Source organism: Quercus robur, chromosome 2 (assembly GCF_932294415.1).
Source record: "Quercus robur chromosome 2, dhQueRobu3.1, whole genome shotgun sequence".
Taxonomy (NCBI): Eukaryota; Viridiplantae; Streptophyta; class Magnoliopsida; order Fagales; family Fagaceae; genus Quercus; species Quercus robur.
Window position 1 is genome coordinate 11,169,874 of NC_065535.1, and position 72,089 is coordinate 11,241,962.

At 33.4% G+C, this 72,089-nt stretch overlaps 5 protein-coding genes across 5 annotated transcripts; 1 reads left to right on the forward strand and 4 right to left on the reverse strand.

The window, feature by feature from the left end:
- The first annotated feature begins 9,959 nt into the window (after positions 1-9,959).
- Positions 9,960-13,930, forward strand: LOC126712338 (cysteine proteinase 15A-like). Its single transcript, XM_050411635.1, has 4 exons — positions 9,960-10,475; positions 11,593-11,712; positions 12,813-13,059; positions 13,286-13,930. Exons 1-4 carry the CDS (start codon positions 10,026-10,028, stop codon positions 13,561-13,563), a joined length of 1,095 nt encoding a protein of 364 aa, XP_050267592.1. The 5' UTR covers positions 9,960-10,025; the 3' UTR covers positions 13,564-13,930.
- Positions 13,931-14,328: 398 nt separating this feature from the next.
- Positions 14,329-23,978, reverse strand: LOC126712337 (V-type proton ATPase subunit a3-like). The gene is made up of 19 exons (XM_050411634.1): positions 23,962-23,978; positions 23,716-23,880; positions 22,931-22,975; positions 21,627-21,749; positions 21,409-21,516; positions 20,915-21,025; positions 20,645-20,818; positions 19,992-20,129; positions 18,993-19,100; positions 18,698-18,805; positions 18,410-18,558; positions 17,176-17,329; positions 16,924-17,084; positions 16,635-16,841; positions 16,161-16,344; positions 15,955-16,038; positions 15,646-15,839; positions 15,072-15,131; positions 14,329-14,988 (listed from the first exon to the last, which is right to left on the reverse strand). The coding sequence occupies exons 1-19, from the start codon at positions 23,962-23,964 to the stop codon at positions 14,784-14,786; spliced, it is 2,481 nt and encodes an 826-aa protein (XP_050267591.1). The 5' UTR covers positions 23,965-23,978; the 3' UTR covers positions 14,329-14,783.
- Positions 23,979-34,603: 10,625 nt separating this feature from the next.
- On the reverse strand, positions 34,604-37,008 carry LOC126712339 (protein SHI RELATED SEQUENCE 5-like). The gene is made up of 2 exons (XM_050411636.1): positions 35,775-37,008; positions 34,604-35,307 (listed from the first exon to the last, which is right to left on the reverse strand). The coding sequence occupies exons 1-2, from the start codon at positions 36,433-36,435 to the stop codon at positions 34,904-34,906; spliced, it is 1,065 nt and encodes a 354-aa protein (XP_050267593.1). The 5' UTR covers positions 36,436-37,008; the 3' UTR covers positions 34,604-34,903.
- Positions 37,009-47,825: 10,817 nt separating this feature from the next.
- On the reverse strand, positions 47,826-53,020 carry LOC126712340 (coatomer subunit alpha-1-like). Its single transcript, XM_050411637.1, has 4 exons — positions 52,736-53,020; positions 52,319-52,554; positions 51,548-52,042; positions 47,826-51,112 (listed from the first exon to the last, which is right to left on the reverse strand). The coding sequence occupies exons 2-4, from the start codon at positions 52,524-52,526 to the stop codon at positions 48,162-48,164; spliced, it is 3,654 nt and encodes a 1,217-aa protein (XP_050267594.1). The 5' UTR covers positions 52,527-52,554; positions 52,736-53,020; the 3' UTR covers positions 47,826-48,161.
- Positions 53,021-63,126: 10,106 nt separating this feature from the next.
- Positions 63,127-65,317, reverse strand: LOC126712341 (S-type anion channel SLAH1-like). Its single transcript, XM_050411638.1, has 2 exons — positions 64,362-65,317; positions 63,127-63,548 (listed from the first exon to the last, which is right to left on the reverse strand). Exons 1-2 carry the CDS (start codon positions 65,247-65,249, stop codon positions 63,273-63,275), a joined length of 1,164 nt encoding a protein of 387 aa, XP_050267595.1. The 5' UTR covers positions 65,250-65,317; the 3' UTR covers positions 63,127-63,272.
- Positions 65,318-72,089: the final 6,772 nt, after the last annotated feature.

A 72,089-nucleotide genomic window follows, 5' to 3' on the forward strand; every position in this document is an offset into this window, starting at 1 on the left:
CCAAATCATTCATCAACTTAAAAAAGTAATGAAGAAATTAACAGTCAAAATTGGAACCCTTGAATCATGATCTAGAAAACTCAGTGGCATCAACACCAGGCACCACCAACAAGGACAGCTCCAGTGACAAATAGGAAATCAATAGCCACCAGAATCATTAGGATTAGGACTCAGTGACTCACAATCACATCAACATCCAACACCATCAATTTACCTTTTATAGTTCGTTTGGATTGAGAGAAAGTAGAGTAGAGTTAACCGGAAATTAAACAAATACACATAAGAGAGAGTGAATGAGGTTCTGACACAAAAGCACACCACAAACACTACTCGAATGCTATGATAACTTTTAAAAAGATAGTGTGGCAAGTTATACTATACATAACACATTCTCTTAAGCAATATGGGACAATTAACCTCTTTTCTTTTATATATATATATATATAGAAGCAAACACATGCACATACATACAAAGAGAGAATAGGGTTCCAATGCAGTTAGATGATGTAATTTGTAAGTTAGCCAAAACTTTTCCACTTTCTTGCTTTCATATCATGCATTAAACATAATTATCAATACATTTGACCACCATTTTTTTTACTATGTTATTAATATGTTCTTTTTTATCCACTTTATTTATTGAGTTCTATTTTACACTTTTTTGTGTGTTGTGGTTTCAGATTTAATTGGAGGAATCTCAAGGTTGTTACAAGAGCTAGACTTGCTATATCAAACGTGTCTCTTGCTTTAAATTGTGTTATTTGAGTTGTACTTTTAGGGATGCTATGTTACTGATTTTATAATGTAGTATAATTGAGACTTAAGGTATACTAATTTGGTCATTTCAAATCCAAAATTGATGTCATGGTTTTGAATTTTATATTAGATTATAATGGTTTCTCTTTTGTTTGGTTATATTATCTATTCTATTGACTTACAACCTCTACATATGCACTAGTGTAATTAAGAATATCTTTCTATTGAATGTGTATTTTTACAAAACTATTATTGGATTATATTTTTTTACTTATATGATTGAAAAATGTGAATTATTTTTCATTTTTATGTATCGTATCATATATTTTAAGATATACAGTCACAGTATAAAATCATGAAAATTTACAAAAAAAATATACTATAAATGATGTATGAGCCCAAAAAAGGCTAAGCCCACTTAAAATAGTAGAGTTAAGTTTAAAAGGCCCAATGCAATTAATTTGTTAAAGTATGGGCTTTCGAGGGCAATTTTAATGCACTTTTATGGTCCAATTTCTAGGTTAATGGAGAAAGGGCTGAATGAATATAAAAAGAGGAACTAAATCTGGAAATAACACTACCTTGGGTCTGGCCGAGGAGCAAATGTTCATAAAAAGTTTCAAGTCCTTAATACAGGATGGTTTTACATAGTTTTTATATTCTCTTCTCAATCTTTTGTCCCCCCATTTGGAGGGGTTTCCTTTCCTTATATAGTCCATCAAATTGCATCTAAGCCCTCCACTTGTATAGCCAAAGGCCTTAGTTTGAATACTTTTCCCATCAGGGCTCTATTAAAGGTGGTAAAGTGTGCTGTGAGCAGTGAGATTACTGTTCAGGGGTCATTTTTTCATTAATATGGCTAGTTGAGTTAATACAGTGCATTAAATGCGGAGGTGATGGCTACATTACCTAGATATTTCCCCTCTTCTGTACTTGTATGTCCCTACTGTCTTCCTTGGTATCCTATCCTTTGGTGCAAGTGGCCTGCTCAATGCTTCTCAAGATAGGCTTGCTCCTCGAGAAGTTGGCCTCCTCATCCTTCCTCCTCAAACTCTCATCCATGGGTTGGGTTAGAACCTAAGCGTAGATGGGCCCTTCCATCCCTCAGGCCCTATTATGTGCTCGGATCTTATCCCCTCCCACAAATGATATATTTATTATAAAATTAGAATATATACAACTAATGACTACATTAATTATCTCTTATGCTATAATATTTGACAAAACTAACCAAATAAATCAAATGAAAATAATATAAATATTCAAATTTATCAAATGTAAAAATGTTAATACATAATTTTTAAGTCAAAATAAATTTTTAATTATCATTTGTGGTCTTGTGGATTGAAAGTTGCAAATAAGTAAAAAATAAAAATAAAAATAAACTTCTGAGTTATACTGGTGAAGGAATGAGAGACCCTAACCTGAAATCAAAATAAAGAGAGAGGGAGGGAGGGAGAGGGTTCTACGGAGAGTTGGAGAGCCAATGAAAAAAAAAAAAAAAAAAAAAAGTCTAAAAGTGGTCAAATGTGTGGTCTAAAATTTTAAAGGAAAAAAAAAAAAAAAAAAACTCATGCCAAGTTATATATATATTAGTCTAAAGTACTAGTTGCCCAATAATTTTATTTAAAAACAATTAGAAATGCATTTGGCCTCAAGTCAAATCCCAAATTTTAGTACAAAAATTTGATTAAAATCATTTGTTCATGCATCATCTGATATATATGATTCATATGATACACACCTACATATCATATGATTCATAAGCATTTCCAATACCCTCTTTCGATACATAACTTTTTGTATACAATACAATATATATTACGTACCATACAATATTGACAACTATGGTATGCACTACTTGCTCTAACAATCATTTTTCACTCTATAGATTGAAATATCCTCATTCAGCCAAAGGGGAGATTTCTAGTCCCCTTGCCCTCTCTCCCTCACGTCTAAACACTCCCAAACACCTTTTAATTCAACACACACAGAAAAAACAAAAAAACAAAAAAAAAAAACTTTTTTTTTAATAAGAAGAAACTTTTGAGTAATTATGAAATATTAGCCAAATCATGTGATGCATATTTTCAACATTTGGTGACACTTCATTCATCTAGATTCCAGACTAACAAAAAATAAAATAGCACGCTTAGCAAGAGAATGAACAACATAATTTTCTTGACGATGTGCATAAGAAAAAACCATACTATGGAATTGAGAAGCCAACACCTTCTCATCTTGAATGATGTGTCCAACATGACAAATATGATTTTTTTACAACTTTGCCACTAAAATTCATATTTCATAATTTGAAAACACCAAAAATTTGTTTTCAGTTTTCATCACTCTAACTCAATTTTTTGAGTTTTGAGTGATGGGAACAACACTCAAAAAACTTCCCAAACAAACTTTTTTTATGGGTCCCATGTTTTTTGGATTATAGGTGATGAAACTGAGTTATATAACCCAATTTCCACCCAATCCAAACAGCCTCTTAATCCTCAAATCCATCAAAAACTCCCTACCCCATATAGGTAAAAATGTCTCCATGACATTATCTTATCGAGAATCTCAAATACGCCTATTCAACAAAAGACAAAAGAATAGTAAAAAACTAGTCACTAACCCGCGCGATGCACGAAATAGTTTAATAAAATTACATATATGATTAGAAAATGAATAAACAAAAAACAAAAAAAAAAAATGCCTGATATATTTAAACTCAACTACATATTAAAATGATATTATTCTCAATAATACCATGCTTTACAAATTTATCAAAAAAATTCACAAAATATATTATATACATTTATGCAATTAAATTTATAAAATCAATGAGGCTAAGTTAAAACTTAAAATGGTCAAGATGACTACTATAACAACATATACTATTCTGAAATGAACTTACTTGTTCCTAATTAAAAGAATGATACAAATATAAATATGAACAAAAAGAGGTGTAATGCTTTTATGTCAATTTTGCAAGAAAAATCATTTGAATACTAATAGTGCTTTTAAAAAAATTTATTATCTCACAAAGACATATACCTAATTCTTAATTTGGGTAGGCCGACCAGGGTTGAAAGTAAAATATATATACATAGTGTGATTGTCATGTAAATATAATTGATATAAAATATAGTTATTACTCCAATGTCACCAACCATAACAATACAAAGAAAAGTATATAGCTTGCAAATTCAAGAATACTATATTTTCCTATAGAAACTAGTAATAGAAATAGAAATAGCTATCATCTGAAGCTTAGATAACACATTACCAGCGTAAATCCCTACAATACATTATATATGTAAAGCTTATATATATATATATATATATATTATCAAACTATTTACAATTACTTACTAAACATAGGCAAGAAAAAGAAAAAGTAAAGAGAAGTTCATAAACAAAATAAAAATCACCAAGAAATTATTAGCTCATGAATCCCCACTCCAGATCACTTTCTCTCTAAAGTCTAAACTCCAAACCTCTCACACTAAATACCGAATCTATGTTTTGTTATGAAGCGAAGTAGTTTATAATATATTCTTTATAGAAAGCTTCAAGTATCTTCCCAACAAAATTGAAAGAATAAAAGTTAAATAAGGAATAGGAAGGGAACCTGAGTCTCACGATTCTTTGCTACCACAATAGCCGAATAGCTCGCTCAAACAGTTACTTTTATATGAGTGGTGTCTCCCTCTGTTAATCTTTTAGTGTGTCATGTTTTGTGGAGGAAGAACATTTTATACAGGAAAACTAAATAGGCTAATTAAACACCATTAGAGAGTGTTAAGCTGCTGAGATAATTGCTAGGGTTTTGAGATAGGAAGAGAAAAGTCCTACGTGTGTCTCTCTTAACTCCAATTATTAGCCTAGACCTCACCAGTTATATTATTGCTAAGGTTTATTGAACAAAAATAATTTTATATAAATAAAATAATAATTTTATTTAAATATTTTACTGACGTGAAAAATTGTGGGAGTTTCAAAGACTTCGATTATATATATATATATATATATATATAGACAAGGGCTAAAGTTATGGGTTGCCAAAAACAAAAATTTCAGTACAATTATGTTTTAATTTATTTGAAAAGAAAAATAATTTTCTCAAGATCACCTTGAACACATATGATTTAGAAAACCCCACTTTGCCCTTAATCGTTTTATTTTTTATTTTTTCACATGTTCAAGGAAAAGGTAAAAACTTGTGCACAATTGATGATACTATCTCTTCCAAAAAGGAACAAATCTTCCTTACTAAAATTATCATTGGAAAAATATCCTGATCTTTTAAAATGAACAAATCGAACCCATTAAAATTCTCACTGGGAAAGATCTCCAATTCAACTTAATGAATTAATCTTCATCAAAATATTTCATTGGAAAATCCCCATCCTACTTAAGAAACAGATCTTACTCATTGAATATTTCATCGAAAGTTTTCATCTCTTTAAGTAAATCTTTGCGTCAATCTTCATTTCATGAGCATTTTTTGAATAGATATTGTAAACGCCTCAAGGTTTGGCCCGTAAAGCTGTAAACACCCCCATATTTGCCATCAGAATGGCTCTCTTGGGCGATGCATGGTGTGGATTCAACTTACACATGCATCCAGTAATATACTACCAACTCATGGTTAGGGAGGAGGATGGAGTCGACACTTAATTTAGGTACAAGAATTGCTCTTTTGACCCCAGCGTATAGGTCTGACTCAAGATATAATATTCAATAATATCAAGATTAAAATAAATTGAAAACAAAATTGCTTCTAAGACATTTAATTAATATATAATTAAATGATTACAAAATAAACAAAATTTAAATTGTCAAACAAACTTTAACTTAATTATGATTTAAACTCTATATATTTTAATATGAATTTTTTGTCATATTTTACAAACCAATATCTTTTTCCAAGCCTTCAAAATGAGTGCAATGATTTAAAAATTATGACCATTGGACTGTGGATTTTTACAGCTAATTGCTCTCCATATATTATATTTGATTCCTGTGAAAAGTTATATTTTAACATAAAAACTTTTACGAAACCTCGTGACCATAGTCAAAAGAAATTAAAAGAAAAAACCCCCACTATGCGGAACCTTGTGACCGATGCCAAAAGATCTAAAAACTACTACATCATAGCTAAAAGACATTAATTCTCATATTTCCAAAATTCACAATTCTTAGACTACACTTCTTTCAACAAAAAGTTTTAAGAATAAATCAAATTATTTTTATTTCAAATATATCAAATCATGCAATTTTATATATGGCACTCCTACTTATTGTTCTGATATGGTCATTAAAAATGAGGGAAAATTTTGGATTGGGAGAGGATAATGGCTTGGAAATTTACGAGAAAACTAATGATGGTATTGAATCTATTGATATATTTTGTTAATTTTATTCTTGTGAAGATACATGCTAATGATCTTGTTTTTATGTATTTCCATCCCTTTTCACTTCAAATTCCAATTCCTCATCCCTCTTAACTTAATGAAGTGAAAAGCACATTTCATATTTACATGGCATATCTCACTGCCTTAAGAAACATAACAAACATGAGAAACTAGAGGGAGTTTCTGAAGTTGCAGTTGTTTACATTCATGGTATGAGCGGGCATTAAAATTTCATCTACGCAAAGAATTCAAGAGCTACCTCCAATTTTCGATTATCTCTCTCTCTCCTAATCAAAAATTGAAGGTAGCTCTTGGATTCTTTGCGTAGACGAAATTTTAAAATCTCCTTAGCATATAACGGTAATGCAAGAGCCACATTATCTTCAGCAGAAACCAGGGGGAGCAGGCTACTAGCAGATGAAAGGACTAAATTAAAAACAATTTGAAGTGAAATGATTGAAATGAAGAAAATGAGATTTTAAGGACAAAATTGAAAACATGCCAAACTTAGAGTTAGAGGGTGTAATTTGTAAGTTAGACAACTTTTCTATTTTCTTGCTCTCAGATATCATGCATTAAACATAATTATTTGGCGAAAAACACATTTTGGTCCCTACATTTTCAGCCGATTTCCGTTTTAGTCCCTAAGTTTTTTTTTTACCGCTTTTAGTCCCTCTCCTGAAAAACCGTTCCATTTTAGTCCCTACCGTTACATCATAAACGGATATTGCTGATGTGGCAAACGGCATGCACTGTTGGCCTGACGTGGCCATTAAAATAATAATAAAAAATGTCACGTCAGCATTTAAATTAAAAAAATTAATTTATTAATTTTAACTAAATAAAAAAAATTAAAAACAGAATTAAAAACTAAAAATCATATGAATTGAGATCTAAGTGTGTCTTGAACAAGAACACCAAGAACACAAACTCAAATCCAAGAACACAAACCCAGAAATTAAAAAAAAAAAAAAAAAAAAAAAAAAAAAAAAAAAAAACCAGCAATCCAAGATCTGGGTTTGAACAGGTTTTTTTTTTTTTTTTTTTATTCTATTTTTACACTACAGACTACAACCCTCTTTCCCTTTCTCACACTCCCCTCCCTCTCAATCCAATCTCACTCTCCATTTCTAACCAACCACCACACCTCAAACCCAAAATTATAAATTATAATACCTCCCACAGTATTAGTCACACTACTAATAATATGCTCTCCCTCTACGTGGTCGAAGAGGATGTCATCCGCATATCATCATCATCATCATCTCGCAATCGCAGATCCGTTTACTGTGATCATTGCTGTGTCGCTGGTAATTTCTTTCAATTTTTAATTTTTTTCTAGAATGAATTATTATTGGATTGTTGTTAGAATCAATGTACTAACACCCAAAAAAAAAAATTATATATATTTTAAAAATGAAAAAGGATGGAGTGGACACCCGGTGTGTCGTAAGCGAAGCTGCCTCACATATTATCGGAATCGACCTTGGCTTCCTCGACGCCAAGATCTGGGTTTCAACTGGTTTTTTTTTTTTTTTTTTTTTTTTTTAATTTCTGGGTTTGTGTTATTGGATTTGAGTTTGTGTTCTTGGTGTTCTTGTTCAAGACACACTTAGATCTCAATTCATATGATTTTTAGTTTTTAATTCTGTTTTTAATTTTTTTTATTTAGTTAAAATTAATAAATTAATTTTTTTAATTTAAATGCTGACGTGGTATTTTTTATTATTATTTTAATGGTCACGTCAGGCCAACAGTGCATGCCGTTTGCCACATCAGCAATATCCGTTTATGATGTAACAGTAGAGACCAAAATGGAACGGTTTTTCAGGAGAGGGACTAAAAGCGGTAAAAAAAAAACTTAGGGACTAAAACAGAAATCGGCTGAAAATGTAGGGACCAAAATGTGTTTTTCACCTAATTATTTTTATCGATACATTTGACCGCTAGCTTGTTTTACTATAAAAACTGAAAATCAAACCCTTTTCCGATTCTTTACCCATTTCGGGTTTCACCATGCTCTCAACCTAAACTTGTCTTTTCCCATTTTTAAATAAGCCAAATGGACCAAATTGGAGCAAAAGACTGAATTGGACCAAAGTGGACCGAAATAAAACCAATGAACTGAAGTCGATAGAAATGAACCAAAGAGGACCAAAGTAGACTGAACACTGAAATGGATCAAATTGGACTAAAATAGACCGAATGGACCAAAGTAGATAGAAATGGACCAAACTGGACCGAACAAACTAAAATGGATCAAATTGGACTAAAATAGAACTAATGGACCGAAGTAAACAGAAATAGACCAAAGTGGACTGAAATGGATCAAATTGACCAAAAATAGACCCAGTGGACTGAAGTGAACTAAAATAGATGAAAATAGACTGAATAGACCAAATTGGACCAATTCAGACTGAAATAGACCCAATGGACCAAATAGACTATCTTGGACCAAAACTGTGCAACATATGGGACTACTATTAGTTTATTATAAAATTGGAATATATTCAACTTTTAACAACTTTAATTATCAATTATGCTATAATATTTGACAAAACTAACCAAATCAATCAAATGATAATATATTCAGAACATACCTATTCAAATCTATCCTGGCTTCGTCCCTATGGTGCAGGATCACTGGAGAAAAATTGCTAAACTTAAACAACTTAATGAAAAATTTCATAAGACAGTTGCTTTCTGTTATTTAATAATACTCATTGACTGGTTTCTCAAAAAAAAAAAGGAAAAAAAAAATTTTTGGTGATTTTGTGAACAAGAACAAGAAACATAACATGCACGTTTAATGCATAAATAATTACAAACAATTAAATATATATATATATATAATTAATGCAAAACTGATCAAGGCTATTGTTTGACATTATCTTCTTAAGAGTTAAGACACATTTCGCTTCTTACACTATTTCTTCAATGTTGCTTTGAGACTCATGAATTTCTGCCTCCAAAGATACAATGATCAACAACATGCAGAAGAAGCACTACAATCTCTATACACAACGAACATAACTGTGGTTTCCTCTCTTTGAATAACTCTATGCATAAAAAAAATAAAATAAAATAAAATAAACTACTGAAATAACATAGTTGCACCTACTCAAAGAAGGTGCAATAATGAAATATTAATTAAATACAAAATGGGCCGGGCCCAACCCAATAGTCAATTTACTTATGCATATAGGATCATCCAAAGTCCAATTCATTTTCTGTGAAAATTAAGAATTTTCATCACTTTAGGAGTAAATTTTTTATTCTCTTTTTCGTTGTTTTTGAAAAAGGGATATTCTTATCGAGGGCCCAACTCGAATAGGACTTGTGCGACTCACATTTATTTTGGCTATAAAATATTAAAAAAAGACACACACACAAACACTTGCATAAAACCATTTTTCCAACACTTTGCACCTCAAACAAAAATATCTTCTCTACACAAAAATATATATATATATATATATATATATATCAATTAAAACAATCATTTTTAAAAAAATTAAGGAACACAAAAAATCCAAAGTTGCAAAAAAAGAGAGAGAAGATAATGATGAATAAAAAACAAAGATGGCACGCTCCATGAAGAAACGGAGAAAGCAATAATAATGGACTATAGTCCGTCGTTACTTTACACAAAGTCGTGAAAGCAACCTCACCCTCTGTTGTCTTGTTTAGCTCAACTTGCAGCAAATAACATCACACCACGTGTCAAAACAACATTAGCAAACCAAAGCCAAAACCAAACATACCATCTTCTCGGAACTATCCTATATTTACACTCCAAAGTCCAAACATGCGAGATATCTCACACTCACAGCACAGTGTTTGCTTACAACAACAATGGACCGCTCTTTTCTCTTCACCCTCTTCCTCTTATTCTCTGTGGTCGTGTCCACCATATCCGCCGATGATGATGATCTTTTGATCGAGCAAGTGGTGTCATCGGACGGTGATGACGATCTTCTCCTCCACGCTGAGCACCACTTCTCGAGCTTCAAGGCGAGATTTGGGAAAAGCTACGGGAGCGCAGAGGAGCACGATTACAGGTTCGGTGTGTTCAAGGCGAACCTGCGCAGAGCCAAGATTCACCAGAAGCTGGACCCCAGCGCTGAACACGGTGTCACGAAGTTCTCGGATCTCACTCCGGCTGAGTTCCGGCGAAACTTTCTCGGGTTGAAGCGGCTTCGGTTGCCTGCCGATGCTCAGAAGGCTCCTATTCTTCCCACCAACGATCTCCCCACCGACTTTGACTGGCGTGATCACGGCGCCGTCACCGGCGTCAAAGACCAGGTTTTCAAACTATTCAAAAATAATAATACTAATTTTGATTTCTACAATTTTGAAGTAAGTTAAAAGAAAGTTGAATCTTTTAATATTTTGTTAGCTAAATTATAAATGACATCTTCTGACTTTAATCGGTTTTCAATTCAGGTTTTTTTTATTTTTTAATGAAGATAAGTTTTCAATCATTTAGTCTTTTAAAATTCATTCTTATCATTTGAGTAATTTCTGTTTAATTTATTTTCAATTTAGTTCTGTCCAATCTTCAATTTGTTGAACTTAATTGTGGGGATTGTATGGAAGGACTAGATTAGAAATGAATCGAAGTTAAATGATTGAATTGAAAAATAAATAAATAAATGAAAAAGAGTGAAACTTCAAACGATTGAATTGAAAATAGATCAAAGTTCTTGTACTGTTTGTTTTGGTGGTGAGTTTCAGTTAGTTCTACCGGTAAAGTCTTTTGTCATCCGATCAGGAATTTAGAGTTCAAACCTGCCTACACCATAATCATCATGAACTGTTGAAAGTCTAGTGTATCTATAAAAAAAATAATAATAAAAAAGTTTGTTTTGGTGAACTTAATTTTGCTGATTGGATAGGAGGACATAGAAGTTGGATGACTGAATAAAACAAATGAAATTTAAATGACTGAATTAAAAATAGATTGAATTTAAAAGAGAATATAAGTTGTAATTTAGGTTTTTTTTTTTTTTTTTTTTAATTGTTCATTGCTCTGAGTTATTGGCGAAGCAAATGAATGTCTACCCAAAAAATATACGTGGGCAGTGGTCCGAACTCATTTAGTTTAGTGGACAACTCTGTTACTAAAATTTTATTTTTATTATTATTATTATTTTTTATATTGTTTTTTAAATATAACAGGAGAATTCATGGATGAGATAGGAAATGAATTGGAATGATATGAAATTTGGTTGGTGTGATCAGTATGAAGAGAGCATGCAATCTATTTGTGGGATGAACAAATTTTTTTAATCTAATTTAATAAGTGGTGTAGCTTGGGATGAAGCATTATTTGTTATTATATTAATTTTAGTCTTAATTTATAAAGTTTGAGCTAAATGGATATGATTTATATATATATATATATATTGTTGGGAATTAGGGTGCTTGTGGATCGTGCTGGGCGTTTAGTACTACGGGGGCATTGGAAGGAGCTCATTTTTTGGAGACTGGGGAGCTAGTGAGCCTCAGTGAGCAACAGCTTGTGGATTGTGACCATGAGGTTTGGTTTGACTCTTTCTTCCTTTCTGTTTGTTTGTTCCTATTTTTGGGGTTGTGGTAAATATGTCCTTATAGTTTTTACTCTCTTATTGTTAGGAAAATGGTTAAGATATTATAAATTTTTGTTATATAAAGTCTACAAATTGACGTGATAGTAAATGTGATTGGTGTCACTTCAATACTAATAAATACTCATTTTAGAGCCTCAATTTACAAAAATCGGAACGTAGTTTTAGTAGTATGGTTTTAGAACACAGTCAACACACCAATATTGAATTTTTTCTTCTTCTTTGGCTCGAAATTTGTTGTGCGGTCAGTAAAAGTTATAAATTGCAATAAAATAGAGTAATTTGGTCATAATATTTGAGTTCTCTTTGTCAAGATGTTAGCGAGGAGTATGATTTTAAGAGCATGTCTGAATTGGTTCTTTTTTATTTTTAATAGATGAGTTGTTTGAATTGGTTCTATAACCAGACAAACCATATTAAATCTAAAGTTTTAAGCTTCCCATAAAAATTGCTGCTTGACTTATACATATATAGGCTAAGTTTCAAAAAAAATATAGGCCAAGTTTCAAATTGTCACTCATTGTTGATGGTAAATTTTCTTTAGACTCAATTCTTGTGCTTTTTATATTTGAAAATGCTTCTAATTTTTAATGAAGATATCATGTGATACTCCAAAGCACGTGGTTCTTTTTAAGAGATGGTAACCTAACTGGGGTCTTGCCCCAGTTTCATCCAGCAACCAAAAAACATGCAAACAGTTTATCTCAAAATAGAGTAATGCAGCCTCCACAAACAGCACAGAAATGGAAGTCATCAAACCTGGAAAACAAACAAAACAAAAATTAAAGTTTGGGCATGTAGTTCATTATACCCGTGTCACACTCACAGATGACTAGCATGTCTTGGCAAGACTAAAACTAAACCCATTGATCTTGTATATCCATGACTATTCTGAAGTTTGACAACCTAGCTAGCGTGAGAGAAAAACCAAAATATGACTATTTCTAAGCAGCCATATTGTGTCACATTGATTGCTTCAGATGATTACTATCAGTATGGTCTTGTCTTAGATAACCCCTGTAATTTTTTGCAGTGTGATCCTGAGGAATATGGTGCATGCGACTCAGGCTGCAATGGTGGGCTGATGACTTCTGCCTTTGAGTACACGCTCAAGGCTGGTGGACTTGAGAGAGAGAAGGATTATCCTTACACTGGAACCGATCGTGGCACCTGCAAATTTGACCAGGACAAAATTGTTGCTTCTGTAGCTAACTTCAGTGTCGTTTCGATTGATGAAGAACAAATTGCCGCGAATTTGGTGAAGAATGGCCCTCTTGCAAGTAATTACCAATTAACCTTCTTCGAAACCTAGTCAATTGTTTTCATTTCCATTTTATTTGTTTTCTTCTTTGGTTGTGTACACTGATGTTGAAATTATGATAGGCTGTGTAAACTGTTTTCATTGTTAATCTACCAGTTTTATTTGAACAATGAGGTTAAGAATGATAGAGTAAATCATTGATGGATGGGAAATAAATAATGACTCTTCTGCTCTGTATTGTGCAGTTGGCATCAATGCAGTATTCATGCAGACTTACATCGGAAAAGTTTCGTGCCCATACGTCTGTGGGAGGCAATTGGATCATGGGGTGCTTCTAGTGGGGTATGGTTCTGCTGGTTATGCTCCTATCCGGTTCAAGGAAAAGCCATTCTGGATCATAAAGAACTCTTGGGGAGAAAACTGGGGAGAGAATGGATATTACAAGATCTGCAGGGGTCGTAACGTATGCGGAGTGGATTCAATGGTTTCAACTGTGGCTGCTTTACATACCACCAGTGACTAGATTATGAAGTTCATTGGTGGGTACCGTGTTAGGCAAGTGAAACAGTTGTAAATATTAAGATGACTTCCTAGACTTGTAGCAACTCTTGATGCTCCTATCAACTTGCTCTGAAAGTTGTCTTGCTCCTGGAGGTTCTTTGCTAGTTTGTGTCATAGTTGTCTATTTTAAAAACTTAGTTATTATACATATTTTTATATGCCCCACTTCGCTCAAATCTCTGGAACTGTATGCTTCGGTGGGGATGGTGCATTGGTGTGTAAATGAAGCTTGATGCCATGTAATGGGATGGTTAATTATGGTTTGCTACATCATGTTTATGGCATGCCAACAGATGTTAGAATGTGATTGCTTTCAATATTTGATTTAATCTTGACGTGTGCAAAAAAGAAGGGAAAAAAAAAGGGCATATTATCAACTATCATGTGGAACCATGGCTCAGATCCATTCAGGGGCTATCAGTAAACAGAAATCAATTAGCAAAAGGTAAATTATCCGTAAGGAAATATGAATATCTAATGTGAGAACTATTACAGGTTATTTGGCATTTGAAACAGCTCAATGACAGAGCCTCTAAAATATGTGAAATGACAGTAATGGTAAGTCTTCAAAGTAAGACATGTCTATCCAGCCAAAAAAAGGGTAAGACATCCGGAACAAATTTACAAATTAGAGGAATTTCCTATTTTTCATAAACTAGTCAAAATCTAACTCATCCAATTTAGTGTAACAGAAATTTTAACAAACTAGTTTTATATATGGCAGCAATAGTTTAAAATCAATCATTAATTAAGTAATCATTAAAGACAATTACAGCTCCCTTATCTTCACAACAGCTCTACAGAAAGAAAAAGGCAACAGACAAATTGTACAAGAAGCTACAACAGACTAATATCAGCCTAGCAAATAATAAAGTAATTCTTTTAACTGTATTATGGGAGAAACGAGTAGCATGTTCTCCAGTTGCAGGTAGATTCCTAACAATATACATTTGGCAGCCTTATTGGCAAGGCTCTTTATTTAAAAGAATAAGCAACAGGAAGTGGGAAGTGGGCAGGGAATTGTGAGAAAGTTGCTTTCCCCGAACTAGCCAGCAATTGCTATGTTACCTTTCTAAAATCTACTTCATATGAAAGAATTGATGAATTATATACTTTAGAAATTTTAATGTGATCAATATTGTCTCCTATCTTTTAGCTTATGACCGAACTCATAGCGCTGTATCATTCATCCTCCTCACCAAGTAATGCAAATGAAAATGGATGGAATTTATAACCATCTCCCTGGTAGAACTTGTTCTGGAACTCCACCCAATGAAGTCGTAATGCATGCAGGAATGCACTTAGTGTTTCCATCACTAGTAGCACACCAACAGTTGCAAATACAAAAACGATAATGCCAATAATAAGAACAATGACATTGTTGAACCTGCAATCATTTGCCAGACATTCAATACTGAATTGTAAGAATTTGTTGTTTTTGCTATAAAAAGCATGAGTAAATAAACTTACCCCCAGGCTAGAAGTAGAACCTTGTCATAAAATACACTAGACAACTCTGAATGAGCTAGACTGAACAATGAAAAAAGTTATACAAGTCAGAGGATGAAGACTTGATACTGAAATCTAGAATTAGGAACTGTTTAAAGAACATGATTTCAATCATGAAAAGATGAACCCAGAGGGCTAAAAAGGTTTTCATAATGAAGACATCAGAGGATGAAGACTTGATACTGAAAAATAGAATTAGGATCTGTTTAAAGAATGTGATTTCAATTATGAAAAGATGCACCCATAAGGGCTAAAAAGGTTTTCATAATGAAGACATGCAGCCTGTAGGCCAGAACAGGTCAGATCTTCATTGTCTCAAGGAATCACAGTTTTTCATATAAAGCATTATCCATTAGGCCTTGCTCATGTCAAACTCCCATGCATTGTACCCATTATACTGCATGCTTCACTACTTTTTAAGTACCAGCACTATGTTTAATGAGGAAACATGCAAGAACAATGTATACTCATGCATGTTAGGATGCAAACTTCAGTTGAATTCCATAAAATGATTTTGAGGTTTTTGACTACTTACCTGAGGGCCCATAAACGTAGATATGAAGCTGTATTAGACACTGCTCCGAGCACAAACTCTATGGTATGTATAAGTTGGTGTACAAAGACCTCACTGAACTCAAATTCCTCATCACCATGGGAATCATGATGAGATTCCATTTCAAGAGGATCATCAATGCTGTGAAGTAATGCATAGGATTTACCTTGGTGCCTCTGACAAAACGTGACATTGATGATAGAAGGTCAAAACAAGCGGAGAAAATAAAACAAAAGCTTCTAAGATAAAAATAATAATATGAAACTACATGGATAGAAGTTTTCAGCATACTTCTTCATTTTGTTTCTTCAAGAGAAAAGGCTTTGGGAACAGCATCCATGGTACAGCAACAAGGGCTGATAGTAGTAACAGAAGCTGGTAATGAAAAAATGGACATGTTAAGAATGAGTGTCTTTTTCTTGTGCAGCATGGGAAAATTTCTACATAATCAATATTTAAAAATAAATAAAAATAAAAATAAAAATAAAAATAAAAACCTGAAGGAATTTCTGACCAACAAAAAGTTGATTTTCACCCAGATCATCAGTAGGACTCAGGAACATGTATATCATCACATGATACAGATCAGCTTGTGAACCAGTGCACCATTTCACAATAATGAGGAGCGAAAGGTAGCCAAACAGGCTGTTTAAGAATATCATCTGGGGAACAAATTGGTATCTAAAGCAAATACATGATTAATAATATAACATTTAACAATCATCACTATGATATCAAATAAAAACATATTCATCACAAGCTGGAAATATAAATTTAAGAGAGAGAGAGAGAGTATGTTTGTGCAATCATGGATGTACATGCACATCCAGATATATGTTATCTTAAAAATTCTTTAGTAGCTTTACCAAAGAACAATACAGAAATAGACACTTCTAATAAATCTTACAAAGGTAGTGTGCTCCACACATGCATGAATGCATGCAAAGATCAACTTGAGCAGTATAGCATACCGGATATTTATGTCATCTCCATAGAATTTTGCATTGAAGTAACTCAGTATAATTCCAAGATTCATCTGGGCTACTCCAAGTAGAATTGACATCTTCATCTTCAATGAGTTAAGAAATGGTAACTCACTACGGCTACCATGCCACTTAGGGTCCACGCCAAATGGATATGTGTTATGCACCTTTATTAAACCCACAGTATAAGCATCACTGTGACAAAAAGGACTAGTGTTACTAACTTAATGAGGAAAACATATTTACAAATATGTAATATTTCATACTAATTCAGTACCTGCAGGATGGGTTACGACATCCATAGGCAGAGGGCCCAAATAATTCAAATGGGACTGAAAAGAACTCGTTATATATCAATCCTGTGTAGATTGAGAACAACGCCATCATCAAGATAACATAACGGCCACCAAAAGTCATTTCTATGATGTCTCCAAGTTTCTGTTGTTAGCACAATCAAATAAGCTCAAATGAAACACCTACAAGGAAAGAACAGAGTTTACAGACAACAAGAAAGACACGCAACAATTACCTGACTGGAAAGTTTCTTTTCTCTGATTATGAAATATAATGTTGCCAGCAACAAGCATATACCATGGCCCCAATCACCAAACATAACAGCAAAAAGGAAAGGGAATGTGATAATTGTGTATACACCAGGATTTGCTTCCTGATACTTGGCAACCCTGCAAAAACATCGCACTAGCTAAGTACTCCAGCATGCGGCATATCTCTTTTTATATGAAGCTTGTTGACTGAGAAATGAACAATCTTTAGTGATGAATAACATAATATTAACTCTTGATCATCTAATACTTAAATTCTTTTCTTAAAAAAAAAAAAAAAAAAAAAAAAAAAAAAACAGTTACACAACTTCGAGAATGGTTGTTAGGTAAATTCTTTTAAGCTTGAGCTTTTTTGTACATCAAGTTTTCACATAAATCAATTGTTTTCCTACAAATACAGAAGAGTAAAAAAATACTACAGAGAGAAGAGAGAGACATTGGTTTAGAAGGAGAGAAATTAATGAGATTTTATGAGGAAAAATATGGACAGGGGTCAAAAGCAGGAGAGTCCACTAGCAAGCCTTCATTATACTTAAATGGCATATCATTTGGCAATGACAATAAACAAGTCCACAAAAATAGGTTAACCAAATTAGGCATAACCCAAGAAATCTCAAATAAAGAGATAACTAATAACCAAATCAATGTAAAAATCATTAGTCTTCAATGCAGTTGAAAATAATTAAATGGATAAAATCAAATGTTGTTGGATGGTCTATGTGAAACTGCTAACAATATCATGTAATCAATATGTTATGACATTGGTATAATTCTTGTAAATATCTTGTGCACATGAGTTGCATCCCTTTTGCATTTCTTAATGAAATTACTAATTCAAAATATCAATTTGTTACAACTCGCAATACATGATCAGCTGTAAATCTCTCTCTCTCTCCCCACAAGTCAAATCATATTTATTTCCTAAATACACTACTTTCCATTTTCAAATGTACAAAAAACAAATAGTACAGCATAACTTAAGAAAATAGAATTTCAAATGCATTTATTTTTTGGCAAGAAGATAGGAATTATAGAAAATAGCGTAAATACTGCAAGTACCATGCAAATTTTTCCAAACAATACTACAAGATATCAAGTCACAAATAGATTTATGAATTCAAGATTTCCAACCCCCAGCAGATGTTGCATTACACACTATAGCTGTGGACAGCATAAGCATGGCCTCCCAAAGTAACTCACCCATATGCATCTACAATTTCTTGAAACGGAGAAGTAAACTTGTTTGTGCGAAAATAGGTAGGTGGTGATTCCTTTGTATGCAAAACCTGGAAAATGGCCCCAATTTGTGAGTTGCCGTCAAAGGTTGCCCGCTGGAGTGCATTTTGAATCTGGCAAATATCAAGACTAAGCTAATTAAGCAATCACTTCAACAATATACTTCACATAAAGCTAATTCAGCAAAATTTATAAGTGAAATACACGGTGCAGTGTTAAATCAGTAAACAGATACAAGATAAAAGCACAAACCTGACTAGTTGCAAAAATAGGACACCAACCTTCTGCAACAAGACACTTCTTTGTCACATCAAAGCTCAGCATATTTAAAGTGTGGTAAATGGACTTTTCTTTCTTCACCTATTAAGTTAGGAACAAACTTAAGTGCCAGAACAAAATGCAAAATGCATATACTCAAAGATCAATGCCAACACACATACAGATACATAAGCATGCACACACATGAAAGAAAAAAAAGTAGATAAATTCATATTCTTTAGCAATAAATGAAGGGATTGGAATATCAAATAAAGCAACTCAAACAAACCTGAAGGTTCCACTGCTCATATTCATATCCAATTGTCTGTAGTAGATTGTTCCTATGCAGCAGCCCCGCATCTATAGTAGTCTTCAGCTCTGAAAGTCTTCCAGACACCTAGAAATCAAAGTAAATACCAAATTAAGATCTCACTGAGGCTGTGACCTATTAGTTATTCACAATTAGACAAACTGACTAAAGCTACTGCATTTCGTACAGTTTAACAAGGCATGAACAGCAGTGTTTACCAAATGGAACCCCCCTAAAGTCAAAACCCCTAAATAAGGGAGGTATTGAGATCAACCCATGTGCATCAAAGGAAGGCTAGCTCATGTTGTGTACCAACCGTTACCATTTGACCAAGAAATAGGAGTTTTTGTCCAATTTTTCTGTCCTACTTGCTTCTAATTTAAATTTCACCCTACACAATCCCTTTCTTCCCTTTTTTTTAATTTAAAAAAAATAAGCTTCCCACTTTTTTGGGTGTGGGGGGGTTGGGTGGAGTGATGAGAACTTGTAAGCAAGTTGGGATAGATGTCTCATATATTAATTTGAAGATGTGGCTTTCAATTCTACCCCTAATAAAATGAAAATTTCACATCGTGTTACCCCTTAGACACAACATTGCATTGTCTTACTGATTCTAAGTCTTGTGATCTTCAGGGCACTAAATCCATACCATTAAGGACACCCATGAAATCAAACTAATTTCATTATCATGCTCAAAATGGAGAGTCTAAAAGGAATGTGACCAATTGATGTGGTTTGAGCAATTAGGAAAATTTCATTATTTTGTAGCAAGTTATGAATGTGTTGCATGTGCCAACCAAAAAAATATACATAAAACTAAAAACATAAATAAAGGAAGGTCCTCAAGAATACATGTTTATCATTAGATAACACAATTGTATGATAGAGAATATAAAGAAATAATCATGCTGCATATCCTGAAGCTTCTTATTACTAATAAAAGACAGGCAAGAATCCCTTAAAGAAAATCATTCATACCTCTGTGATCATCTGAAGTTGTTTGCCTAAGTCATCCGCAAAGGGGTAACGGTTTGCTCCAAAAGCATCACATATTTTCAGAATCTTGTTCTTTGCTCTGTCTCCAGAATAGAAGATAATGAAAACATTTTTCTCAACCTGACAATTGATACGTATTTCCCAATTAAAAAGTCAATTCACAAAATCAGTAATCATGCATTGGGTACAAGCTTTTTTTAGTAATCATGAAGGAGATAAACCTTGATATTGGAAGAAAAATTTACCATAATGATAATATAAATATGGATATCATATGCCTTTTATCAGATTATGTACAATTGAATTAAGAGCCATAAATTCCACTGCACAACTACACTTTTTAAATGGCAACACATTCAAAAAACAAAAACAAAAAGAGACGCATCCATAGTAACATATGGAGCAACAAGCTGGATAGATCTCATCAAGTTGTCTTTTTTCCAACTATGAAGTGACCAATATACCCTACAGGCGTGTTAAAATTAAGTAGAAAAATTTAACACAAATGAGAAAAGATTGAGCTGTGCTTGAATTGCCCCACCATGTGTGGAGTGCATTGTGGAGGGCTATAAAGAATCGCATGTTCATGCCCCTCTAAAAGCTGAAAATTTACAATTATAAGTTCTGGAATTAACCTTCTCTACCGAAACAGGATCAATGACAGGATCTTCCACCACAGCTTGCTTCAAAAACACATTACCCCTGGTTGAGCGAAATAAAATCCTTTCAAAAGCCATTGATTTTACTCTTGGAACAAGACCACTAACAAACCCCAGCTTAACTTGCTTTGATGGGTCTGTTATCATTTCCTACAAACACCAAATCCCTAACTATCATGCAAAGGAAAAACAAAAGATCTTTAGCTAATGTCAAAAAAGGATGTATAGAGACTAGAAAGCTTTTACCTGTTCCAGTAATAAAGGACTGTCCATGGATCCTTCACCAATGTGCTGCACTTCAATTTCTCTCTGCTGAGCTGCAGCACTGCCTTGAGCTGAATAGAAAAACTCACCAGCCTGAAATGAGAAAAAAGCTCACAGTTCACTTCATAACTTTGGAAATATAAGAAGAAGAAAAAAAGAACACCATTCTAACTGAAATAAATCTCTTCTGCCTAACAGCCTAAAAAACAAATATTTTCAGCAACGAATCAGAGGTGAATGTGATCATATGACCTTAGCAATTTTCTTCTGCATAGAAGTATGCAAGGGGGAGAGAGAGAGAGAGAGAGAGAGATCATAATTTAAAATAAGTAGAATAATTATGCACTATATAGCTACACATAAGCAGGGGTAACAGCAGGGTATTGCCAATAAGCTTTTAGATTCTGAGTACAATGAAGCTATTTTAGTTCAAATGCTCTTAAAACCTAGTTGGAAAGAAGAAAAGCAACCCAAACCTTCTGCAGAACAAGCTTATATTCTACTAGCTCATTATAAGACCGTTGTAAATTTTCATTGTTTCCATTCATCTCTAACAGCTCAGCTTCAAGTTCTCCAAGTTTGACCTAACACCCACACACAAAGACGCACACACACAAAGATTTATTTCAATATAAGACATCAGAAGTTTTAGGGACATTTGAAAAAAAAAATCAATATTACAATATATAGCAACCTCCAAGTTGTCCAGATCAATATCATTGCTTCTAGTAATTCTTGTTGAGGGTGACAAACCAGCTTTTGTCATTTGATCCTTGAATAAACGAAGCTTGCGAGCCATTTCCCCACATCTTTTAATCTGCGTGGTAGAAAAACACACACATTCATAGATGCATAACATAGATATAGAATGTTATTAATTAAAAAAAATCATATTTAATCAAAATCATATGAGAACTCAAACCATATTTAAAAAAATAATGGCAGTTAATTTTGGATTGTCCAATATCCAAGGTGCATAAAATCAATGGGAATCAACATAGCAAAGTTCACACTTCACAGATTGTATTAATAGAGAGATGGGACAAAAAATGGCTCTTATCCTATGATTCACATTCTCTTCAATCTCTCCTTCTTTATAAAATATTGATTCAACATATTAAAAGTGCTCACTCTTTTGTATTTCTCGACCATCGAGTCTTACTGCCATTTCATCTTTGTTTTTACTGTTACTTACATTCTAAGTATTCTATTTTAGTTCTATTTAGTTGAAAGCATTTAGATTCTAGAGCGTCTAGCCATATTTCTAAACTTACCTTCCATATATAGTAAACACCAAGACTAAAAAATTTTACTCTTTCACAAATCGATGCTAATAATTCATAACTAAATTAATGATAAAATTATATTATTTGAGTTAATTAGATAGAACTTTTTAAAAATAGATTCAACAACCTTGTATTGTTAAAAATTACATATAATTTCAAATTTTCTACTACAAAATTGATTATATATCACCAATAAATTACAAATAATACAAACTTACACAATCTAATCTCAATAATCTTGAGTTCATATAGAAATATATATGTATAGTATACTTAAATTGAGACTTATTCTTACAAAAATCTTGTTCACGAACATGTTATTATGTTTAAACTTGACACGTTTAATGGTCAAGCCAAAATTTAAGCTTAAGCTTAGCTTATTTGTTAAATTAAACGAATATAAGCAACATTTTTCCGGACTCATTTCCCAAACTAAAACCAAGTTATTCATAAACAGCTCAGTTCATTCAAAACCCTATATATGAGACCAATTTTTTCATATACATTATATTTTGATAGCATACATATGCGTTTCTTTTTTGTTTACAACAAGTGAGAGAGGGGGATTCAAATCCATGATCTTTAAAGAAGACCGGACAATGCCACCAAATTGCAAGACTCTTGACACAAATACGAGGAACCTCGTCTTATGATAAAACAACACAAGCAGGCAACTCCAACAAATTAAGAAACCTAGGCTTAGGAAGTATACCTGAGCAGCATACGTCCTCTGGAACGGGCTCTTCTCTGCATTGAGCTGAAAAGAAGAAATAGATACACACACTTTTAAAAGAGTTGGCCAATTAGAGAAAACATCACAAAATTGACTCATTGCCATGATATTAATTTAAAAAAGAAGTACTACGCACACAATATTTTCACAACACTTTCACAACAAATCTTATGGCCTGTTTGGATGGAGGGGGAAATGAGAGGGAGTGAAGGAGAGTAGAATAGAGTTGGCTAAAAATAAACTAATTTTGTACTAAATTTACTCTACTCTACTCCCCCTCCCTTCTCCTCAATCCAAACGGAGCATTAGGTGATAAGTTGTCACTGTTTCTAATTTGAACCTACCAATAAAATTACTATTTTGCCCACTTGTAACTTAGGATTTGTTGCCAAAATATTATAGACATAACCTTTCTATAATTTAAAATATCATAAAAGAAAAGTTCAAATCATGGATCAACCAAGAAAAAGTCCAGTCTGAGCAATGTACAATGAATTTCTCAAATCTCAAGCTTTCTCTTCCATGATATCATTTTAGCTTAGCACATAGACATAGATATATATCCAAAACCAAAAAAGCAGGAATGGTAAATGAAAGTAAATGCAATTCTTGCAATCATGATCTTCAGCAATAACAAACATCCAACGTATATCAAATTCGAGGCATGGAATAGCGGATCACATTGGATTTATTAAAAAAAAAAAAAAAAAAAAATAGAAAGTAGAAATTGTAAAAATGTGAAGAAAAGGTTATTAGGTGCTAACATCTGTGAACTGAAAGAGGGCAAGGTCGCCGAGATAGGAGATGGTGCGGTGAGCAGATTCGACGGGAATGATGAGTTGCGCCAATTGCATCGGCTCCGACCGTAGCAGATCCATACTCGCACTTGCCCAACCTCCTCCTCCTCCTCCTCTTCTCTCTCCCATTTTCTAATCAACCAAATTCTTAAACTATAATATATACCATACAAAAAACGCATATATACGTAATGATATAGAGTACCTACCTACCATTCTCTTTTCCTTTTTTACAAAGGAGCGAGGGAGATCAGATCCTGAGATTGATTTAATTTATTGCTTTTATAAATGCGATTCGTTGAAGATGGCTGGGCCTAGCTAGGCCCATTTATAATATAACGTGTATATATATATGGTGCTTGACTGCTTGTTACTAATGTTTCTTTTTCTGTCTGTTCAGTCAGCCGTCGTTTTTCACGCGCCTGTGAGGTAGCTTTTACTTTTGAAGAAAGAAAGAAATTCTTTCAACCAACATTAAAAAATAATAATAATAATTAAATTCTTTCAAACGACGCTGTTTTGCGTTATAAGCGGCCCACCGTCGTCTTTGGCATTAGGTCCATGGAAAATTGTGGACTGCAGTGAATATTTCGAAGGGCAATGGGCTTTTGCATTTGGACCCAGCGTACCAGTATGACACCTCTCTAAATTGTAAACCCCATGTACTTCCGAGTTCCGACTCCAATATAATTCATGACCCAAAAATAAAATTATAACTCACAACCCATATCTGTTTGGATACCGTTTATTTTGCTGAAACTAGAAATTTATTATTGAAAGTATTGTAGATAAAAGTAAAAGTTAGTTGAAATAGTACAGTGAGACCCATAAATAGTATCAAAAGTGCAGTAAGACTCATAAATAGTAGCAAAAATAAGTTGAATAATAAAATAATTTTAATTTTTCATTAGTATCCAAACACACACTTATTTTTATTTTGGTTAAATTCCATGAGACCTCCAAAGTATAGTAAAATTAAATTCATTATACTTGATTTTTAAGAATTGGCATTCCACCCCTTTAAACCCTTCTTATAACATATTGTGGGGTCATGGGCCCAAATCATACAATTGGGTTTTGGGCTTTGGCCGAGAGCGTGAGAAGTCTGAATCCGAGGAGGAATATCTCATCGGATAAGCTAAACGCAAATCGGGTATAGATCCTAATGATCAAAGTGGCCTTCCAAGAAGCTCTAGTGATAGGGACGTGCACTATAAACGTACAAGAAAGATGAGAACCCAAAAATATATAAGAGAAAACTACTACCACAACATTGAATGGTCTGTAACTAATTCTCTAACCGCATTCATGAAGAAGTGACTTCTGAACAATACTTTTTCAGCCTTATAACCATCCTCCAAAGACTTCTAGAGGAGGCTGATGGGACAAGTATCAGCCTAAGCCATCAACTATCCACGTGCAAGGTAAAGATAAAGGAAGAAATGTAGTATAAATGAGAATAGAGACCTTAGAGGAAGGAGATCGGAAAACAGAGAAAGAGCACTGTAGCAATCACAATTGCACTTGTACTTTGTTTACTTGATTTATATGAGCACTTGCCTCCTCGAACAAGGAGTTCATCCATATTAGCCGTTGTCCAATTCACTAAAGTTTAGTTCTTTGACCCACTCTCTACAAAATTATTGTACTAGGCTCACTAGGCCAAAATCTCATACATTTTGAACTTGGACTGCAAATCGTGTCCCTATACATATAAACAATCTTTCTATAAAATTAATTTAAAAAAAAAAAGAATATATAAATATCAACATTATATATATAGTAGTATTTTTTTTTCTTAGGAATATTTCCAATAAAAAATTATAAGAAAAAAATTTATTATTATCTTTTCAACTCTGATTAAACTCAGAGAAGAAATCAATAGTCATGATAGCCAAACAATACACAACCCAAGTCCATGACTCAATTCAATACTGCTCTAAAGGCATATATGGTAGATACGAAAGTAGTCGTGTTTTTTAGTCCAATAAAAGAGGATTAACATAACATGCTTTTTATCTCACAAAAATTGTCAATGCAGTTTTGGGTTGTAATGTGGACCTCCGGATGGGTAAGGACTAATTAAGGAGATTCATGTGTACTGTGTAGCTAATAACCAAGGGGTACGGATGTAGAGGAAGGATGGGTCAGTGTGAAAGATGTAGCGGCAAAATGATTGGGGTTGTTCGGCTCTAGGGATGAGATTTGTTTGCATTTCTTTGGAACTATTTGGTTATAGTTTCTTCTTATATTTCATTTTATATTAAAAAAATATAATATGATCAGAGTTAAAAAGGTTTTAAAAAAATCCTCTCTCTTTTTTTTTTTTTTTATGTTTTTTTGTTTTTTTTGGGTGAAAAGATAGACATATATAATATATGCATCAGCCGGAACGGACCGAGTCATTTTATATTAGGAATATTTCGTATTTATTGTAGACATCATTAGAAGGTGGGAAGAGTGTCAATTATTTTGATAATAGGGGACATAGTATTATTTCTTGAAAATCATATAAAACTAGTATAATTTCGTTGTACCGGGAGGTCTCAGTGTAAGTTACCCTTTTTTCTTGGATTAAAGACAAAAATTAAGACAAGCACTACTTCAAAATAACATAATTCATTAAAAATTTTAGGCCAATCCTTATCAAATTTAGTAAAAAAAAAATAGTGAAGTCAAAGTCAAAGGGATTATTTATAAATAAAAAATAAAAAATAAAAACTCAATCTCTAATCACCACGTTTATTGATCCAAATGGATTCATTCAATACTATATAGCATGATTAAATTCAATAATGTGCTTTGGTGAGCATATTTACATATTTGTTATATTTATTGGCAATTTGCATGTGGTTAGAGATAGCAACAAGGCAAGGTAGGATCAAGGTAAATCAAGATGGGTGAAGGTAGGATTCCATCTTTAGTATGGTGGCTCCAACAATGATAAGATAAAGATGAGAGAGAAACGGACATCAATGTTTGAGAGTTCAAAGAGAAAGGGGGAGAATAACAAAAATGGAAGCTAAGCTTATCAAGAGAGAATGGAGGAATCAAGCTAAGGTTGTTATTGATTCATCGCTTGATAATCTAACAAAATGATTGCTTTATAGCTGATATACAAAAGCAAAGACTTAACATCCTATCTAACATTTGTAGTTGTATTCTGGTTATGTAATATATTTTAAACCTGGTTTAAAACACTAATATTACTATTTTTGTGTGTATTCTAATTAGGGACGTGCAAAATATCCACTTAACCCACCAACCCGCCTGACCCGCTAGCCCCATACGGGTCATTAAGTTAGACGGTTTGGGTTGGGCAAGTTAGACCCTTAAAATTGCGGATTGGATTGGGTTATGGATTAATTGCCAACCCGCTACAACCTAACCTGCCCACTTAATTATACATACATAAAAAAAATATTAGTTCAGATTGTTAAGATTTTAAAGTTAATCAATTCACCTAATAAATTTTTACAACTAATCAATAATCAATTCCCTAAACAGAACTAGCCTTCAAAAAATTTCTTAAACAAAATCTAAAAATTCAACATTAAAACCCTAAATACCTTTACCTACCACCCATCCCATTTACTTCAGTCGTATGTATAGTATACACTTTGTGGCTTTAGCGCTCTGTTTGTTTCAACATTAACGTTTTATAGAAAATGACTCATTTTTTAGAGAACATTTTTTGAAAAACAATCTCATTTTCAAGGTTATTACTCACCTAATGTAATCAATATAAATAAATAATAAAAAAACCAAGAATGAATTTGGTTTTCAAACTAAAATTTTAACAACGGATACAATCAAAATTAGCTGTCCAATTTTCATGATCTCAAATACTCATCTTGTTCATGTATATGAACAGTATTTTTGATAAGTAACGTAAGAAATTTTATTAGAAAAAAAACCAACCAAGTACATTGGAAGTGTACTATAGTGGCACAAATCAAGAGCTATATATATATATATATATATATATTAACCATACTTCTCATAATTCAAAATAACCATTATACCCATAAGTTCCATTTTAAATAGTTCAAAATGCCACATAGGCCAAATAGATTGATAAATACCAAAAATTGTTATAGAACTGTTGACAGATCTGTGAGGAGAAAAAAAAAACCTTATTAAAAAACAATGTTACAGAGGGGAGAAGAAATTGGGAGAAAAAATAGAAGAGAGGCAGATAGAGAGAGAAATCTGTGGGAAGAGAAGAGGCCAGAGGGGGTGATAGTGAGGGTGTGAGAAGAGAGAAAAAACAAAGGGAAAAGAAGAAATGAGAGAGTTTATTGTGAGAAAGGATGAATGAGCGAAAAAAATTATTGTTTTCTGAGTCAGAAGAAGATAATATTTATAAGAATTATGCGCTACATGAGAGAGAGATTGTTTTACAATTATTATTATTATTTTTTTTTTGGAAAACAATCTATAAAAAATAAGCTTTATTTTTATAAGAGTTTTCCATTGACCAAAGATAATTTTCCGTTGACCATTTTTTTTTTTTTTTCATGTTACCAAATACTTAAAAATATGAAAAACTATCTTTATAGAAGATTTTCGAGCTAAACAAATAGAGCATAAGTCTCACTTTTTCTTCTCACCTTTCACTTTTGACTTTCACCTTCAGCCACCATCTTTCCCTTCCTCTTTCTTCTTTAACCTTTTTGTAGCCTATTTCTTATCATTTCAATTCTTCACCGACAATCACAAAGGTATGTAATTGCATTATTGTCTTCTACTGTTTAAATATATATTTTTTATTATTTCAGTTTATGTCATTTGATCCGTTTATATATTATAAAATGTGATATAATATTACAAGTAAAGCCATTCTGGCAATCAGGTTCATTGTATATTCAAGTAGTTCATTGTATATTTAAGTTAAATATGTTATATATCACATAAGAATACAATTCATCTAATTCTTTGTCTTTGTCTAATTTTTTTTTTTTTTTTAATCCTTGATGTGACTTTGGAAATGTTAAAACTTTGAGTTTGTTGATTTAATTTTCCTAAGTTATAAGGCATAGCCTACTATTTTTAATTTCCTAAGTTGTAAGGCAGAGCCTACTTTTGCTAGAGATGATATATCTCTTTTTTATTGACCCTATGTTTATGTTAGAATTGAGACTAGTCAATGAAATTTACCTTTAGTTTTTTTAATGCATTAGTTATATTTTGAGATTATTCAATAAAAATTTGTAGTTTGTGATAAATTTTTTTTTTCAAATGTTGTTAATGTCAACCCGCCCAACCCGCCGAGTTGAAACCACCAATATTTGTAACTAATTAGCCGAATTTAAACTTTGGTGGGTTGGTAGCAGATTGGAATTTTCCCAACCTGCTAGTGGTGTATTAGATAGAAATATTGGCATTTATCTGCCCAATCCGACCCGCGCACACCTCAGTTCTAATAAGTATTACTCTTTACTAAAAAAAAAATTGTATGTTTATCCCACATTGGTTGTGTGTGTCTAGTGTCTGCTGTTTATAACCACAATCTACAATTACAAAGGTTAGACAATTTTGTAGTTGTACTCTGATTATGTAATGTATTATAAACTCAGTTTAAAACACTAATATTATTATTTTCGTATGTATTCTAATAAGTATTACTGTTTACTAAAAAAAAAATCCTATCTAACTAATTGTTACTATATTTCTGGACATTAACAGGAATTTGTTTTAATTAACTAACTACACTAACATTACTAACCTTCTTAAGTACTTATAACATTTATCTCTAAACTTAACAGTACATGTCTTAAACTACATAATGTTGCACTATACATGACTTGCAGTATTCCAAATGAAAAGAATTACTACATTACACAAAAAAGTGTATTACATGTCGCTCAACTTAAGAGACTTGTAATTTACAAATTGTTTTGTCTTCAAGCATGGGCATCTCTTCTCATTGTTCATCAGGAAGAGGGATATATAGAGTTAGGATTAAGTTAAAAGCTAAAGCTAATTAACTACACTAACAAATCTAACCAATCTATGTATGACACTTGCTCTTAACTCAACACTACACATATATGACAAAACTTAAACTACACGTGATTTTGCACACGACTGCAAGTTATTTTGTCTTCAAGCCTGGGCAACTCTTTTGGAGGAATTTATAGGGTTAGGATAAAGTTATACATTATGTAACTCTTTTTGATATTTTGAGAATTTTATTATTAGCTTACATATTCACTTTGTTCTTAGTATGCACACTAAATTTTGTGTTAATCAAATTTATCTACTATTTGATCTATAAGTTCATGTTTGACATATAATTTTAAATATAAAAATACTTAAAATTTAAACTTTTAATGTTAAATTAGTTATTGATCTTCAATTACAAGTAAGGATATTATGTTAAAGGCAATATAATCAAACAGTTGAGTTGTCAAAATACTGTTCAAATAAATTATGGAGTACAAATACTTTACACCAGGTATGTAAGGTGACTGAGTGAGTCAGGTAAAGTGAAGCATCTTTGCCATGGTTATTAATAAGTAGTATCCCTTTCAATGAGGCCCATATGCATATGCATGACAAAAAAGCTGAGCCTAATAAGATTTGATCCTATCCATATCTACCATTTGAGTAAAATCTGGGGCAATAGATATATATAAGTTGACTATTAGCCGCAATAAATAGGAGTTGGAACTTGAAAGACCAGACACTTTTTTTTTTTCTTTGAGAAGAGAAAGACCCTAGTACCTTTCTCTTTGAGACAAACCGCAGGCCGCAGCAATACATAATTGAGCTTATTGAAGGGAGCAGTCTTTTTAGGTGACATTTGGCGAAATTGGAAGCAATAAACCAGAAAGTGTATGATTGCAAATGCGAAGTTATGTAGGAACCAGAGTTGAGGGCCCATTTACATAAATGTCAATTATGGCCTTGGCGACCATGCTAAAACATTGTTGGTGGCTTAAAAGCTTTATAAGAAAGATCACAAAAATAAACAATCAAAATTCAAATATATGCAGGATAGAGCAGCAAAGCTACGTGAAAAAACTGATATTTTGGACCACAATATGTATATAGTCCAGCGACAAAGCCTAATAGAAGCGATAATAGTTTCGCATGCGTCTGGCCTCGACCTACCATGCTAATCAAATCACTACTCCACAGCCCTAGAGTACCTACAGTAGTGAGAAACCCTAGCTAGTCACTCTTATTGGATATGGTTTTGGCTTTTTCCCTACTTTGAAGGTTGAGCCACCAACCATTCCTGTCCAACTCAACTTGGTTGCCAAATTTTACAGATACAAAGATTTAAATGTCTTTCAATGTATAATGTTGAAACATTAATGGTTATTGAATTGACCTAAGGTAAGGTGTCTAGCTCTTTTAAGAGTGGTGAGGTTTGCTGGGTTTGGTCCTATAAGGTATGAAATGGCCTTGGATGCATGCCCATTTTGAAATCATATTCTGTCACAAAGATTATATAGCCAAATATTTTCGATTACTGTTATTTAGAAAAGTAACTTTTTGAATCTTTTTTTTTTTTTCAAAAAGAAAAAAACTTTGGATCCTACTTATTCTAAGGTGATAGTTGGTACCCACCCTATACTAATAACTATAGCAACTGTGTAATAGCTCACACTTGATGTGAGACAAAGAGAGATGGCATACAGTTAGAGCCTAACTTTGTGGGGGCATATAAATTGTTCGTCATTCAAAGGATTAGGTGTCCATATTTTCTGAGTACATTTAATTTAGATTGATGATAGTCAAGTTCAGGCCGATTTCTGACAAAGACAGGACAAGGTATATCACACAATCTTGACCAGGACTCGTTTCTTGACCAAGATTTGTTCTAAGATACTTTAGGATTCACACATTTGAATTAAATACCCAAAAAATTTATAAAAAATAAAAAGTGTTTGTGATTCTGTTTATGTTTTCTTTTTCTCTCCGATGAATCCCTCTCTCCGGGACTACTGCGTGAGCAAAATCCAGACCACCTGAGTATTCCAGAAATATTAATAGAATATTACTTAGGATTTGTAAGTCTATGAAAGAAAAAAAAAAAAAAATTTCGCACTCAAGAATGTAAATAGTAGTACTATATATACACAATTAATGTGTGAATTACGTGTAATCTCTCATAAAGCAGCCTGGAGAGAAGGACTGAATTGGCGTTTAAAAGTCCATAAATTTGACCAATTAATAGTCAGTGAGACTTAGAGATGTATTCAGAAAGATATATTTGGTACCTTGTCATTTCCATTTTTCCACAGTGACATCACGTGAAATTGCGTGTGATATGTCTTATTAAATATAGAGATTAGAAGTTTCTCAAAAAAAAAAATATATATATATATATATAGAGAGAGAGAGAGAGAGAGAGAGAGAGAGAGAGATTAGAAATTACAATAGAAATCAGAATTAGCATATATAGTACCTTAAAGTAACTTATGGGAAAACGGGGTTATTAGTACTTGATTACTCATGAGGCTAGTAGCTATAGAATCATATATAGCACCCTCATACATTGACATTTTATTATACTTCGCATTATGATCATGATCATTTCATTATTAGCTTTTGAAACGAACAAATTAGAAAAGTCTGGTCACCATCGTTAAGTACCATCTTAATATGCTAAAATAGAGCTAACGCACTAGCTAGCCAAGTGACTATACAACCAGTAGACAAATTATGGATTTACTTGCAGCTGACAAATACTAAACAAAATACTCATTTCAAATGTTGTCTGTTGCTTGATACAGTAAATTGACTTGCCAGTGAAAATCACAGGTAATCATACAATCAACCAGTAGAGGACGAATTTACTTATAGACAAAAAAAAAATCAATAAACTCATTTTAGATGCTGTGAATACTGTGATAAAATGACTTGATTTCTATACTGGATGACCAGTTATTCAATGAGAAACACATATATTGAGTGATTTAAGAAGCTACAAGTGCAATGGCATAATTAACAACCATGTAGCCTGAGTCTTATTTTGGTCATGAAGATACACCAACATTGAATTAAAGTAGTATACAAATGCTACTCACACTCTTGATTTTATGAGAAGATTTGAAACATAAACTTTTTTTGGGGGGTAAGTCAACTGAGTCATTATATATACCTATAGTGTAATTGTTTTGCTTTTTCTTCTGGTCCATTATTCATCATATACATTGGATATGACGATCTTCTCCATTTAAAATAGACTCTCTTTATTCCAAGTGAAACAAAGAGGATCTTGTTCGTGTCTATAAGGATCTTATCATGTCTAGAATTCAAAAATGATACATTATTAATAAATGATAGAACTTCAATCAAAAGAAAGCCATATTATTCACAATAAAAAAATTTGTTCCACTTTTGTGTTCCATTTTATGATCCACTATTAACAACTTATCTTCTCTTATAAAATAATCAAAGTTTAAAATGAAAAATAATTATACACATGAAAAGTTGTGATTAATAGAGTATAAAATGGAACACAAAAAATGAGACAAGATTTATATTTATATTATTCATTGAATTTAACAATACAAAAGCAACCAAAATAATAGGTCAATGCTTTGATGCTGGATTTCATAGCAATGCATTGTTCAACCATAAGATATATATATATATATATATATATGAATGAGATGGAAAAGTTTAATCACCATTTTGTAACAGTTATAATGATTTCCTTCGTAACATTTGTTCATCAATAAAATCATGATTTTGTAATTTTATGAAAATTATGTGACTTCCTTTCTTCAGCATGATTTTGTTGTTATACCTGCAAAGGTTCTTGACCATTTTTCAGTATAACATAAATAAATGATCAATTTATGCAGTTGTGTCATGAGTGAATTTCTTAGGCTGTTCAACAACTGTTATATCCTTCAGTGTCCATTAAGCTTAATCATGGGATAATACAATAATGATCCATAATATGTAGATTAAGAATCATCATCTTCTACAATCCATAAGTTCTGATTTAAGGTAATGTTGTGTCCTGAAGAACTAATTCATGAATTCAAAGAGTTATATTAACTCCTTCATAAAGCATAGAACAAGTGCTTTATATACATTAAAAATGAGGGCTGTCTCAATCAGTTTGAAGATGAGATTGCACATGTTATGAGCCAGATATTACAAAGCTAGAGAAAATTTTCCATTACCTTTAGGTTTCTTTCATATGTAACAAATTTAGAAATCTATGATCATAGCATCATCAATCCTATTATTTCAGCTGTACCTTGCCCTATATCACATGCACACACACTAGCAGCAGCTTTAAACACTATCAGCTAATAAGCACTCCTTTTCTCTCCACCATGCATGTACATTCAAGGGCCAATGGTTCCAAAATTATTTTGCAGATAAGTAGTTGGTATATAGAAGTGTGTAATTATAGTAATTATGCAGTATTTAAGTTTATATATCAACATGTTATGTAACATGTGTGTGTCTATGCAGTAAAAAGAAAAAAAAGAAAGGAAGGGTTCAAGGATTAACTTTTTGGACTGGAATGACAGCTTGCAAATAGCCAATGCATGAGTCAGGCTCTGCAAAACGGGGCAGCCCATGCCCATCTTTTCTTTTGCTCCAGAAATCGTGTAAAGAAGTATAAAACTATAAAGAAGAAAGATTTGGGATTTTAAAATTTAAATTCTTTGCTTAGCCAAACACGGAAGCTAGCTAAATCGTCCGGCAAGCAAACGGATAAACTGGAAAAAGCGGCTTCGAGTGCAACACCAACTAGAAAGCGCATTGAACATCAACCCAGATAAGAAAAATACTACTAGTGTATAAAGAAATCAAAATGGAGTAACAAAACATTATTATAAAAATGCACACATCCACATGTTCCCAACCAAAAAAAAAAAAAACAAATGGTTTCTAATTAAAAATATATTAATTGGGTCATCGATAAGATCAACTAATAACCATGAAAATCTGAATTGAAATTCGAACAAGATTAAACATCCCCCATATCATCCTCGCTAGCTCATATCCTCCTCGTTCCATTCTAATTCCTATGCCTTCTCTTCTCTTCTCTACTACTTACTAGCGGTTGTTACAAAGTAACTACAACATTAAAACTTTTTAACGAGAACAATGTAGATATAGTGACAAATTTCAAGATTTTTGCTTGCTAAAAGTAGTTAAAACTATGCTTCTATGACCTTGGGGGTGGGAAGAATTGCGTACCAGCCAAGAACGCATTGATTGGAGCTGGAAATAGAGAAGGGTCAAGCAACGTGGTAGTAGTTGTTGGGTTATTACTAGTGCTTGCTGTGGTCACATTGGTAGACGTGGTACCAGCTGTAATGAGATTAAGCGGTTGAGTTCCACCACCACCACCGCCGCCGCCGCCGCCGCCTCCTGAGGAGCATTCACCACCTGTAGTGTAACGATCTTCTGGACCTCGATCATAAAGAATGCCCTTGAAAACATGCCCTCCAATGTTTACAGCCGTTTGATATGCGTACTGCTCGTCTGGATCTTCCATCGCGCTTACTCTTACACAGCGAAACACTGCTGGAGACTTTACCTCAGGTGGGAATTGTCCAAGTTCCAACCCTAATATATAATCAACTCCCACAAAAATCAGTTCAAACCAAAAAAATAAAAATAAAAATAAAGTATATTTGATATTTCTTTTTTTTTATGTTTGCAAAAAAAAGAAAAGTAAGGAAGAATGGAAAGTAGTCTAACTAATTTCATGGAACTTTTCGTCAGTTTTACTTAGCAACAGTGGAACAATAATATTGGAAAGAGAAAGAAAAGCAAACGAGTGGGTAAAGAGTGTGACTATGGATGGAGGTAGACTTAGTCACACGCAAACGATATGGATTTGTTGAGTACGGGATTCTGATTATTTGTCTATAGAAATCAATTTCAACAAAACCTTTCTGTATAAACTTTGTTTTTCTTGAAGAAAAAATCCTTCATGTATAGTAGACCTTTCCAAGATCTTATTTTCAAGTCTAAAATTCCAATCTTTGTTTGTATTTGTAGCTGTAGACTCTTAAGTTATATAACTTTACCTGACGTGGTGTTGGGTATACGAATGCAAGCGAGTCCATGATTGTCTCTCTGTCTCTTAGGATTCTCTCCTCGAAACTGTTGCTGTTCTTGTTGTTCTTGTTGCTGCTGCTGCTGCTGCTGCTGTTCTTCTTGTTGTTCCTGTTGGTGTTGTAAAGCTGCAAGCTGTTGTTGCCGTTCGCGTCTTTTAGCAGCGGGGACCCAAGTGCTCTTAACGTGGGTATGACAGTGAAACCCTCGGCTTTTGCAACAAGTTCTGCATCTGAGATGTGGGCAATCCTTCTTAGCTTGGTTACCACAATCTTGGCAATTCATGCTTCCACCACCGAGCCCACCTAGCCCTCCTTGCCTCATCAACGTGAACCCGGATCTTGACGATTCATGGTGATCAGACACGTCGTTAAGGTTATGGTTGCTAATTCTTCGACTACTAGGACCCACTCCAAACGAGTAAAAGTTGCTCAAGTTTTGCTGTGGCGGATAGTACTGTTGTTGAGGCCATAGCTCAAACCCTTTGTTGTTGCTGCTGCTGTTGTTGTTGTAGATCTCTTCGTTTCTGTACAAATACAAGCTGTTACTATTATTCTCCTCTTGCTTATCTTCCTCTTCCTCTTGCTTGTTGTGTGACCCTTCTCGTCCGCCTAGATAGAATAGCCCAGCCATTTCTTGCACCCAATACTACTCAATTTTGAGTAACAATCCATAGCCAGATTGATCGCACGTTAAATTTAGTAATAATATCCGCACAAAAAAATTTTGTAACACACTTACCACACACAGCTGGTTTGTGATTTTGTGGTTCTTCAGGGTTCGAATTGTAAATGGAAATTTGGTGTGTGGGATTTTATGGGACTGTGAGTCTGTGAGTGTTGGTTGGCTTTGACCTGATTTTTTTTTTTTTTTTTTTTTGGGTTGGGTTTCTGACTCTCTGACTCCTAGTGTGTTTTTGTAGTTGGGGGTGTTTTCGCAGCTTTATTTTTGGACAACAATTTTTTGGAATTTAATTGGGTAAAGGACTTAGGAAAGAAGGGTTCCTTAACTTGGATTTCAATTCTGTTGTTTTTCGAAGCAATAATGGCATATGGAATTAGAGCTCTCACTGCAACGCCGCCATGTAACTGCACCGAACTCTGCTTATTACACTAACCTCATTTAATTTATGACAACTAACTCATACTCTCTCTCTCTCTCTCATAAAAATATACAACTGTGTTTTTGGGTTTCATTTGGGTTTGTGTTTGATAGAAAGAGAGAGAGTGAAAGAAAAATAGTAATAAATAAAAATTTAAAAAAAAATTGTTTTTTTTTTTAAAAAAGGGAAAAAGAAAATACTTACTATCATTATCACTGGACATTTTTCTCTACAGTTCTCTTCCAGTTACAATGAATCTCATATAAGAATGATTGAATCTGAGTCGTTGTGTAGAAGATCCAACGGTGGTTGTATACCCACGTGTCACGTCTCAGCTTTTGCTTATTCGTCCTTATACCGGAAAACCCGCTGGTACTTTTTCTGACCGTCCCATTTTTAATGCACAAAAAGCAATCTACCACAAGAGAGAAAATAAGGGAATGATAGAGTCACATTGTGTCTGCAACAATATTTATGACAGCTGTCAACTTGCTCTGACATATGTTACTTTCTTTTTTAATTTTACATCGGACGGTTCGTAGTAAAAAACGAGTTTACGAAATTGTCGGGGTGGGTTTTTAGTTGTCTTACACTCTTACTCATATGATTTTTTTTTTTTTTTTATTCCACTCAAAATTCTTTGTGTGATCATTTTAACATTGACTAATTGTTACGAAGTAATTTAAAAAAAAAAAATTAATATAATAATTAGTTTTGATTTTGAAAAATGGGTTTTTACTTAGAGGTCAACACCTGTGATATTATGTCTAACAGAACTAGTTTTGGAAGAAACCTCTAGCACGTAGGTCATTGTTGCCAGCCATTTACCAGCCCATGCATATATAGCTCAATTTTTAGAGTTTTTTTTTTATAGCTTTTTTGTTATTTTTATAATCAACTCAATTTCAAAATTTATTGAACCAAGTTTAAAAAAATGAAAACTCGGTTACATGTGTTCCTAAACACTTATAACATAGTTTTCCTTGTAAATATTTTGCAATTTTAAAAAGATAAAATTGCTAAATTGTATTTTTTTTTTTTATAATTTGATAATTAGAGGTGTCAATTAATTGAATTACGACTATTGACAAGTATTTTAAATTAAATTAACAAAATAAGTTTCAAGTTCAAGTTTTTCTAAAAATCTAATAATGAAATAAACAAATCAAACTCAAATATCATGATAGTCAATCTATATGACTTATTTCCGACTACTTGTCAACAAGATAAACAAATCAAACTCAAACACGTTAATAACTTTGATTGCCACCCATGTGCCACTACTTATTTTCTTGTGGTTTCAAATGTAGCTTAATTAAACACTTATTATTTTAAACGTTTTCTTTGTGAGATTTGACAGAATATACATATGTTTCATGAACAACTAGAATAAGTTTCTAAGCAGTTGCAATGTGTTTTTCAATGTATCACTGAAAAAAAATTTCTAATCGGCGCAGTTTCTCTCCTTAGTTTATTTTCATGGTTTTTCTGTCTCCGTTCAATAATTATATAATGTGAACATAAACATGGTCTGATAGTCAATATATTATATGAGTATAATTTCGACCAATCATGTCAACGTGCAAGCAGTGTCAAATTATTGACCCCTCAATATAAAAAGTTACGATTAACGCATAGATAGAGTCATACCTGGAATTCATATTTTTTTGTCATAATGGGATTCAAACCTTAGATCCATCTATTCTTTGACAAATGGATACAACTATTTTTTTTTTTTTTTTTTGAGCAGCGACAAATGGATACAACTAGGTTCTTTGTGATTGGCTAATCTTTAAAGGGAATAAATGTCCTTGTAATGGACTCAACCACATTAGATCATGACCCATTATGACAAAGTCTTAGGGAGCATATATTAGAGTAGGCTAAGCCTCACAAAGCTAAGGGAAGATGCACCCTTTATATTAAACAATCACGTGAAGAGCCCAAAATTAGTGGCCACTTAATAATTGGGTTTCAACTATATATTCCAGTACTACATAAACATCACAATTTTTGTCACGACTATCTTACATGATAAATTGTAATTGATTATTTATCACTTTTACATGAACTGTAAATTTTTTTTCCCACTATTTAAAGTTTGCTGAGTGAATAGTTATGGTAAAAATGGTGTATTTTTATGATAATATATACTGTATAAGATGGTACGGAGGTCTTACCGCCTTGGCCGCGCCGTACACAAACGCAACTTGACAAATTTTGTTCGGCGTGCAAAAACAATAGGGTCTTTAATAATAATGCTAATTGTTTCAATTAATGACTTTAGAATAAGAGCACAGTATTAGGGGCCCGAGGCCATGACTCTTTCCTTAATTTTATTACTATTTGACTCTCTTTATAATTTTTCTTAATTAAAAATATAAAATAAAATAAAAATAAATAAATAAAACCCAGATGCTGTTGTCACTTTCAGGCAAAATGTAACAATCAGAACATAAATGACATGGTGTGGACATTTCAAAAAAAAAAAAAAAAAAGAAAGGCAACTGAAAAGTAGTTGTAAATTAATTTGTAATATGACAATAACATTTGCTGAAATAAAATCATGTTTTTTGCTCAAAATTTTACTGAATAAAAATCCTTGTCCTTCACAATCTTAGATGTATAATGGATTGTCATTTTCTCTTTCAAGTTTATTAAGCTAAAGCCACGTGAATGTTGTCCAGTAGACCAGTACATACATATATATACACACACATATATATATATATATATATATATATAAAACACCATGTAAAAAAAGAAGGAAATCAATTAATATATTGTTCTCTTGCAAAATTAATATAATGTTCAGTGGTGGCTGACATGACCCCAGTTTTAATGAATTGAGCATCCCTAAATTGGCGATAGAAGCCAAAATCACCTTTGCGAATGACAAAAGGACTCCAAACAATGGATAATGAGCCAGCACATTCCCAAATTGGCATGTGTCCTAAAGTTTTTATAAAAATTTCAGGTCAAATAGTGTTCCTCAAATATTGAATAACAAGGAAACAAATTCTGCATGTCTCAATGTATTTTGTTTCATTTTAATCATTGGATATTTCACATATTTGATTCCAACATTACAAAAACAGAAGGAACAAAGTTTTAAGAATCTATTAATCCCAAAAGGATTTTAAAAGAATATATTTGATTGCTCAAACCAAGTAGTTTGAGTTTGGGTCTAACTTACATGAATGGCTACATTGCTTCCACAAAATATTCTAACATTGTGTTCTTTGCTGTTTAGTTCTGAACCTACTTTATTTGGTACAGAATGATTAATGAATTTAAAGTTGGAACATTGATAATAGATCCTAGGGGCGTTGATTGGTTGGGAGGAAAAGTGGGGGTGATTTGTGGGGAGAAGAAAAATTAGGAGAGAAAATTAATGGTGGGTTGATTTTGGGGGAGAGAATTATTTTCTCTCGGGACCAAATACAACTACCTTTCATTTCTTTTTCTTTTTTTTTTTCTTTATATATATATATATATATATAAGATAGAATTTCTATTCTAACCTAATCTAAGTGTACATGTGTGTGAAGCTCCCTCCTAAAGACTTGAACCCCGGCCCTTGCCCCCCACAGCCCTTGCCCCCCACACTCTACAAGCATTTATACTTGTAGAGTGACTACCGTATCAAAAGTGCGCGGAGGTAACTACCTTTCATTTCTACCTATATGATTGAGAGGGAAAGAAGTTAAGACAAATAAATGGAAGAAAATAAGGTAATTTCCTTATTTGGCTACCCAAAAATACAAATATTATTCAATTCTGTTTGTTTAATTGGGAGGAAAGAAAATAAATTAAAACAGTTTTTGTTTTTTTTCATTTTCATTTATATGAATAAAATATTCATATTTGAAGTGGAGATTCTTAATCAAAATTTTTTTTAATACATATACTTGGGAGTAGGCAAATTAATAGCTCTTAATATAATTTATAATATTTGAAAAGTATAAGTACTCAAAGATGTTGACGTGTACTAATAAAAATGAGTAATGCTACATACACAAACTATTTTACAATATTTTTACAAACTGCTGATGTGACTTAAGTATTTTTCAAATAATTATTGGTAAAGGAAAATGTGATATTAGTAGTGGCCCAGATTAAAATTAATAAGAATTTGTCACATCAATAATTTGTAAAAATGTTATAAAATAGTTTATAACGATAACATTATTCTATAAAAATTACAAAAATTTAAATTTCTACCAAACCAAATGAATGAATGGAAGAAAAGAAACGGATTTGCTGAATGTGGCTAGAGGAAAGATGTAAGGTGTAGGCATGTAGGTTGAAATAGTGTAATACTTTTCATGGGATCCACGGTTTTCATCTTCTTGCTTTTCCCTTCAAACCGGATGGAAAGGGAGAAGAAAAAGTAATGGATGGCTACCCTTATCAAAAAATACCATAAAATATTATTATGTTGGATCTGCATCTGTGGCTTTTTTTTTTCATTTGCTTCTTTTAGCTAAACAAAACATAAGAAAATCATCATCCTCTCTTTTCCCCCATCTTTTTTTTTTTTTTGAGGAACCTCTTTTCCCCCATCTTTCTTACCTTCATTCAAACATAGCAAAAGAATGACTATATCACTTCCCTTCTTTCTTTCTTTCTTTTTTCTCTCAAATTCTATCAACCTTTTCCTTTTTCTAATTCAATCAAATATGTTTACATTACGGCTTTACATAGAATCCCCTCTCCCAATTATTGCAAGAGGGAAAAAAAAGGAAGAAGAAAACAAGAACAACCTCATTATATTCAGGCTTTTGTTAACTAATACCTTAAAGGTAATAGTTAAAGTGTATTGAATTCTTTATTAAATAATGTTTTTATATATTTTTCAAAAAATAAAGTCAAATTAGACATAAACATTCAAAAATAAATACACACGATTATAGTGAATTTATACTTTTAAGTCAATGAATCATTAACAAATTTTTTAATTTGTATTATGACTCATAATTAAGAATTTATTAATTTATAACTTCTGTTCTTAGGGTATTTTTTAACTATAACCTTGCATATATCCCGAAATTTTTGCATAATCAATCACGAGCTCCACAAACAAAATATATACTTATTGATCTCGATCAAACAACCTAAATCTATAATTTAATTAAATACAATAGCCATTATCAAGTTAAAGAGAGAAACTATAATTATCATTATTATCATGTCAAATTTGTTGCGGTACAACTGTGCACCAGTGCATCCTATAAAGGAAAGTAAACCAAGTAGTAATTATTCTTTAATTCATGGTGATTTGTAAAATCAAATTATGTAGGACACGCGGTTCAGAAATCGTAAGGTCTTGAATTTGAGGTTTTGTTATCGGGATTCATCATCAACTTTTATATAGAATCTAGGATTGTTTGTTTGTTTGTTTTTTGAAAATTAAAATAATGATAATTGGGTAAGTCACGTGAGAGAGAGAGAGAGAGAGAGAGAGAGAGAGAGAGGGCTGTTTAAGAATTAACCGTAATATAAATAGGGTATGGTATGGGATAAATGCCTTGCGAGTAGTCCCAATAATTGTGTCTGTCTCTTCACTCTCGAGCCCTGCGCTACCTTTCTTCTAAGTTGACTCCCTCAATTCCTCTTCGGCCGCATATTAAAATCCTCTATTTTTTAGTCGGTAAGGTTAAAAATGAGAAAATTATTTTCCACGATACATATGATATTATTTATTTATGTATTATAGGATCGATAAAAATCCTCTATTTTTTAGTCGGTAAGGTTAAAAATGAGAAAATTATTTTCCACGATACATATGATATTATTTATTTATGTATTATAGGATCGATAAATTTATATCAAAAACTCTTTTCATATAGTATTATTTATTGTCATCATCTAACATGAGCTCGATGAATTCATACCGAAAACCCTATTTGTTTTATTCAAAAAAAAAATGAAAAAGAAATCATTTATTTTAGTTTTTTTAAAGAAGGTTATAATTTTGATATGGCAAAGAACGGGTGGTTATTTATCACTTTGTATAGACTCATTATTTTTATTTTTTTAGTACTCACAATTTATTACATCACACTTGTAGGCTTATTGCAAAGATGTGACAAGAAAAAAAAAATTGTGATACTAAATTTTTCAAGAGAAAAAGAATAAAAAATAAAAAATAAAATTGAAAACCCAAGGTGCAATCATAGGCTTATCCTAAGTCACGCGGTAAAAAGAAGAGAAAGAGAAATTTTTTTTGTTGCCGCTTTTAATATTTGTGTTGTCAAATGATGATTTTGTTTCTTTGGGTTCTTATTCCTATTTTCTCTGTCAAATGATAGGATTTCAGTTTCCAATTCATTGTGATTAGTGCCTACAAATAACCATAACGGCTAAGCCTTGTGTTTCAAAGTTGAGGCTTGTAACCTAAGAGGATGCATGAATAAAAAAGTACCACCCCTCTGCCCCCTCTTTTTTTATTTCCAACCCAATTGAAAGAAAGGTAGCCTTTAACTATTGATTTTGAGGCACCTCCCATACTTTCAAAAGAAAGAGAATTAAAGAACTACTAATTTTTTGTCCCCCACCAAAAAAAAATTTTAATTAATTAATTAATAATAACAAAAAAGTATTAAAGCACTCACGTGGCTTAAGCTACATAGCAGTACACTACTGTGTAGCTAATTAGCATAGAGTAGCATAGTAGTTAGCACTTAGCACTTGGTAGTACACGTAGAGACCTTTAGCTGTGTTTCAATTTTAAGGTTCATCTACTTTGTGAGCTAAGCTAAATTAACATGTTTGTCCTGGCAGATTTATGCAATTTCTCTCTCTCCGTAAAAAAAGAAAAAAAAAAAAAAGGAGTAATCCAATCCTTCAATTTTATCGAAGCAAAAGACTATATCATAATAGTTAAGTTCTTGTAATCAAGAAAGGGCCAAAGGCATAGTATTAGACTCGGACCAACTTGGTCAATCGAATTGGTAACAATATAAACTAGTATCTAAACTGATTCGATTCTTTAATTAGACTACTTATACAATTGAACCAGTATATAATATAGAAAGTTAAATAGATAATATTTAATTGAGCTTTAAATATTAAAAAACCTACTGAATTTATTGTATTAGAATTCAAAATGTGTTGAGTTGGCCATGCCCAACTTCCAAGCATTCACACTAATTTGTCATAATAAACTCCAATAAAAAGTAAATAAAAAATTGTCATTATTTTACCCAATAAGAAGGCCCATACAATACATGCAAGTGAGCTAATAAATGGACTAGAGTTTTTCTCACTCAAAAGTCAAAACTCTACCTTTATATAGGTTGAAGCTTTAATACATGTATCACATTATTAAAGCTGATTTTTTTTTTTTTTTTTTTTTTAATTACAATAAGTTGGGAGGAGGATTCAAACTCGGGTGGAGCTTGTTTCTAGTGGTCAGTGTTACTGGACACATTACGATGTGGAATGTTCTAACAAAGGGTATTAATTTCAACAAGACTAGAGGGTTCTTCGTACATTTATATATTAATAAATAGTTGAAAATTGCTTTGATTATGAATTGAAACTCTTGGTCTTGGGTTCTACATGGTACAAAGGGGTATATGATTGGTGAAACCTAACAGCAAGTTGTGTAACAGATAATATGACATGATTACCATGCACAACTTGAGTGAGTTGATTATTCAAGCACAATGCTTTCATATTTTATATATATATATATATATATCTAGATTTAAGTTTATATAAAAAGTACATCTAAAATTGTACAAACTCACAGTACTGGAGGAAAAGATAGCTACTGCTAATCAAATAGTTTTTAGCTTGAATCAATTGATGTGCAACACTGTTAAGTCAACTTGATGAGAATGACAGGAATGAATTTTAAGGGGGCAAGGGGCAGCTTCGGGAGCTTTATAGAAGTGGAAATCACTGTTGAGTTGAACTGATTCAATTGAATTGTTTTTGACAAAATATGAGGTTGCTTACATTGAGAACCACAGTTTAAAGTTGTTGGACCCATGAAATTGACACGTATATTAACTGGGCTTTTACTATGCTCTCTAATGCAGACAATTACTACTGAGATTCTGGTTTTCTACTGGTAGAAGTTATAGCATTTTAGTTTAAGGAGTTTAAAAGACTTCAAAATTTGAAGAAATGACTTGGAGATCCCTGGAAGTAATTGGACTCAAGGAAATCTAACTCAGAATTTCTAATGGAAAGTGGAGCTGATCGTAGAGAAATGGGCAAGTTTATACAACCACAACTACTCAGCTTATTATTTACAGCTTTTCACAGTATCCTCCAATTCATTCTTATGTTCAGTGACACAAAATTTCTGGCAACTTTTTTTTGTATACTACAAGTGTCAATGGCAAGATCATGTAAAAATGATATTGTTTCAATCATAATTTATCACTTTGACAAATTGTGAAAAAGGTTGTGCTCATACTATTACTTCATACATATATAAAATCATTAGAATCTTTAAAAGTATTCATATTAAGAAAAAAAAAGATAATAATAAAAAGATAGAAATGAAAAAGTAAAAAGAAAAAGAAGAAGAGTTACTTGATTAGATAGAGTTACTTCTATAAGGGGTATTATGAAAAAAGAAAAAGAAAAAGGCTGTAAGCTACTAGCTAGTGACAACTTTCAACAATTATAAGGATTTTTTAAAAATAAAAATAAAGTAATGACATGTCATTTTATTATTAATAAAAAAAAATTGGTGTATGTTCAAAAAATATAAAGAATTATAAAGAATAAGCTATCATATCCAGAATTATAGCGACTCTTCAAAATCAACAATAAAATTGTTATTGGTAATGTGGGACCATTCGAACAAAACTCTAATTAATAATGTTTGCAATTGAGTTGTCAAACTTTCTACATCTTCAAAAGTACGATGATTTCATTATCTCCACAAAATCACATCAAATAAAGGTACTAGATTCCAAAAATTCAAAAATACTGCACAAACAAGTTACAGTAACCAAACAAGAGATCCATGAACAATTTTTTATAACACCAATTGAATTATGAAAGATCTATACACAACTCCACAAATCATGAGCTATAGAGCAATGTAACAATAAATGATCTATACACTTTCTGCTGCCTCTCAATCTCCCAACTCACAACCCTCACTTATAGGAATATTTGAGTAAATTTACAATATTAGAAAGGAATTTACTGACTTTAATTCCCAATCATTAGAATCTCTATAAAATCTAACATCCAAGCTCTGTGCCTCCCCATGTAGCAAACCAAACCAACAATGAGTGAATTGATGCATGACTATCTACCAAGCATAAAAAAAATTATGAAAAAAAACTCTTTCCAGACAATGGTTCCCACACTAGTTGGCATGCCAAAACCGTACTCGAATGTCATCACCTACATCGAAGGACACATAACCGTGTGTTCCTCTAGCAGATTTCAAAATCCATCCTCCCATTCCTTACCATACTTCGTAGGTATTAACCCTCTCTCTGTAGATGTGTGTGCCAAAGTTTTTTCCCCAATAAAGTTTGATTAAAGGTTACTAACTTCTGTACTCTCAACCCTCCATTAGCGGTAAGAGAAGTTGAGTGCATATGCAATCTTTTAAAGAAATAAAAATAAAAATCAAGCAGTTTCTGTATAGAAAATTGTCTGTTTATTTTTTGGAGAAGAAATATAGAGATTAGGTAGAAAACAGTTGAGTTCAAATTTTAGAAATTAGGTAGGTTATGATATTTTTTTGAAGGCTTACCAGAAGTAAACCTAATTGTGAATTCAAAAAGAAAGAGAGTTTAAATTATGGTAAAAAAAAAAAAAAAACACTTCTGGTCATGAAAGTAAAGCTGAACCAATTCTTTTCAAACGGTATGCAGGATGCTCTTGAACACCCTCGTCGCAATCCTGTTCGTTCCTTAGCCTATAATTTTGAATCATTTTACTGGCGCTTAACATGCAGAATGGTAACCAACCAACCATTCAAGTGACAAGTACATAATGTACTACTCTTCAATAGCTAGGAACGCAAATTCTCTTTGTTATGACACTTTGATATACACACAGAAAAATATATGAATATGATTTGTTCAAAAAATGAAGATAAGCATATCATGTAGCATAAAAGATTACTATGCCCAGAAGTCTCATTGATTTACGTGATTACTGCATATGTATGGGTGAGTTGCATGTTATGCGCCTACACCTATAAAAGCGACCTTTATTGTTGCTATAAAAGTGACTACTATTTCATGAACAAATTAGAAAAGGAAAGGTGATGAGGTTGGGAAGTAAACATACTGACGGGTATAAGCAACCAGTGACGCCAGACCATCCTTGAAAGTGTACAAGAGTGGGAAGAATTTCCGCTCTTTCTCACTATGAAATGGCATCACCAACCCTATTCGAGACCTTTGCTCCTATTTGAAAAATCCTGGTTTCGACAAGGCCATGGTCATGGGAAGCAAAAATTAAGACCCAGAATCTAAAACTAGAGACAAACCACGCACAAGGCAGCAACATCGGGATTTTGACGGGAGAGAGAGCTCAGGCCACCCTTTGCATCCAATTCAACAATCAACGCAAATATGAACTGAGAACATCACAGACCAACAATTCACATTGCCCAATTCCTAAAGAGTTCAAGGCTGGTGGGGGGGTCGAAAGAGTTTTATTCTGGTAATTGAAATCAAAAAGACAACATAATCATGGAAGAATTATATAGGAGGACAGATGGTATGTGCTGGGCAGTGGGCATTGAGAGGAGCACCAAGACTGTGACAGCTTTTTGAATCGTTAAAATCCTTAGTAACAGGGTAAGTTTGACCTGCAGAACCCTCAACACCATATCAATTCTGTCCAAACAAATCCGTCAAATTTGAGCTATTGGTTCCTAGGAGAAAAGAGAAATAGAAAAGTGCACTAGTAACAATTCTACCACTTCCAACCAATTGAAATTCACATTAATAAAATCTCAGGAAAAGCACCGACTATGCCCCCATCAACTTGGTTCACTAATTCTCACAAGTCATAAGAACACCTAGGCCAAAACGCTCAAGTAGTTTATTACAGTGAAAACAAAATTCATAATCAAGAATATTAAATTGTAAGGGAAATATAACCTGGCAATACAAATTGAACCAAAAATATAACAGAACCTGACAGAACCCAGTATTTAGTTTTAACATATGGACCCCCTGCTTGTGGAGAAGAAACAACTATCATAACCAAAGCTGCTACTGGAAGTTGAAAATAACTCTTAATTTTGCCTCTCTGATCATCTTATCTGCGAAGGAGAACAAAGTAACCCAGATGCATCTGATCCAATAACTGAAAGATCACAAACAGCACAAAGCTGCCCTTCCTGGTCTGGAACAAACCGTGAACTGCAGTAAGGGCATGATATGTCCTTCTGTCCACGGTATATAGGCACGTATGTTGCACCACAAACTACAAATGGGTTTCTGAAGTCATAATTCAGCTGGGTTGCATCTTGCATATTCCTCTCAGCAGCCTGTAGGACTTGACGGGCAGTTCTGGCTTGGTTATCAGCGGTCGGGTTGGTCTCCAACAAACGCCTGGCAAAGTTAGCTGCTGTGCTGAGATTACCAGCCTTATAGCAAACAGTCATGGCATTCAAAAGTGCAAGTCTCAAGTGAGGTATTTGAAGGTTACAGTGGGTGAAGTAGGCTGCAAGCTCCTGTTGGCGTACTGGGTTGTCTCTCATTTCCCTCCTCTTAAGTTCCATCTTCAAACCCAGAACATATTCCTTAACAATGATAATCAATTCCTTTACTTCATCAACCTCTCTCCTTGACTCAACAACAATCAGAGGAATGGTATGGAGAATACTGAGGAAAAGCCGTAAAGCCTCTGTAAATTTCCCAGATGTTGTGGCCCTGTAACCAGCCTTGAGCTTCTCTTCAAGCTGAGAGAAATGGAACACAAGAGTAGGGGGCCCCCTCACGTTAGGGCTAGCTGATTCACTCCATCCCCTCTCAATTGCCACTGAGATCACAGGAGCTGAAGAGAAGGCACGCAGATAAGAATGGCTGCCCATGTGCAAATCAAGAAATGATGGTCTCAATGGAGCAAAGTTCCTTATACCCAGCTGTCGGCTCAACAAGCGCATTGCAGTATCAAAATTGCCAGCTGCAACATGTTCAGCAGCAAGAGAGGATTTTTGAATCCAAATTTGACTTACAGGCATACCAGGAGTTGGGGCAACAAATACTGAAGAACGGGCATTGCCAGCAGTTTTGGGTGTATCAATCTCGGGTGGAAGCTCAAGATCTTCAAGATCCCATCCTCCATTTTCATTTTCTTCATGTACATCCTCATCCTCCAGCACTGCACTAATGACTCCATTCTGCATGTTTTCCACATCAACGATATCCAAATCCTCACCCCAATCAGCATCTGCAGCCTCTTCATATTCTTCTTCAGCATTTCTGCCCGCAGTCTCAAGACCACCCTCAAATATTCCTTTCATCACCCTCAACAAGGGCCAATCTCCACTACATGTGACTGGACTTGGAGGCATCAAAAGAGATGGTGATTTGCCCTCAGGTAAAGTAGGAACATTATCTCCAAGTTCAGCTGCAAGACGTTCAGCAGTATCATGGAGTCCGTGAACCCTAGCGGCAATATAAGCAAGGGGCAGATGGCCAGCATTCTCCAAGATCTTAACACGCTCTTTGATATCACCCAAATATAGGGCATTGTGGAACTGACCCATCACATCATTCTTGACTTCAGCAATTTTCAGCATTTTGGACAATTTGTCCAAATTCCCTGTTATAAGATAAAGGAATGATAGCCTCTCAAAGTTCTTTGTCCTCTGGTATGCATATTCTACAATGCCTGCATTACCCTGACGTAGGGCCTCCACTCCCAACCGGTACCAGTGATCTTTCTCATCAATTTCCTTAGCGGAAGCAACAGCAACCTGGATGTTGCCACTCTCTAGGGCCAAGTTGAAGCGAATCCTCTCATCCCTCACAAAATGAAGGGCAACCTCTGGGAAACCTTTCTGCTGCAGGTATGCAATCATGGCCTGCCCACAGAGATCAGAGTTCCTAATCATGCTCATAACCTGGTCATATCTCTTCTTCAGAAGGAACAACTTAAACACATATTCAGTAGCATCAATAACAATGGCACGGTTTTTCCCATCTCGATCCAAGCAATAAATTGTATTTCCAGAAACTTTCGTTATGTATACAGGGACATCAAGAGTCCGAATTATTCCAGTATCCCCATTAGGAAGGCAGTACTTGATGTGGTTCAGGGTAGTATATATAAAGACACCAGTTTCATCCCACGCTCCACTCTTTACACGGATTGTCTCATGGAGAGTGCATTGATGCACGAGCTTCTTACTGGCAATTATAATAGAATGTTTGCTCAGCAAAGCAACGGTCTCCATGTCCTGAGACCAAACAACATACCTAATGAAGGGAGTTTGAAGCTCCCCAAGTATAATCCTCTGCTGGAGGTCAAAAATAACTACTCTATCCTCTGCCCTGCATAGCAAGTTTCCAGTTCCAGCATAAAATATTGCATCAACAATAACCGGAATTGCACTCTTCTTAACAATCTCATTTTTCAGGTTTTTAACCAACACTTGGTTGCTGCTCTTTTCAAGCACTGCAAATCTATTCCGAGCCACAAAAACAGCTGATCCTCCAGAACCTCTTTTTGCCTCCTGAACAGTCTCGCCCCTACCAAAGCTATCTTTGGGTATAATATATAGTTCATATGAACCCCCATCTACATCCGAACAGATAAGAACCGCATTTTCTGTAGGGCTATAAGAAAGTGTTTTTGCCCCTTGATTCAAGGTGGAAGAACCTGGCCTTCGGATTGGGATTACCTGAGTGTCTCTCTGAGTTGCAAACTCAAAGAAGCGCAGAAAACGATCTTTAACATAGTACATAGAATCACCACTCACGGAGAAAGCAGGCCGCTCTCTCTCTAATTTGAAAACAATCATGCCACTATCATGACCAGCAGCCAGAAGGTTCATTTCAGGATGTGCTCCAAGAATCCAAAACCTGTCGTGCTCCCTGCGAAATGTCTGAAGACCAGTCCTCTTAGTAGCATCCCAAACACGGATACTCCTATCCTCTGAATTGGACACAATAATATCCTGCCTAGCATGGAATAGAACGCATGATACATTATTCATGTGCCCTCTCAAGGTGTCTACTTCCCAAGCCTTTGTATCTGAAATCAGAAAGGTGAGCTGGCAACGATTAGCTAGTTCAACTCTACAACTCATAAACTTGTACAATGTATGCTATTCACAGAAGGAACCCATTAAATCACTGGTCTAATTGATTCCTTCAGAGCTATCTCCCAGCAAAAAAAATTAATGTTAGATTTTTGCTATGTAATCATGCAGGCATATCGAATTGATCCAATAATAGCATGATAATCAGTCATGAACTTTTTCAAAAGGACAATAGGGAGGAAAATGTAAAGGTCATTTCTTCTCTGCAGCTAAGATTAGAGAAGCACATGCAACAACAACAACAATAACAACAGACAACTGTTTATAATATAAGAGAGAGTTTTTTTTTTGGTATGATGTTTTCACTCAACCAAAAGATAAATTAAAAAAAAACTAACCAGGAAAAGAAAACAGATCTACATACATACCATTCATTCTCCAAATTTTCACTTGCCGATCATCTGCTCCTGAGACAATCAAAGGAAGAGTAGGATGGAATGATGCCCAATTAACTCCCCGATCATGACCTTCCAAAACATACTTCACGACAGCATCAACTCCACCAAAGAGATCTGTATTCATCTGACTCAACCTTAGGATGTCATCTGCAGGGGCAACTGTTTTCTTCCTCAGGGCACCAATATCCCAGACACGAACAGTTTGATCCAATGATGCCGACACAACCAGGTCCTCCTTAGGATGGAACGAGGCACACATGACATAATGGTTATGTCCAGTTAGAACCGAAATACAAGTCCGGGACTGCCAATTCCATATCCTGATAGTCTGATCATCACTTGCACTAACAATCCACGGGTATTCATGATGGAATTGAACAGTGCGAATGTAATCAAGATGTCCAAGAAGGGTAAACAAACACCTATGCAACTTGTAATTCCACACCTTGATCTTGTAATCATCCCCTGCCGAAATGTTATAAACCCAATATTATTCCCTCTAAACCCACCATATCAGATCAACAAGCAAGCACGAAAACTACAAACCCATCTATAATTTTTGAAAACAGAATATGGGGCCATCATATATTGATTAACAACAACAATGTGATTCATCAGATTCGACAACACGAATAAAAAAGCTGCCCTAAATTGAAGATCACAACATATATAGCAATAGCAATATCAATGCAAATCAAATAAAATTCTAAAACAATGACATGACGGGTTGATATGATATACCCCCAGAGACAAACAATGGCTGAGACTTGTGGAAATGGACGCCACGGACGGGCCCATCGTGCTCGTCGAAGCGATCAATGAGAGTCCCCATCCTGTAATCCCAAAGCTGGATCACACCGCTGTGAAGACTCGCCAAGATCCATGGCCTCTTACTATGGAAACTCAGTCCCTTCACTCTATTACTCTTCGTCTCAAACTTCGTCAGCATCCTCACCCCCTCAAAATTATCAAAAACCCTAACACATCAAAAAGCATTCGCATTAAATCTCCGTTTGGATGCCGAGAAATCAACAATTAAGAACAATTCGAATTTCTAATTCGTTCTCATCGTTTCAAATTTTCCGATCCGGAAACCTAAAATTGAATTGAAATGCACGTAATTTTCCAAATCAAGGCGGAGAAAAGAGCGGATCTCACCTCGGATCTGAGAATGAAGAAGGTCGGATCAAGGAGAAGAGAACGTTGCCGGCGACGGGAGGAGCGGAGATTGGAGATCGGCGGCGGCGGCGGCGGTGGTGGTGGTGGTGGTGAGGTGGGAGTAGGATAAGCAGGGAGGTGGGTGAAGGTTAAGAAGGGATTGGCGCATAGATCTTCAGATTGGAGAAGCGTAGTGAAAGGAAAGGAAAGGAAAGAATGGAAATTGTAGTTAGTGATGGAAAGCGAGAGTCGTCTCGCGCTAGCAGATCTGGTTTCCTGCGTAATAACGTAAATTGTTTCTATACATGACTGTTAGCGCGTGCAGTTCAGACTCTTCTTTTTTCTTTTTTTCCTGTTATGAGTAAAAGTGAAAAAACCACTATTTATTTATTTATATTGCAAATTTGATTCATGGTAAATGGGATATTATTATTATTTCTTATTTTAATTAATTATTACATTAGTTCATGAATTATGATGACGACGACTATGGATAAAGGAAAAATAAAAGAAAAATGATAATCAATTTTAAATATAGTTATATATGTAAATCCAATCCTAAAGTTAGGTTTAATATACCCCACAACTCTCATTGACAGGATAATTGTTTGTTGGATTAACCTTTTACCATATGATTTTGTTTTCTATTCTTATCCTATCATTAGACCTATTCCATCTATATCCTATATAATGTATATTAGCATTGGAATTTTAAATTTAGTTAAAAAAATATATCTCTATATATATATATATATATATTTTAACTGTGATCTAGTGTCAAGTGTTATTACGGTTAAATTTTACATGTTCTAATTTTATGCTAAAGGTTCATTCAAATTAAAATTAAATTACACTTTTTGACACTTATATATGGGGATGTTTTGTTTTTTAATGCTGTGAGAAACTGTGACCTCGATGACCTTGGGTGTATGGTTTGGCCATGAATAAATAGTTTATCAAAATTATGACTCAATTGGTAATATTGTTCTTCATAGATTAAATATTTTACATTTAAGTTACCACCTAGCTATTTAATTAAAGGAAAAAAATAAAAACCAAAAAAATACAACATTTACATTGATATAAAACATAAGATTGAAAACTACAACACATTGCTTCATAATTACAATTTAAGAAAAATAACAACTTTGATTCATAGTTACATTCTACAATGTGAGAAAATACAATAAAAAGTTTGGTCTAGAACCAATAATCTAAGTTTGAAGGTTACATTACATAAATGGAAGGGATTAGACACCATACCAAAGTTAGTCTTCTCATAGATAAGTTTGAAGGCCTTGGATTCATGTCATACACACACAGGAACATAATAAAGTTAGTAGCGCGCAAAGCTTTTCAAAGTTGTCATAAATAGAAGTAGTGCATGTGATCATGAGAAAAATAAATTCAACTTGTTTGAGTTTACAAAATCTGAATTTCATAAAAGTATATTTGAATATTATGTTTGAAACCCTAATTTGATGCTTGCATCGCATGTTCATGTTTGCATTCATGCCAAATCATCAAATAACACCAACTTTGAAGAAACTTAGTGCAAAAAATTAGAGTGTGCGAGAGACTATTTTGGTTTTAGGGTTTACCAACATGCATATAGCTCTTTGCAAAGACAGGTTGACAATGATTACTCAAATGTCAGATTGGAAATCCTATGAATTATTTTTTAAGTGTTTGTAATTGGGGATAGTTCGGTATTATTTCAAGTGTGTATGGAGGGCTTTAGGAACTTAGAAATGATGCAACTCTTGCCGATAGTGTTGTTGCTCTAACATAAAGGATCTGTAGTCAACCTATTGTGTTTATGAAATATTGTTCTAGATCAACTCAATACTAAATAAATTATAACTAAATCATATCTCATATTTCCTTCATATTGTTTTGATTTCAATTTTTATTTTTATAATTAATTAAACTACGCATTCGATTGGGATGAGCTGAAAAATTCAGCTTATTTACATTTTTAGCTTATTTTTACTATTATTCATAAGTCTCACTACATTTTTTGATATTATTCATAGATCCCACTATAATATTCAACTTATTTTCTACATTTTCAACAAAAAGTTTTTAGCTTTAACTAAATAAGCCGTTTCCAAACGGACGCTACATATAATATTTTCTACAATTTCTCAGATTGAATTTTTAATTATCAATGTTTTTAATTAAATATATATATATATATATATCATATTTAAATATGTTTCACTAAAAATTTGTTTGCCCATCATACTGATTAGTGGTTAGGGACGTTGATTGAAAATGTTGTGTTACGTTAGTTATATTACGATGTTTTGTACCGAAGTCTTACCAGTTTTTCACAAAGAAATTTTAAATCAATGGAAAAGCCGAAAAGTATTTTTCCCCAGTTTAACTTCAAATAAAAGTGATCCACTTCTTGAGTTAAATTTGACGCAACAGGTTGTCACATGATGTTTAAATTATTGCTCGCATGTGTTGCAATATTATTTATCCTCAACATAAACATGATGCCAAATACTAAACTCATTTTGATCAGACTAGCAATTTTGGAATTTTAGGAATGCATATTAGACCGGTTAACGTTTGTTTGTTCAGACTTGCATATGATATGGTGTTTGACAATACTCAGATTCATAATTTAGTTCCTGGTTCAGTTTGAGTTGCGCCCATCTAGAATTATAGAAGGCCCATAGAGTGCTACAAGAGCCCAAAAGAGTTTTTAACAGAAACTTTAGCCCATTTAGCAAAATTATTTAAGAGGTTGCTAAAAACATTTGACCATTTACAATGTTCTAAATATTACTCTAAAATTGTTTTTGAGATTGAAATTAAAAACTTGTTTTTATGATTTTTTTTTTCAAAATAAAAATGTGTTTGGAAAAGATTTGTTTAAAAACAATTTTTAGAAAACAAAAATATGAAAACAGTGGTAAAAATAATAAATAATTAAAAAAAATCAAAAACATTTTTCTCTTTATCATCACTACCTAACAAAAAGCTTATCCCATCAACACTTATTAGTTACATTTTTTTTCCAATTTTTTTTTTAATAGGACTAACATATAACCATTTTAGGACATGTGTCATGTTCATGCACTACAAAATGTGGGGGCCTTGGGCTGCGTTTTTTAAGCCGCGGCCATAAAAAACGTGGCCCAAGGTGAGGCTAAAGCCCCGTTTTAAAAAATGCGGCCCAAGGCGAACCTTAAGGTCACGTTTTATACACGGGGCCATAGATAGGTTCTGAGGCCGCGTTTTTTTCTCAAGATAGGTTCTGAGGCCGCGTTTTTTTGAGAAAAAAACGCGGCCTAAGGACTTTCGCATTTTATTTTTTCTCAAACTCTTTTTTTTTTTTTTTGTCTTCTTTTATTGTGGCCGCATTTTTAAAATGCGGCCCAAGGTTGAGCCTAAAGCCCCGTTTTAAAAAACGCAGCTTCACAGAATCTTAAGGTCGCGTTTTGTACGCGGGGCCATAGACAGGTTCTGAGGCCGCGTTTTTTTGAGATAAAAACGCGGCCTAAGGACTGGTTCTGAAGCTGCGTGTTAAAAACGCGGCTCTAGTTCGGTTCTGAGGCCGCGTTTTCTTGAGATAAAAATGCGGCCTAAGGACTGGTTCTGAAGCCGCGTGTTAAAAACGCGGCTCTAGTTCGGGATGGGGCCACGTTTTTTAAACGGGGCTTCAGATTTCCCCTATAGCCGCATGTTAAAAATGCGGCTTTAGGGGAAGTATAAATATTAATGATAAACTCTCCAACCCATCATCTACCCTCCATCCGATCTGAAGCCTCCATCTTTCAAGCGCCCCATCCGATCTCAACCCATCGCAGATCTACGCTCCATCCGATCTGACCCTTATCACCTCCGTCCGATCTCAAGCCTCCATCTCTGAAGCCCTCACCCTCCATCTCCGACCTCAACCCTCACCCTTCATCCGATCTCAACCCTTACCCTCCATCCGATCTCAACCGATCTCAACCTCTTTGTCCGTCAATTGAGTTTACTCTTCAGTGAAGGTTAGGATCAAGATAAAACCCTAAATTTCACCCACTTTTTTTTTAATTTTTTTTTTCTTTCTTCAGAGAAACCCATTTGAATAAGTGGTTTTGTTTTTATCCTTCCATAAAAAACTCCGTCGACGCCGACGCTAAGAGACCAGCCCAGCGCCGACAACCCCAACGCTGACAAGGCCGAACCCAACTCAGCCTGCTGAATTCTCATACCCATCGACGACCCATACCCAACGCCGCCGAGCCCATCGCCGACAAGCGTATGTACTCTCTCTCTCTCTCTAGTGTGAGATTTGTAGAAGATGTTGGTGGCTTTCATAGTATAAGATTTTCTTTCTTCTTAAATGATGTATGATAGTTTTGTTCAACTTATGCATTAAGTATGATGTCGTGCCCTTATTTGTTTATTAGCCATTAATGATGTCGTAGTTTTAAATTTTCTTTTTGATAATATGTATAGTTTTGATTTTGGTGCTAAACTAGATAGATATCAATTTGCTAAACTAAAAATTCTTAACTCATCCCTTTAAAGCTTAAGAATAGATCTATTTTACACGAGTTAAACTTTTCCCTCAAAGATAACAATGTATATATGTTGACAGGAAGCTAGATTTGTATAATGAGATTGAAGTTTAGATTTTTCATGAGTAGTACTTGTCGGAAGCTTCGCTAGGATTTTAGTTATACTGATTCAAGAACTCAATAATAACTAAATGAGCACAAGAGTTATGCTAAATATTTGAGTGAATGAAAAAAAAAAAAAAGGAATGATGGGTTGGTGTAATTTTTCTTTTTGAACATTAGATAATCTAACTTTGTTGTTAGTGGTACTATTTTGTGTGTGTATATATATATATATATATATATATTTAGACAGTGGTCACATTATATTCGTGATGATAAGTATAATGAAATGTATAATAACAAATGATGTCTAGGATTTTTTGCTGAGATTTTCTCTCAATTTTTATTTTCTTTATTTTTGGAGTAAAAGTTCCTCCCAAATTTAGAGTCGAGGTATTGAGCAAGCTTTGGCTCATGATTTAATCCATCTTACTTGTCATGAATAAAGAATTCACAATCTTCATATAAAAAACTAAAAATAAAAATAGAGTTGTGGTTTACTGATGATATTGATAATCTTTTCTGTCATCTCATACACACACACACACACACACACACACACACACACACACACATATATATATATATATATATTATCTTTCATAGTTTTATTTTCTTTTTTCTTTTTTTTCTTCAAAAAATCTCTTAGTCTCTCTCTTTTTTCTTTTTCTTTTTTTTTTCCCTAAAAAAAAACAATGATTTTGATCTTAGGAATATATATTTTAATGCCCATTGTATCTATTTTTCTTTCTACTCATCTTTGTTTCTTTTGTTTGCTTGTTAGATATTCTCAAGCTCATTATAGTATTCACAATCAATTGTGTGTGAGAATTCTATTTGTAGGCTCTTTTGTGTGTGAAACGTGCTTTTGAAATGAAAGGCAAAACGGTGCATTTAGTGATTTTTTAGCGATCTGTGATTAATATTGTCTTATTTATTAATTTTACTATTATTCCTTATAATAAATGTATTTGAACTTTGGTTGCTGCTGTATCATGACCAACAAGCCTATAGAAAGTTATAGAAAAATGGTACTATGCGTTATTGTTACTCAATGCCTTGAAATGCAGCTAATATGAAGAGCAGTAAAGTCTTAGAATGATTTAAGTAATGCCTTCAATCAAACTAACTAATATTGTGATCAGATGTGCATGATGATATGGGTTTGTTGAATATAATGTGAGGAGTGAATAATAGTAGATATTTTTAGTTGGTATTACCTATGGATGTAGGTGCATTCAGTTTCGAAAACACTGAACCAAGTTAAAGTTGTTAGAGGGACAAATAAATTTGTTAGCTTTAAGATGATATTTGCCCCCACTTGAATGAGCTTGCTATAGGGTTCCAGGAAAATCACCTTCAGGATACAACTAATCCCCAATTCTACAACTAGCAATCTTGAAAGAATCTTGTGATTTTTTTCTCCTATGGTATTAAACATTGTTTATGCTCTAAAAGACATATAACTTTCATTTTCCTTAATAAATGAATATGAAACACCATTTATGTATGTAATGAAGAGTTGCCTTTGAAAAGTTACACTTGAAAATGCCGCTTTTGGTAATACAAACCCTCTAAACTAACGCCTTCTAAAACAAAAATAGAGGAAAATAGAATAAGGTCATGTGATTACTTACTCTCTGAGTGTTCCGGAAGTGAACATTTCGGAGATGAAGTTGAACGTTCTACGATTGATATCAACCCAAGAGGTGTAGAATCGCATGATGGAGTCATGGTCAAGGTTCTTGAGAAGGTGAAACTGTGAGTAAAGTCACTGTTATTTGGGAATTTGTATATAAGATGAGTGTAAACGAACTTTTCCAAAATGTAAACAAAAATATTGAAACTACTACCAATTTTACAATTAAATGTTTATATAAAATCACAATGAATGCAAATGGTACTATATTTACACTATAATAAATAAATTTTTAATTTTTTTTTTGATAGTTTTTATTTTTATTTTTATTTTTTTGGGGAAGAAAATAAGTTTATTTTAGAACACAAGTTTTAGATTGAAGGCTTCACTGCATTTTCAAATAGATTTTCCATCAAGTTTCCCATCCATTGAACAAGAAGAATGCTAAATATGCAGTTGCTTTCAACAAGTTGTTTAATGGAGACTTGTAGAGAACGTCCCTCCGATATGAAACACAATAAATTACAAAGAACACATGCCTTGAACACCCACCACCATCATGTAAGCGGGCAGCTTATTCCATCTCTCAGTGACATGTCTTCCAAATTCCACTACATTGTTCCGTTAGAGGACTTAGATATATTATTTCCTTCAACTCATTCCCCTTTTGCGTTTAGCTACTTTCCATTGCTTCAATATAAACATGACCCCCTCGTCAAGTGTAGCCCTTCTTCCCTCTGGATAGTTCCACAATTCTGATATTATAGACCGCCCACTAGGATTGTATTCATTTATCTCCATTAAAGCTGATGTCACAGCCTTGTAAACTTCATCACCCAATTCTTTCCTCAGATCATTCAATTTCTCATCTTCTTCATCTATAACTTGCTGATGGTTCCCATCAACTGTAATATCTTTCAAAGGATGCTAGTTAGGGTCCTTCAGATATTCCTCCCACAATGAGCATAGCTCTGAAGCTCTGTCTTCTGCTTCTTCCTCATTATACTTTCTTTGCATTGCTTCATGGAATGGTTTACTGTCAAGTTCTCCCATTCTCTTAACGCCAATATGAGCACTGCTAGCTAAGTCTTTCAGGTCATTAACTAATTCTTTTCGAGCTTCTTGCAGCTCATCATTGCTCTTGCGCTCCTTCACTATTAATGTTCGGTTCAAAGCTTCTAAATCTTCAAGTTCTCCTTCTTTTTCTCGCAACTATTTGAGTATTGTATCCACTTTTTCTAGAATTTCCACATCTCCATCGTCTCCCATGTGCTTCATCTTGGAGAGTTAAATTTGAATTTAATTAATTTTTTATTTTATTTTTAAATCTTCATACATAGGTTTATAAAATTTATATGATAAAATTTATAGTACTCCTAATATTATTGTATTAAAAATAAAAATTGACTAACTTATGGTGGTTGTATAAACTATAGTACTAAAGTTTGGGAAGAAGGGGTTAGGTCTCGATTTGCAGTATATGTTGATGCTTAATAAGGTTATGATTTATGAGTCCTATTGAATCCGGGGCATTGAATTGTGTAGTGAAAGTTTTGCTCTACAATTCATAAAAGTGATGGAACCTAAAGTGAAACTAGAAAACTATTTCGGCATAGTATTTAACATGTATAGATAATTATCCTATCAATAAATCAAAATGAGTGAATAAGGTAATTCATTAACTGGATTAGAGATTAAAGAAATTTAATCTAGAATCAACAAATCAATGAACAAATCAATGCGTATATAAATGTTAAAAAAAAAAAAAACTTTTTTTTTCTCCTAATGATTGCATTGGGGAAGTCTTGTATATTGTAACAAAGACAGTCTTGGTAGGTGTATTATCTTTATCTCCATACACAAAGATATTTTTATGTTTTCTCTTTTTAATTTGTTTTTGTTTGGAAACGAAGGCAAGATGCCGAAGGCATTCGCTATGAGCCTACGAGTGACTCTTCAGCCCATGGGTTGGTGTTGAAAAGTCCGGGTGTGTGTTGAGACCTTTTTCACTTTTTGGGCTAAATGTGTTTGTGACTATTGTGTCAACCAACGTGGTCTAGCCATATAAAAAATACTAATTAAGTGAAATGCTCCACGGCATAAATATTTAAATATAAATTCACAATCTTATCAAGCTTGACCCTACTGATTTGACCAATAGCTTAACTCACACCAAGCAATTAGTAGGTATGAATTTCCTTTTACGACTTTTTTTTAAGGGGGGGGGGGGGCAATGCGGCATTCTTATTTTATAACTCATCAAAGCTACGAACAGTGGAGCGTGCAGATGTTTTCATAAAAGCATACTGCACGAAAGATGGGACTCCTATTAGTAATGAAGTGTGAGACAAGATTGTAAGCCTATATCATAACCTATTTATTTTCTAATTTGTGCGTGAAATGTTTATAGCAAATAATATGTTATTTGGTTCTTATATGAAAACAGGATAAAATGAAAGAAATTTTAGACAACGGGGGCAAACTAGTAGGAGACCATCGCGATGGAATTCTCTGGGCAAAAGATGATGCGTTCGCTCAAGTGATGGGCAAAGAACGTTCTGGACGTGTCCGTGGGGTCGGTTTTGGACCAACCCCATCAGGAAGAAGTGGGTCCAACCTTCCATGTGTGCCTGGGCCGTCGTCCACTGAAACGACCCAACGAATGACTGCATTGGAAAATTCGATGAGGGACCAACTTGCTGACTCAGAGCAAAGGCATCAGTAGCAACTGGCCGAAGCACTGGCCGAAGCAAAGCGGGAGTCAGATGCACGGCATGAGCAGCAACTGGCCGAAGCAATGCGCGAATCAGAAACACGGCATCAGCAGCAGCTGGACGAAACAAAGCGGGAAATGGCCGATACAAAGTGGAGAATGGATGAAATAGTAGCCTTCTTACAAAAGAACGTGCCAGTCAATTTAAGTTTAAGCGGTTATTCAGGTAATACAAACTTTGCCTTTAATTTAATGAAACTTGCGTGTTTATTGCAATATTATGTGCTACTAATTTTGCGTATATAATATTTTCAGGATAGCGCTACATCATAGTGAGGACTCTTCGTGGACTCTTCATGGACTCTTCATGTATAATTGTTTGGATATTCGGAATATTGTAACTTCGTGGATATTGAAAATATTGTAAACATGATTGTAATATTGTGTCAAATGGACTATACACTCTTCGTGGACTCTTCATGTATAGTTGTTTGGATATTTCTTTAGAGAAAATTAATGCTTGAGAAAATTCTTACTTGATATTTTGTTGGAATTCTGGGTTGTTATTAGAGATATTTTGTTGAAATTTTGTATGTTTGACAGGTTTGTAAAAATCTGCCCAGAAAAAGGAAATAAGAAGGAAAAAAAAAATACTATAGCCACATTTTTAAAACGATAAAAACGTGGCTATAGACCAATTCATAATAAGAATTTAGGGGGCTTAGGCCGCACTTAAAATGCGGCCTAAGGTTGTAATCTTGGGCCGCGTTTAAAACGCGGCCTAAGAGCAGAACCTTAGGCCGCGTTTTAAGTGCGGCCTAAGACCTGAACCTTAGGCCACGGTTAAAACGCGGCTTAAACGAGTGTCACAGGCCGTCACAATGGGAGGTATGGCCGCACTTTTTAAACGCGGCCTAAGGTTCAACCTTGGGCTGCGTTTTAAACGTGGCCTAAGGTTCAACCTTGGGCTGCGTTTAAAACGCGGCCTAAGGTAAAGGCTTAGGCCGCGTTTTAAACGCGGCCTAAGCCCGTACCCTTAGGCCGCGTTTTAAACGGGGCTATAGGACCCGGGCTTGGGCCGCGGTTAAAAAGTGCGGCCATAGGACCATCAGTCCTATAGTCACGGGTTTTAGGCCACATTAGAAACCGTGGCCTAAAAAAACGTGGCTATAGGCTATAGTCACCTTTTTTTGTCATATAGCCGCGTTTTAAAAACGCGGCCAGAGGACCTTTTTTTTGTAGTGATGTTGCATCTAGTGAATATAAACACTTTGCAATCAATAAAAAAGCTTATTCAATCAACACCTATTAGTAACAATTTTGCAATAGGACCGAAACATGGTTATTTTAGAACATATATTGTGTCAAGTGCACATAAGCTAGCATTCTACAATCACTACTTTTACGGTCCTCACATAGAAATAGGTGTACTATATATCCCACATATATCAAGGAAATGAGTTAGAAGTAACGAAGTTTACAAGATACTAGAGTAAAACCGTGTAAACTTTGTGTCACGATTGAGCTTGAACGTGATTTATAATCCACATCTTTTGGTCACACTACTCTTGGTAAATGATTAAGCAGATTAACAATTGGATCGTTGTCAGATAAGAGCATCTTAGTGTTGAACAAAGTGAATACCATAAGACCAAGTAAAACTAAAACAGATATTGCCAATAGAAGAAGCATCAGGATGTGTGCAATGCTCCCTTTCACTTCTTGTGCATATTCTGCGGAAGCTAGAGCAAGGACAGTCAACGGGAATGAGTAAGCCCACCATGCCACGTTGAATTTTCTCATTGATCTCTTGAAAAGGTTGGGCCTGAAGACCTGAAACCACATAACCTCTACTTCACTTGTTACACTGAAAAAGAATGCAACTTACGAGTAGCTCCCAATATTGGACTACTTGGGATTTCGCACGAAAGAGAGAAAGTGATTTTGAAGCTTAAGATTGAAAGTAAGTCCTAATTATTCTAGAAGTACTTTCCAAAATGTGTTTCTAAACCCATGAACGGATGGATAAGCAGGTTCAGGCTAGTCATAAAATTAAAGAGTCATCTGATATCAATGCAGATTTTATTTTCATCAAACATTTTCAATAAGACCATGTATGAGTGATGTTAGAAATATATACTACAAATTTTACTAACTGATTTTTACAAATTGATATGTTCCTAATCACCAAAAAAAAAAAAAATGTAACATTCATTAATTTATTATTTTATTAAAATCCACTAATCACATTTGTAGCATCGATCAATTTATAAATTTTAAGTTATAAAATTTGTATTAACTTTCTCTTTATTTTATATCTATAATTAATATGGCAGATATTATAATTTCTAAATTTAAAGATATTGTTTGAGTTTTAAAAGCTTGCATATGATCTTTGATAAATCTGATTCTAATTCCAAAAGCAGCTTATGAATTATGATCTAATTAATTTGGTCTAACTAGCTAGTTGGATGGTTTATCATATGATTTGATTTGATAATAAAAAACAATCATTAAAAGTGGATGTCATAATTAAGTTCTCTAAACAAAATCTATATATCTAGGGGTTGAGTTCTATCTAAAGTGATTTATCCAAACTACTTGACTATTGTCATGACCGTAATTTTCAATGCAACCAATACATACCAGAGACGTAAAGAGGAAGAGCGAGAGGAAGAATAGCATCTTTGAAACAATATCAAAATCCCCAGTTATGGACTCCCAAGCCAAGCTCGCCACACTCGGTGCTGCAAAGTACAAAAAGAAGACCGGACTCAACATCCCTGGCAGCTGAATCCCACCCGAAAATCGCTGATAAAGAGTCACAAAAAGCACTAAATAGTGCACTATGCCCAAGGAAAACAAGAAAATAGAGGTTTCTTGCCACCCCATGTACGCAGCAGCTTGAGCTCCAACCAAGTTTCCGATGACTGATAATTGGCTAGTTGGATTTGCCACGGTTGGTAAGAACTTCTTGCCCTTTGTGAACCATTGACCATAGATTTTTACATCAAGCACCACCAGAGGAATCACAAAAACCCACCAAAGGACTAAATAGGGGAAGGTTTTTGGAGCTATGAATGGTGCAGATTGAAGCAAAAGAAGCCAAGAAATCCATGGAGCGAATAGGTAGTTGACCCCTACGTTGTGCAAGAACTCTGTCTTCACTGTGTTAAAGTGAAACAAGCATTTCAAGAGGTAAAGCAGAGATAGTAAAACAAGTATAAACAGAGCCAGAGACCATAGTACGAGAAAAGGCGTTGGATGAAGGATGTGAAGCGCGTGACGTAGAATACTTGTGTCATTGCTTGGTCCATTTAGTGCCTTCCATAACAAAACTTGGCTACCTAGAGATAAGCTTATTCTGAAATACCCTGCATGAAATTTGGCCAGTATTGAGTTTAATGTGCTTAGCAATCGTTTCAGTATTATGATTGAGAGTACTGTTTGTTGATTATGGTTTGTGAAGGTTGTGGATGCCTCAACCACTACTTCAATGAGTTCAATCTCAGATTGAGATCCTCGGGTTGCCATAGGAGGATATTAGAGACTTAAAGAGTCATTGGAAACTTTAGTGAATGGTTTTAGTGTGTGGGAGTTTATGCACACTAGGCTATTTTATATTTCATAAACTATATAGTAAGCGAGGCGGAGAGAAAAGAACGTGTAAAAAATAATAAGAAATGTAGTGGTTAATATCACTCAAATGACGCAGTGCATGGGCTAGGTCAATGGGCATTAATATAAAGAGGTATTCTCAGCTGTCATGGTTGGAGTGTTGGACCCAGGGACCGAACTACCTAGGGGCTAGGGGGGCTACCTAGGGGCTGAGGGGGCCATGGCCCCCTCAGCCTTTGAAAAAAAATTCTCTAATATATATATTAGCATAAACAATTTACTTTTGACTTTAAAATTAATATACTTGACCTCCCTCTCTCAAACAATTTACAAGCTGACCCATGGAACCAAAAATGAAAAAAAATTTCAAATTATTCCTTGTCAGGTTGTCCCAAGAATATCAAGAAAAACATTGAGCTAAACATTTGGACAATTTACAAATCCGGACAACAAAGAAAATCCACAAAACAATTCACATATTCAGATAATAAAAAAAAATCTTTGGACACAATCTAAGTAAAAAAAAAAATTATAACAAATCAATTATAAATCCTAACAAAACAAATTACAAAAATCCAATAATTTTTACCCAATTTTTACCTCTCATTTTGAGAGCTCTTTGTCCCTCTCAAATTACTCCACCCCATAGTCATAGAGACAACTCCTATGCTGCTAATTACTCCATCCACACACCAATTAGTGCCCCAGCAACTTGGATCAGTTGGTGTCTTTAACTCAACCCATGAAGAAAATTTATTTTAAAAAAAAGCTGCTACTCTTTAACACAACTTGTGGATTTTTTTTTTTTTTTGAATGATAGAATTTTATTAATTTTTAATGTTTTATTAACTTTGGGACACACTTGGCATGCATGCATAAATGTAATACACATGTGAAACAACAATATACTGTCTTGTGCCTTACCTAAACTGCCCCCAGAGCATGTGTGTGATTAGTCAATTGGTAATAAACTTTGTGCCTTAGCTAAATTAATGTAGTGATGGGAAAAGCTTTATTATTTACATTGTTGAAGACTCAAAGTTACCATTCATTATCATGCAATTGTTTAACAGATCTCTTTTTCTTTTCTTTTTTTACTACTTTTTCAAAATGGAAATTTTAAAAGGAAAAGATCTCACATCTTTATGCTATCTCAACCTTAACCAAGTAATTATAAATAAAAAATTCCTTAACCAAGGCACCAATAATTGTCTCATCCTTTTTTTCGCTGAATATTAGTGCATGATGTTGATTAACCATTATTTAGTTGTTTTATTAATGTAATACTAGACATGGATTTGAACTTTTAACTATAGTTTTTTTTTTTTTTTTAGAATCTTTTATATATAGCATTATTAAGTTATTAGGTATAGAATTATGTGAAAAGAATAAATAGATTTAAAAAAAAAATTATAACGTGGATAGAATAAAGAATTGGTCTAATCTCAATCAGACCTTGAAAATATTAAGACGTGCTAATTGACTTACTGAACTCTTGATTATAAATATCTATTATTGATTTAAAAAAATTAAAAAATTAATGTTAATAATACATCGTTGTCAACCTCTATTATTAATATTCCAACTTTCTAAAATTCTTCAACAAAGAACTTTGGCCCCGCCTAAGTTTGAATCTTGGTTCCGTCCCTAGTTGGACCAGCTCAATTTCTATCCGCCAAGCCTTTGATAGAGCCTTAGTGCTTGGTGCTTGGTGCTTGATGCTTGTGAGTTGTGACTTGTGATGTTTCTTCTAGTGCTCTGTAACGACCTTTTCAAGCCAAAAAAAAAGAAAAAAAAAAAAGAACTTTTCTAGATGGAGTTTTTTATATTTTTATTCTGATTGGAGAATAGACATTTATTATAGATACTTTTTTTTTTGTTGTAAATTATCAAATATAAACTAACAAATATTTCGATTAATTGAAACTACTACCACATACTATTTATTTATTAATTGAAATATATTTTGATCAACGTAATAGTCTCAATTTATGGGTGCTAATTAACAGAGAAAAAGAAAGAGAGAGGAACAATTAAATGTAGGTACATACTAGATTATCAAAAAATGTAGGTACATACTACTAGGCTTCTTAAAGGTTTTTTTTTTTTTTTTTGAGTGAAGGTTGAGCATAGAGTGGTGTTGTTATTGCTTGATTGTGTGTGAAAGTTAGAAACAAAGTTTTGTCTTGCAGGAGAGTTATAAAAGACCAAGCTTGTCCAATGAATTAGTATGAAGACACCTTTGGGCGTATTGACATTTGAGTCGGTTTATGTTTAAGAGTTTTTGGTAAGAGTTGATGTGTGGTTGTAATTCCTATTATTAATAGAGAATTCTAGTTTGTATTGCCCATGTATTGTAATGCTAACTATTTTATTATTTTGTGTGTATTTCACAACAATTGATACAAGAGCTATCACAAAGCCTAACAAGATGGTATTAGCCTAAGAGGACAATGATAATATTCAGGAACCTCGCAGTTAGGTAAGTTGTCTGTCTTTAGTGTCTTCTGATATTTTTGATACATGAATGACTTTTTACACAAAAAAACAAGTGATTAGATTACGAACGTACAATAGTACATAAATGAAATTATTATAAAAATAAGTCTTCATCTTCTTCTTTTTTCTGTGAGACTATATATGTTTACACGTGGTCGCACATCAAAGAACTCCCCGGCCCCAACCTGGGAAGCTGCTGAAGATTGAATATAATTTAATTACATGGTCATTAAATTACGAAGGTAGGCAAATTAAATCAATTATTATCTTTATATACATCATCAACAAATAAAAAATAGAAGCTTAAGTAATGCATGCTTGAATTAAGAAAAGATCAAATGCACGTAGCACATGCAATCGTAGAAAAATTATCATTATTTAATGAAATGACGGGCAAAGAAACCAAAATAAATTTAAACCAGTTAAAGAGAGTAGGTACTCATGAATTTTTAATTGGATAAACATAAACTCCAGTTTTTAATTGGACCGTATATGTCAAGATCAAATCTCAAAAAAAAAAAGAAAAAAAGGTATATGTCAAGATCAAATGTTATTTGCTAGAATTGAAATCCCTTGAATCTTGGCTAAATATCCAGAAGTCAGATCAAATGGTTTGTATATTAATAACAATTGGCTCACTCCTCGCCAAATTTCAAACATATATATATATATATATATATATATATTTTACAATTCCAACGAGTCTAACAAGTTTTCTGTCGGTGGCATGACAATTCCACAGCGGTAGATTTAGTTAACTTTATCAAAACAGGGAAAGACTGGTGAGAAAATGAACGTATTCTTATTAAAGAAAAGATTAATTTGTACAACTCTTTTTTTTTTTTTTTTTTTTTTTAATATTCTAGAAAATAGATAAATGGTGCCGAAAAGAAGAAACAGAAAAACTAGCTGAAATGGCCGCTGTTGCCTGTTGCACAGTAATAATTGTCATAAGTGAATATAGCATGAATTTTTGCTTTAGAGACGTGGATATCAGATATTCAAATTAATATGTAGAACTGAAATAATCTTTTTAAAACACAACTTATGTATAGCATGATGTCTGATACTCAAATTGATATATAAAACTGAAATAGTGTTTCTATAACACACATAAATTCTATTGAATTTTTGTCTTAAAGATATTCAAACCTTAAAAGTTTGAATGTCTAATATTTAAACTTATATGTAAAATTGAAATAGTCTTTCTAAGAAATGATTTCTATATAACATGAATACTATTAAATCTTTGTCAAAGAGATCCAAACTAATATGTAAAACTAAAATAGTGTTTTTAAAACACGATTTCTATATAGTAAGAATTCTATTGAATTTTTTCTTTAGAGTAGATGACTAATATCCAAACTAATATATGTGTAGAACTGAAAATGTGTTTTTAAGATACAATTTTTAAATAAAATGAATAAGTTTGAATTTTTTTCCTATGTTTGATATCCAAATTCATATGTGAACTGAAATTGTGCTTCAAAGTCACACTTTTTGTATAAAATGAATACTATTTAATTTTTTCGTTAAAGATGTCCATTGATATCCAAACTGATATGTAGAATTGAAATAATGTTTCTAAGATGCGATTTCTTTATAACATGAATTATATTGAATTTTTTTCTTAGAAATATCCAAATCTTAAAGGTATGGATGCTTGATATCCAAATTGATATGTAGAATTGAAATCGTATTTCTAATACACATTTTTTGTATTGCATGATTATTATTGAATTTTTCCATTAAAGAAATTCAAACCTTAAAGGTTTGGATGTATGATATCTAAAACTAAAATAGTCTTTCTAAAACATGATTTTCTATATAACATGAATTCCATTGAATTTTTGCCTTAGAGGTTTGGATGTCTGATATCCAAACCCTGGTATCCAAATATGTAGAACATAAATAGTATTTTGAAGACAAACTTTCTATACAGCATGAATTCTATTGAATTTTTGCCTTAGAGATTTCTATATAGCAAGAATTCTATTGAATAATTTAAACCTTAAAGTTTTGGATGTTTGATATTCAAACTTATATGTAGAACTAAGATTGAATTTTTGCCTTTGATTTTTGTTCTCATTGTTTCAAAATTTTTGATCCAGAAACCTAAAATTGAATTGAAATGCATGTAATTTTCCAAATCAAGGCGGAGAAAAGAGCGGATCTTACCTCAGATCTGAGAATGAGGAAGGTCGAATCAAGGAGAAGAGAATGTTGCCAGCAGTGGGAAGATCGAAGATTGGAGATTGGCGGTAGTGGTGGTGGTGGTGAGGTGGGTGTAGGATAAGCAGGGAGGTGGGTGAAGGTTAAGAAGGGAAGGACCCCACCACAACTTGATTGAGAGGATAAGTTTCTAATAGAAAAAGATTTGATTGACAGTATAATTGTTTGTTAGATTAATCTTTTACCATATGATTTTGTTTTCTATTATTGATCTTATCATTAAATATTTACCCTCTATATCCGATATAATATATATTAGCAGTGGAATTTCAAATTTAGTTAAAATTAAAATTTTGTTTTAACTGTGATTTTGTGCCAAGTGTTATTGCAGTTAAATTTTACACATTCTAATTTTATGCTAAGGATTCGTTCAAATTAAATTAAACTACACTTTTATGTTCATGGATGTTTTGTTTTTTAATGTTGTGAGAAATCATGATCTCGATGATACCTTGGGTGTACAGATAGGCCATGAATAAATAGTTTATCAAAATTATGACTCAGTTGCTAATATTGTTCTTTGTTCCTCATAGATTGAGGATTTTACATTTATGTTACCACTTATTTAATGAAAAAAAAAAAAAAACAAAACAAAACAAAAAAAATACAACATTTACCTTGATGTAAAACATAAGATATATTGAAAACTACAGCACATTGCTTCATAAATTCAACTTGTTTGAGTTTACAAAATCTGTAAGTATATTTGAATATTATGTTTGAAACCCTAATTTGATGCTTGCATCGCATGTTCATGTTTGCATTCATGCCAAATCATCGAATAATGCCAATTTTGAAGAAACTTAGTGCAAAAAATTAGAATGTGCAAGAGACTATTTTGGTTTTAGGGTTTACCAACATGCATAGCTCTTTGCAAAGACAGGTTGACAATGGTTACTCAAATGTCAGATTGGAAATCCAATGAATTAAGTTTTTTTTTTTTTTTTTTTTTTTTTTTGAGAAACCAATGAATTAGTTTTTAAGTGTTTGTAATTTTGGGATAGTTCGGTATTATTTCAAGTGGGTGTGGAGGGCCTTAGGAACTTATAAATGATGTAACTCTTGCAGATAGTGTTGTTGCTCTGACATAAAGGATCTGTGGTCAACCTATTGTGTTTATGAAATATTCTTCAAGATCAACTCAATACGAAATAAATTGTAATTAAATCATATCTCATATTTCCTTCATATTCTTTTGATTTCAATTTTTATTTTTATAATTAAACTACGCATCCGTTTGGGATGAGCTGAAAAATTCAGCTTATCTATACTTTTAGCTTATTTTTGCTACTATTCATGGATCTCACTGCACTTTTTGATACTATTCAAGGATCCTACTATATTATTCAGCTTATTTTTTAACCTATTTTCTATATTTTCAACAAAAAGTTTTTAGTTTCAGCTAAATAAACTATTTCCAAACAAACAAGTACATATAATATTTTCTACAATTTCTCAGATTGAACTTTTAACTATCAATGTTTTTAATTACATATATATATATATATATATATATCATATTTAAATATGTTTCACTAAAAATTTGTTTGCCCATCATATATACTGGTTAGTGGTTAGGGACGTTGATTGAAAATGTTGTGTTATACTATTATGTCAGTTATATTAGGCTGTTTTGTACCGACGTCTTACCAGTTTTTCACAAAGAAATTTTAAATCAATGGAAAAGTATTTTTCCTCGGTTTAACTTCTAATAAAAGTGGTCCACTTCTTGAGTTAAATTTGACGCAACAGGTTGTCACATGATGTTTAAATTATTGCTGGCATGTGTTGCAATATTATTTATCCTCAACATAAACATGATGCCAAATATTAAAGTCATTTTGATCAGACTAGCAATTTTGGAGTTTTAGGAATGCATATTGGACCGGTTAACGTTTGTTTGTTCAGACTTGCATATGGTGTTTGACAATACTCGGATTCATAATTTAGTTCCTGGTATATGTGTAGAATTCAGTTTGAGTTGCGCCCATCAAGAATTATAGAAGGCCCATAGAGTGCTACAAG

Excerpts from the sequence above, each read along its gene's own strand:
- LOC126712338 (XM_050411635.1), top strand. The coding sequence starts at position 10,026 with ATGGACCGCTCTTTTCTCTTCACCCTCTTCCTCTTATTCTCTGTGGTC. Across the intron at positions 10,476-11,592 it reads TCACCGGCGTCAAAGACCAG|GGTGCTTGTGGATCGTGCTG; the intron begins GTTTTCAAACTA and ends GTTGGGAATTAG. Across the intron at positions 11,713-12,812 it reads TTGTGGATTGTGACCATGAG|TGTGATCCTGAGGAATATGG; the intron begins GTTTGGTTTGAC and ends AATTTTTTGCAG.
- LOC126712337 (XM_050411634.1), bottom strand. Across the intron at positions 16,842-16,923 it reads TGTCGTAACCCATCCTGCAG|TGATGCTTATACTGTGGGTT; the intron begins GTACTGAATTAG and ends TTTTTGTCACAG. Across the intron at positions 16,345-16,634 it reads GGAGATGACATAAATATCCG|ATACCAATTTGTTCCCCAGA; the intron begins GTATGCTATACT and ends TATTTGCTTTAG.
- LOC126712339 (XM_050411636.1), bottom strand. The coding sequence starts at position 36,435 with ATGGCTGGGCTATTCTATCTAGGCGGACGAGAAGGGTCACACAACAAG. Across the intron at positions 35,308-35,774 it reads TATACCCAACACCACGTCAG|GGTTGGAACTTGGACAATTC; the intron begins GTAAAGTTATAT and ends ATTATATATTAG.
- LOC126712340 (XM_050411637.1), bottom strand. The coding sequence starts at position 52,526 with ATGCTGACGAAGTTTGAGACGAAGAGTAATAGAGTGAAGGGACTGAGT. Across the intron at positions 52,043-52,318 it reads GCCATTGTTTGTCTCTGGGG|GGGATGATTACAAGATCAAG; the intron begins GTATATCATATC and ends ACATTTCGGCAG. Across the intron at positions 51,113-51,547 it reads GAAAATTTGGAGAATGAATG|ATACAAAGGCTTGGGAAGTA; the intron begins GTATGTATGTAG and ends TTCTGATTTCAG.
- LOC126712341 (XM_050411638.1), bottom strand. The coding sequence starts at position 65,249 with ATGGCAACCCGAGGATCTCAATCTGAGATTGAACTCATTGAAGTAGTG. Across the intron at positions 63,549-64,361 it reads TCTTCCTCTTTACGTCTCTG|GTCTTCAGGCCCAACCTTTT; the intron begins GTATGTATTGGT and ends ATGTGGTTTCAG.